We start from the raw sequence: 71,406 nt of genomic DNA, 5'->3' as shown, positions 1-71,406 counted from the left end.
TGAGATCTTCCAGTAAAAGCCCTCATTCTTCAGATGACTAATACTTAACCTTGGCCAAACAGATCCTGCTAAAATACAGGGAGGAGGGGGAAAAAAACAATACCAGCATTGTAAACCATTTTTGTGCACTATAGTAAGTGTTTGGGGGCAGGCAGGTACTGTGTCACCAGTAAAAACAAACAAAAATCTCATACTGCTAGAAACTCTGGACATATTACACAAAGAACACAAAGAAAATGTTAAAGGATAGGAGCTGGAGATGTGGTTTAGCAGGTAGAGCGCTTGCCTAGCATGCACAAGGCCCTGGGTTCGATCCTTAGCAAGGTGCAGAGGCACTTTTAATCTCAGCACTTTGGAGGTAGAAGCAGGTCGTTCTGGGCTTAGCAAACCTGAATTCAACCTGAGATCATGAAACCTTGTCTCCAAAACCAAGAATGTGTTTGATTAACCATGGTGGCTTTGGTGTCCACTTGATGACAGTTCAAGTTAAAACTTAGGAGAAGATCCATCACTAATGATCATCACTGCAGGAAATCTGTTCCGAGAAGACTTCAGGATCATTTTGCTGAGGGTGTAGCTCTGTAGTAGAGTGCCCAGGCTTCAAATACCAATAACTCACACTCACACCCACCCACACTCACACTATCACATACATACTCACACTCTTACACACACACTCACACACACTCATTTTAATGTGCTTTAGTCGCTGTTTTATTTTCATTTCCTATCATATTGCTGTTCTTGTCTCATGCTGTGGTAAAAGAAAAAGTCATAAGAGAAATTAGAAAAATATCAACTCAAACACTGGTACGATTTGACATTATTTTGCAGTTTTAATATTTATTTTTTTAAAGTTTTGTTGGTTTTTTTTTTTTTTCCAAGAACCTTGTTCAGGTATCCATTTTGTGAGGCTAGGCATAGGGTAAACCTAAATAAGACATCAATAAGCACACTGTGACTCATCACTTCTTGCTGAAAGCACGGGCGGATGACCGGAGCCCTTCTGATCCCTCAGCTTCTACCCACACTTCCTCACGGTGCGTGCACTGTCTGACGTATGGACTAGATGAGGCAGGAAGGAGAGCCACCCTGATTAATCATTAATATGCACTTGTGTCTCTGTGGTAGACTTCAGATAGAGACAGAAGTTCTCTTCCTGCCCCCACCGCCCTGAGGACATCTGGAGGCTGCCCTAGGCTGAGCACCACCGTTGTCAATAAAGCTTTGTTTCTCCAGTATATCCCTAGATGGGATCTTTCCTGACACTTCCCCCCACCCCCTGCGGAGCCAAAGCTGAAGGAATGCCTTGTACAGTCTGCAAACTGTGAAGGGCCATGCATCTGAGTGAGCGGCAGTTGGTGCCATTGGATGCAGTAGGCCAGAGCGTGTGGGGACCTTGCCTGACACTGCCCCCTACAGCTCTCTCCTCTGCATAAACACGAAGTAGGCCTCTCCCTCAACAAAGAATGTGTCCCTTTCCCTGTTCTTTCCCATCTCGCCAATGACTCTTATGGAAAGGAAGTCACAAAACCACTCCATGTCAAAGTCAGAATTTGAAGTTGACGTTTAGATCACTCAAAATCCCATTCTGTTTGTTTGTTTGTTTCTCCACCCCCACACCCCCATACCCCCATAGCTGAGGACTGAACCCAGGGCCTTGCACTTGCTAGGCAAGCACTCTACCACTAAGCTAAATCCCCAACCCCCACCCCATTCTGTTTTTGAGTCTCCAAAAAAAAAGAATAACTGCTTGTTATATCATATGTTCCCGCAAATGCACATAAGCATGTATACATATTTCTACAGTCATAGATGTTATTAAATACAGGACTCACACAGACAAATAGCTGTTGTCAGGCAAGGTAGACATGTCCCAGAAAAGTCAGAGGTCAACCCAGGCCTGCTCAGCCTCCAACCCCTTTGCCGGAAGCCAGCGCTTGGTGTTGGTAAGAGGCTGAAGGTGTGTCCACTGACAGAGTGGAGCAAAACCGCGAACAAGAATCAGGCTGTGTACTCCTGACTCATCTGTTCTGCCTCTAAGGGGACAGTGTTTAGTCTGCCCTTGGATCTGATTCCTCATTGAGGTGATAATGACCTAAATCCCATTCGGGGACCTTCTACACCAGCTGTTCAAGCTGGAGGGAATGAAGCTGGTGAGGAATTTGTGGTCCTTCTGTATCTTCATGACCGTGTGGCTAAGGGCCAAGTGCAAGTTTCAGAAATAAGAGTGCAGAGCAGCACACAAAGTGGAGCCCCTGCCTTCCCAGTGGGATCCGCTAAGAGGACAGGTTCCAAATACAATCCTACCCTCCCTTTTGCTTCCGACCTCATGTTATCTCAGGACATACTCTTAGATAAGGGTGGGTGGAAGGGCCTTGGCATCAAGATAAAATTATAACAATAATGGTGGTAGCCTCGGAATTTATCTGTGTCAATTTGACAAAACAACCACCAGCCTAGTAAGTAACAAATCAACTCATACACAATGTACCAGGAGTGCTAAGCACCACAAAGAAAAATAAACCAAAAAATGGTGTAAATGATACATGGTGGGGAAGAGAAGTTGCTATTCTGGATGGCTGGAGTACTCAGGGCAGCCCTCTGGTGACTTGAGCCAAGATCTGAGAGGAAGGGATAGAGCCATGATGATATCTGGTAGAAGAATGTTTCAGAGTGCCGAGTAGGGGCCAGACATGCCAGGCTTTTGGACTCAATCCAGCATCCTCCTTCCCTACACTGTAGGTCAACAGTATCCTAACCTAGCAGTGAGGAAATCCAAAGCTAAGCTTCACAGAGAAAGCCAACGGGTGAACTCTGCTTATATCAACTTACATGAGGTTCTTGGGTTTTTGTTTGTTTGTTTTTTTAATTTAAAAAATGTCATGCAATATCATTTTGATCATATTCTCCCCTCCCCCAACTCCTCCCAGATCCTCCCCTATCTCCCTACCTACCCAACTTTACATTTTCTCTCTCAAAAAAAAAAAAAAACCACAAAAACAAAAATCAAAGCAAACAACAAAATAAGACAAAAATGCCTAAACAAAATGAAACAAAAGGTCCACATAAATAAGGAACTACATTAATAAATGTGGAGTTCATTTTCTGTTGGCAACTACTGTTGGGTATGAAGCCTCCCCCTCCCCCCTCCCCACTCCAGTGTGGTTGATATACCCAGTGACACTACATTGAAGAAAACTGGAGTTTTTTTCCCCCTTTTCCAGCCAGGTATCAGTTGCAAATATCTTCTTGGCTAAGGGTAGGACCCTGTGTCCACTTCTCCAACTCAGTGCTAGGTACCCATCTGGCTTGAACCTGTGTGGGTCTTATGTATGATGCCACAGTCTCTCTGAGTTCATATGTGCTCAGTCCTGTTGTGTCTGGAAGATGCTGTTTTCCTTGATATCATCCATCACCTCTGGCTATTAGAATCTTCCCACCTCCTCCTCCACATGGATCCCTGAGCCTTAAGAGGGGAGATGTTGGATGAAGACATCCCATTTAGGACTGAGAACTCCAAAGTCTTTCGTTCTCTGCACATTGTCCAGGTGTGGGTCTCTGTGCTGATTTCCGTCTACCGCAAAAGGAAGCTTCTCTGATGATGGTTGTGTGAGGCACTGATCTATGGGTATAGCAATGTCACATGAGCTTCTTAATCCTCACACGGCTCTGGAAAATCCACATACACTAGTGATGTCTGCAATTTCAAAATTCAAGCTGAGTTGCCTGGATCCTGATTCAAATAGTATGCTTATTAACAAGCTCTCTACACCTCTACCCTCCAGAAGAAATTAAACTCCAAGTGGTACCAGAAATCCATTTCTCAAATTCTCCCATAGCAGGGGCAAAACTTATCAGCCCAGTGGGTTAATAGGTCCAGGGACAGCCAACAGAGGAGGCATGAGTCTGATTGGAAGCTGTCAGAGCTTATGCAGAAATGGGTTTGTCAACAACGTCCGTCTGACGAAGTACCACTTGCCGGGATTCAGGAAGACGAAGTGAGGACATTGAAAATCAGACAGAGAGGCCCAGAAGAGTATTAAAATGCAACTGCAATCTGCCTCTCCCAGCGGTGAGGGCTTCACAGTGTCGATAAATATGCAACCAATTAATGTAATTGCAGAGTTGTTTACGGCGCACAGCAAAGCGCAGCTGCATCCTAAAAGACAAAGTTGGAAGCAGGTTGGGGGCGGGGGATGAATCTGATTTGGGGGGCTTTGAGGGGGTTGTTTGTTTATTTTATTTATTTATTTATTTATTTATTTATTTATTTATTTATTTGATGTGTAGTTTTGCTAGTTGAGTTTTTTGTCGTTGTTTTGGTTTGGTTTGGTTTGTTTTTTTTTTTTTTTGCAGGGTTTCCCCTCCTCATCTTGCAGATGTTTCAGAAACTTGTGGTGTCCATGTGTCTGTCTGGTGGCCACAGTTCCTTGCAGTCAGTTTGCAGGTGTTCCTGCTTGGGGAGGGGAGGGGGGTGAGCCAGCCAGGGGGAAGCTAAGGGGAAAAGCTAAAGGTCCTCTGACTTCAAACTGTGACCTGACATCCAGGACTTTTTCAAGGTTCCTCACTCTGACTGTGCCTCGGTCCTAATCCTCCTCCGTTGACCCTTTCCATAACAACGAGACCAAAACTCTCTTTTCCTCCCCGGCAGGCCGGGCAGCCAGCAACGAGATTGTTTGGAGCAGCAGCTGTGTTCCCATTCAGCACCTCCTATAAGACAGGTTCTAATTAGAGTTATTGACGGGTTTGAATTGGCACAATTAGGGCCATCATTAATGGGGTCTCCATGTGTTCTTTTGAACAGTTTGGCCCTATTTTTTTGTCCCAGGGCAGGAGGGGGTTGCGGCTAATGAAGCTGGAGAGTGTGAATTATCTCAGCAAAGGGAGGGCAAACGGGAACCACCCAGGGGAGGGGAGCCACTCAGAGGCAAGAAAAGAAAGCAGTTACACATGCCAGACACACACATTCTCACACACTTATTTTGGTGTCTTCCTTTTGTGAAATGGCCCTTTCAGAGGTCATAGCCGCCAAACGTGAGCCCCTGCCTAAGAGGGGACTCCAGAAGCTCTGCACCAAACCGGCCAAGGATGTTTGACAGGAGACTGAATGGTGGTGCTACAGAGTGCTATAGACAGGCTTCTATGTAGATGGACGCATTAGGGGAGCAGAGACCAATGAAGACAAACTTCAATTATCAAAATTTCTGCTGAGGACAGTGGCACGGACCTGTAACTCCAGCACTTATGAGGCTTAGGCTGGAGGACAGTGACTTTGAGGCCAGTCTGGGTTACTCAATGAAACCTTATTTTCTTAAAAAAAAAAAAAAAAAAAAAAAAAAAAAAAAAAAAAGCCTAGCCAAGGAGTCTGTGACCTTGCCCAGTCAGTTGTGGAGCCCTGGGCAGCCTGAGCCATTGACCCTGTTCTAGGATGCATTAAAGGCATGGTCCTCAACCTATGGGTCACAACCCCTTTGGTAAACTTCTATCTCTGAACACATTTACATTACAGTTCATAGCCTTAGCAAAATCCCAGTTATGAAGTAGTAATGAAAATGATTTTATGGTTGGGGTCCCCATACCATGAGGAACTGAATTAAAGGGTTGCAGCATTAGGAAGGTTGAAGACCCCTGCATGAAAGCATTAGCAATGTAGCCATAAAGCCATACTATACCTGAGTTCACAAGATTTGGGTAGGAGTGGGGTTGGTGAGTTTTGTTATTTATAAAAATCAAGGATGTTGATCAAGGGGCTGAGTGTGTTGGTGCACACCTTTAGTCCCAGCACTTAGAGGGCAGAGGTAGGAAAATCTCTGTGAGTTCAAGGCCAGCCTGATTTACATAGCCAGCTCCAGCTCCAGAACAGACAGGTCCCCATAGAGAGACACTGATATTGTGTTTATCTAAGTTGTTCTACTACCAATTAAAGACTGGGGAGTCACATGTTTGATTTATCAGGGTGAAAAAACCTGATAAATCAAAGAAGCAGCAGAGGAGAAATCAACTGACCTTCTCTCCACACTTCCCAGATCAAAGAGACCTCAAAATCTCTAAGTCCCCCACTACATCTTCCTGTGTGTCTTCTCTATCCATATTCTTGGCTTCTGTATGGCTAATTCTGGTCAGCTAGTTAACTTTATTAACACAGTCTTGGGGTGTCATAACTCAATCCAATGTCCCAAAACACTGTCTGGGGGAAAAAAAGCCAATTCTCATATTCTCATAGCACTTACCCTGAGCTGCTCACTAACCAGCTTTGCTTGCATACACTAAACGGATTGTCAATCACCTATCAACATAAGCAGATCATGTTTGGTAAAATAGGAAACATCATCATCACACATCCTCATAGTACTGCTTGCTCCTTGGCATGAATACATTTATCTGTGAGATACCCCCAAAAAGAAAACCCTAACCTTTCACCTTCTGAAATGCTGTTACCTTTCCTCTCCTGTTCTCTTTGAGGCCCTCCTCAACTCTGAGGGTTCAACCCTCTGTGCATCTTCACCCAGACATAAGCCTAACAGGATGCAGCCAGGAGGTTGCTGATAACAAGCCTACATTCTGGCGATCCTGGCGGCTGTCAAGTTCCTGTGGAAAGGATCTCCTGAGGAGCCTTTCTATCACATCAACTGAATAGGAATATGAATTCCGAAATAAGGACTGTAAATACATTGAAGCCAACTGTGTAGGAGAAAAATAAAGCCGTTGAACTGAACAGGTCTCAGGTCAGTGTGGCCCTGGAGCCTGTTGTGGGCTTTTGAACGGCCCAGTAAGCTTTGGGACCTGGGGAATGGGATGCTTCAGTAGTTAACAGCCACAGAAGGTTGGAGAATGGAAGGGGAGATATGGGGATCACTCACAAGTTGCAGTCAAAAATGAAAATCAGGGCATATGTTCTTCCCAGCTTGGTGGGCCAGCAATGCACTGCCCCAAATGAGGTCCCCTCCCCACTTATTTCAGTGCCAGGCTGAGGCTCTATTTTGTCCTGGTAGTGCCCAGTTCCTTCATGCCACCTTCAACAGGCTGTTCCTTCATGTTTTAGGCTCCTCCAGTGGCCAGCGCTGGCCTATGTGCCCTTCTTGGGACAGTCTTAGTATAGAGAAGGAGAGCAGACAGTTGGAGGGACTGTGTGTGGCCACTCTCAATCCCATAGGGCCCCTAAAATGCAGACAGACACCCAATTCAAAACGCCCACCTTGCACTCTACACGCCTTTAGATTTGGTGTGAAATTTAGCCTTGCCTAATTCCGACCACCCTTCTGCACCTCCGCGACAAACCACAGACTGAAGTTTAGGACTCCAAGAGGTCTCCTATTGTTTTCCTAAAGATTAAATTAATGAGCCCAAAGAAGGCTTGCTTGCCAGCGCACGCAGCATGCTGGACTGCTTGAAAACAGTGGCTCTCCACAGGGGCAGCTCTCCCCCAGGGGGCTTTAGGCAAGGTCTGAACACATGTCTGGGGGTCACACCTGAAGGGCAGAGGCCAGGGAAGCTGTCAAACATCCTGAGACACACAAGACAGCCCTTGCAAGAACGATCCCAGCTAGAATGTCAACAGTGCCGGAACACCCAGCTTTAAACTCCAGCTGTACAAATTCAGCAAGTCAGTAGTAGGCTTTCCAACCTGGGTTTCCACTTCTGTAAAGGGGAGTAAACATTGTATTTGCAGTTTAAAGCAATCTCTGTGCTGGAGATGGAAAGAGATTCCTTAAAAAAAAAAAAAAGGAGTACACTCAAAGGCTAAGAATGATGGCACACAACTTTAATCCCAGCACTCGAGAAACAACAGCAGGCGGATTTCTATGAGTTCAAGACTAGCCTGGTCTACATAAAAAGTTTCAGGACTGTCAGGGCTATATAGAGAGATCTTGCCTCAAGGGAAAAAAAAAATCCACCTAAAGTGTGATAATTGGGTCATCACACATGAAGTCGTCCAGCCCGGAAATTGTTTTTGACACCTGGAGCGGTCACCTGCCTCCTTACCCAGTGTTTGGGACTGATGCCCTTAGAAGAATCCTTCAGGCCTCCTCGTCTTCCCTAGGACATCTGGGCCTTCAGCAAGGCCAGCTGCACCACGGTTGGGTTGCATCCGCAGACCCACGCACAGTGCGGGTGGACATGGACGGCGGCCTCATTTCTGGTGACAGTGGACTTGAGCAACCTGCCTCTCCTGTGGAACCGCACAGCGGGTCCAATGCCAATTAGCTGAGCCTGAAAAATGAGTGTGCTCTCCGCTCTCCGGGGGAAGGCAGGGTGCCCCCAGCCCGGCCCGGGGTTGCTGCCCCGTTCCCCCTATTGTGCCTCCAACAAGGGCGTTTTATTGAAAAGAGCTGAGTGCATCTAATGCAGTTATCCGTGTCCGCCCCATCGAGCCGTGGGCTGGGGGCGAGGCGCGCAGCTGCCGCCGCCTCACACGCTCGCAACAAAGGAGGGCGCCGTGGAGAATTTGCTCCCCTTTGAACGGCTCATCTGGTTTCCATTTCTGAAAGGTTCCCCAATCTTTGCTTCCACCCAGCCCCCACTCCAGTGAGGGGTAGGAGTGGGGGGGGGGACTACACACCTCACTTTGCTCCAGCTGTGCCCCTAGGGGAGGGTTCCCCATGTTCCTGTGCCATCCCTCCCTCATGCCTGTGGGAGGCGCGTGCATCCCTTTGCATGGACCGGGACCAGCTGGGCAAACACACCTGGTTTACCAGCGGCCTGTGCCACCTTCCCTGATCTGAAACTCAGTTTTCCCCATCTTTAAAATGCCGTGTTTGGAAGCCACCTTGATGGCTTTCAACCCCCAAATTGAGAGGGGACAGATTTGTGAAACATTTGGCAAGTGCATAATAGAATAATTAAGACAATTTAAATAGCCTTTAATGTCACAGCCCAAAGCCAGCCATCAGCTTTGCAGAGTATTTTTCCCTTGGTCTTCTTTGAGCATTAGAAGTCATGAATAAAATTATCACTGTATAATTGGAGTCACATTGTGTATCTGGTTTTATCTCCTGTCTTTATTTATATCAGGGCGTTTTTGTATGTTCATAGTCTTTGAAAATGTGATATTTTTAAACAGCTGCAAAATACGGCATCCTGGGCTTTACCACAACTGATTTAACCCGTTCCTCCATCTTTGTTTTCTTAGGCTTGTTTCCCCCCATTTGTTTAGGTGGTGACCATGGCTTTCTCCCCAATGCTACAATGTAGAGGGCTACTTAAAAAAAAAATCAAATCCTCAAGTGGCTTCTCACATTGACAGCTGGATCTAAATCTGTTCCCCACTACAAATCAAAGGCGTGAGGCAGGCACTTGAATGACTTCCTAAGACTTTGACAGAGGGAAAAGGTCATCCTGGTCTCCTCCCCTGCCTGACACCCCCAGGCACCTGCAAGATGGAAATTCACATTTGAACCATGGCCCCTGAAAAATTGTAGCCCTGGGTAAACTATATAAGTCTCAGCATCCTCGGGTGCAAGGCAGAGTCCATCACGGCACCCTCAAAGGACTGCAGCAAACACCATGTACTGAGCGTGTGGCAGGATACAACGGGACTGTCCCACTTACTGATGGTGTGGCGCTCCTCAACTTTCCCAGGCCCTCTGGCTGCCTTGTTGAGTAAGATGAGCCGCCCCTAGGAATGTCTCTTTCGTCCCTCAGGACCAGCCCCTTCAAACCCCCTTATCCGTACATAGTCTTTACTCAGAAGGCAGGGCCCTGAGGAGATGCTGGGTGCCCAGAACATCCTCCAGATCTCCACCTGCAGCACAGCCTTTGCTTCTGGACTCGGCCTTGCCTCCGGCTCAAACAAGGGGGCCAGGGTAGGAGTGAGGAAGCTGCCTTCCCCCGACGTCAATCTCCTCCCTCACCTTCCTTAGACGTTCTGTTTATTTGTCCAGATAAGTGGTGCCATCACTAGCAGCCACCACTGACCAAGTCCCCATCGGATGTTAGACCCTGCAAAGTGTTATAATGACATCTGTGAATTATCAACCCTCCAGGTAACTAGGTATAAAAACTGGATCAGATGCTCACTCAAAGGACTGGCCTCATGGCGGTCTGAGCACAAAGTCCTCCTCTTCCCAGGACACTATATGACCTGGGCTCTGTTATCCACAGAACAGAGTTGCAGGGTCACCTGCCTGTGTATGTCATCAGGAACCTTAGAGAGCGAGGAAGGTGTTGAGGTAAGGTTGCCAGATTTAGCAAAGAAAAAGAACAGGCCATGTACCTGGTTAATTTGAAGTTGAGATAGTTAATAGATTTTTAGTATAAAAACATATTCTCATGTGATATTTAAGATACATTTAATATTCTTTAGTATGGCAGGTGTGGTGGCTAATTCCAGAACTCTGGGGATAGAAGCAGAAAGATCTCAAGGAGTTCAAGGCCAGCTTGGTCTACAGAGCGAGGTCCTAGCCAGCCAAAGCTACACAGAGAGACCCTGTCTCAAAAACCAAAAATAAACTCATTACTTATTGGAAATTCCACTTTAATTGAATGCCATGTGTTTTATCTGACAACTCTAGCTTGGGAGATATTTATAGTCACCAGATAATTGTAAACACTTCTTAGCCACCAGATTGCATCACAATCATGCCGTCGTCTCTTTTTGAAATTGATTACTATAGTATGGATTCATGCTGTGTAGGGAGCACGTGCATGGGTCACTTGGGTGTGGAGGCCAGAGGACAACGTTATGGAGTCACCTCTCTCCTTTCATCTATACGTGGGTTCCCAGGATCGAACTCAGGTCTCCAGGGTTGCACAGCAAGCGCCTTGGTTTGCTGAGCCATTTTGTCACCTCCCTGATAGCTCAGGGGTTAACTGACTTGTCAAGATCATGGGCTTAAATCTGAGCTGCACACATCCCCAAGCCTCCTGAAATTGTTATGGAGCTGAGTAACAGTTGCTCACTCTGACCCAAGGGAGAATCTGTGCCTTCGTGTACAAAATCATCACTCACCTGCACTAACTTTAGAAAAATGTGAGCAATGTGTGCAGTTTTTCACAAGCAATACAACCAAAACCATCTCTTCTTTTAAAATACGTTAAGAATCTTCTGGTTATAAGTGACAGAACTCTTAACATCAACTGACAAGAAGGAATTGATTGCTCGAGTCAACTGGAAGCTCCAGGGACCATGTTGGTGGGAGTACATCACAAGGGCACTGTCAAGATCTCCCCAGTGCTCAGAGATGGAACAGTGTGAGCAACAGAATAATGCGGCATTGGGTAGTCGCTCAAAGGATCCGGCTGGGAGGTGGCTGAGTTGGTAGAGGGCTTGCCTAGCATGCACGAAGCCCTGGGTTCTATCCCTGGCATCCCACGAACTGATCACGGTACCACCTGTAATCCCTGGGAGACGAGGGTAGAAAGATCAGGAACTTGACTGAGTTCCTCCTTGGCTACACAGGGACTTTTTGGATAGTCTGGGATACACGAGATCTTGTTTTAAAAATAAGACATAAGTAAGGGCTGGAGAGATGATTCAGCAGTTGAGGGCACTGGCTGCTCTTCCAGAGGATCTGGATTTGATTTTCAGTACCCACATGGCAGCTCATAACCATCCCTGACTCTGGTTCCAGAGGTTCTGACTCCCTCTTCTGGCCTCTACAGACATCAGGCATGCATGTGATGCACAGATATTCATGCCAGCAAAATACTACAAATATAACTTTTTTTAAAAAGCTAGTTTTTATTTACATTAAAAACAACTAAACAGATAATATTGCTAAAGAGAGAAATCTCCCACTCAGAAGCATGCCAAATAATCAGAGAGCTATTGTACCCTCAAAAGGAAGGAATATAACACTCATTGGTTAAAATTGGACATTGTGTTTAAGAATGGGATGGGCACAGCAGCTTCCTTCCACAATACAGTATGGAACATGCCATAGGCAAAGTAACACCACAGTGGACAAATGACAGATCCTGACTGAGCCATGTGGCCAAGGCCAACATCAGCAGCAACAGGCCATGCTGATGTGATGTGGTTGTCTTCCAATAATATTCAACTCCAGTCCACTTCTGAGGGGGAAACATACAAACCTCAATTAAAGGGCATTCTACATTTCTGATCATCATTCATCAATACTGTCAAAGTCATCAAAAATAAGGAAGACCTTAGAAACTGCCACAACCAAGAGGAACCCAAGGAAGCAGGGTTGTGGTGGTTTGAATTGAATGGCCCCCAAAGAGAGTGGCGCTATTAGGAGGTGTGGCTTTGTTGGAGTAGGTGTGGCCTTGTTGGAGGAAGTGTGTCACTGTGGGGGTGGGTTTAAAGGTCTCCTTTTCACAAGCTTCACTCAGTGTAACACTCAAGCTTGAAAGATGTAGGACTCTCAGCTCCTTCTCCAGCACCATGTCTGACTGCATGCTGCCACGTCCCGCCATAATGATAATGGACTCACTCTCTGAACTATAAGACACCCCATTAAATGTTTTCCTTTATAGAGTTGCTGTGGTGGTGGTGTTTCTTCACAGCAATAGAAACCCCAATGAAGACACATGATGAATAGAGTTTCTATGTATCCTGAAGGGGACCTTGATACAGAAAAAGGACATAGGGAAGGAATTAAGAAAATTCAAATAAACTATGAACTTTATTTAATAATAATATCCACCATCTCTTCATTAATTGTGACAAGAAATGACACCTAGCACAATGTCTTAATAACAGGAGAGATTAGGTGTGGAACACCTGAGAACTATCTGTGTTCTCTATGTAAACTTAAAGCCATTCTAAAATTTAAAAGACATGAGAAAAGGAAAAAAAAAAAAAAAAAACAATGTGGGCATTGGCTCTTGCAGGGGATCTGAGTTCAGTTCCCAGCACCCACATCAGGCAGCTCACAACTGCCTGTAACTGCAGCTCCTTGGGGATCCAAGGTCTCTGGCCTCCACAGATAGCTGCACTCACATGCACACCCACTTACCTACCCCCCTATACACATATATACAAATAACTGAAAATAAATAAATATCTTGGGAATGGAGAGATGGCTCAGAGGTTAAGAGCACTGGCTGCTTTTCCAGAGGTCCTGCGTTCAATTCCCAGCAACTTGTGGTGGCTCACAGCCATTGGTAATGAGATCCGGTGCGCTCTTCTGGCTTGCAGGGATACATGCAGACAGAGCACTGTATACATAATTAAAAGACACCATATACATAACACATAAATAAAATAAATCTTTAAATAAATACCATTTTTCTTAAGGAGAAAAAAATAGCCAGACACTTCAGTTGTCAGTAGACTTAGAACTCAACATCCTTTCCTGGCTCTGCTTTACCCAAGGCATACGACAGAGTGTGGTGGCGCCGCCACCACTGTATCCTCTCTGGTCAGAGGTCAGCAGGTCACAGCCATCATTTCCAAGAATCCTTGGCCCTCGATTTTCCTGGCTGATCACATGTTCAGTCACTGGGGTCCAAGGAACAAAAAGCCCCAGTTGGTTTACACCTGTGGTCTGCTGCAGCTATGAGACAAGAGATTGATCAGGGAGAAGGAGGGGACACACACAAAACCTGAGGGCTGTCACCCAAAAGGACAAATGTCTGATGCCAACTTCAACATTTTGGATTTTGTTTTGTTTGATATAGAATCCCATTGTGTAGACCAGGCTGGCCTGAAATTTGTTAGGTAGACTCGGTGGGCTTTGAACTCACAGTGATCCATCTGCCTCTGCCTCCCAAGTGCTGGGAGCAGTGTGAGCCAGCACACCTGGCTACTCACTTAAGTTTTTAACTTCACTTCAAGTTAAAAACGTGGACCTTACGGAGGGAACAAATAAGTCATCGTCCTATAAACAGTGGTTCTCAACCTGTCGTATGACTGACCTATGAGGGTCACATATCAGATACCCTGCATATCAGATGTTTACACTATGATTCGTAACAGTAGCAAAATTACAGTTATGAAGTAGCAACGAAAATAATGGTTAAGGGTCACCATAACATGAGGAACTATATTAAAAGGTCTCACTATTAGGAAGGTTGAGAGCCACTAACGTAGAAGAATAAAATAAAAAGACAACTGAACTGGCTAGGCTAAAGAGACACAGATTTGATACAGCCATTTAAATGGCTTTGGTGCATTGTTGAGGAGTTCAGTTTCTTCCCCTTCTGAGGCAATGGCCCCAGCAAGTACTCAGAGTGACACCCGCTGGGACACCCACAGTGGCACGGGGCTTTTGGCTGACGGCAAACAAGGTGACGTGATGTCAATTCCAGGGCTCTTCAGGGCATCTCCGAGTCTGGCAGTGGCCTTTGTACTTTACTCGATGGCCTTGGGTTCTCAGTCATCTTCAGAAAGGTGTCCCGAGTCCAACTCACTCTCTTCTGTGAGTCTGACTCAGTCTTTTTCTGCCGGGGGTGGACATGCAGCTCTCAAAGTCTAGCTTTTAGAACCGCCAGAACACCCAATCTTGAGGTCCACAAACTCTTCCCCAGGCGCCGCCACCAGTCGGAGGTCAGGCTCCTCCCACTCTTTGCCCGCTTCTCCGAAACTCCTTCAAGCCCTCTACCTTGACTACTTCCTCCCTTCTTTGAGCCTCTTGGTACAGTGCCCGGGGTCATTACCCTGGACCCCAATGACAATCAGCGCTTGAGAACAGTTTAGCCCCACCCCTCTGCTGCCCATAGGGCCTGGATTTCCGTGGGGCTCAGTTTGCTCTAGGGTCGTGAGACAGGACACATTGCCTTTGTCCCCAGAGTTACAACAGGACTAAGATGTCCAGAAAAATCTAAGCTACACAGGAAGCCACCCCAGAGCTTTATGGAAGTATAGGCTCGGATTCCCAGCTCCAATGCCCTCTTCCGGCCTCCCTGAGCACCAGGCATACATGTGTGCACAGATACACACATGTGAAACACCCATACACACAAAATAATAAAAACAATAATTTTTAAAAGAACACAGTAAGCCAGGCAGGCGGTGGTGGTGCACGCCTTTAATCCCAGCACGCAGGAGGCAGAGGCAAGCAGATCTCTGTGAGTTCGAGGCCAGCCTAGGCTTACAGAGTGAGTTCCAGGACAGGCGCCAAAGCTACAACAGAGAAACCCTGTCTCAAAAAAAAAAAAAAAAAAAAAAAAAAAACCACAGTAAACAGTCTCCACAGTCCATAGCCTCTGCAAGAATTTCCTCTTTTGCATCCATTGTCTTACAGTTCAGTCTACGAGTGTTCTGAGTATGTCAGCTGTACCAAGCAGGGGGTGGTTCACTCCTCTCCCACACAAGTTTTATTTTATTTTTTTCTGTTGTGGCAGCTTTGAAAAAGAGCTTTTAGCCTGATGATCGTGGCGCACACCTTTAATCCCAGCACACAGGAGGCAGAGGCAAGCGGATCTCTGTGAGTTCGAGGCCAGCCTGGTCTACAGTCAGCCAGGCTGTTACACAGAGAAACCCTGTCTTGAAAAACTAAAAAATAAATAAATAAAATAACATAAAATAAAATAATGAAACAGAGCTTTGAGCACTTGAAAGATGTTCAAGTATCTCTCGGTTCCTCCAGACTTGTCCCTCCAACTCCTCAGCACTCATTTCGCTCCCTCAGCATTTGCCGCCTTCCCCAAGCAGATCTGTGGTCAGTTAAAGAAGAAGTCACCCTCAGACCAGTGGGAGTCCCTTCAGCTTCCACTACCCATTGGTGTTCTCAGCGCACGTGGAGAGCAGACCCATCTCTGCCCGTGCTATACAAACCTGACAACTTATTTGTCTTTTTTTTTTTTATATATACCTAGCCTTGACTTTTAGAGACTCCATGGCTTGAAGAGGGTAAGCCAGAAAACCCACACATGCACATAGCATAAGGGGAGTGTGTGAGAGTGTGAGCAGGCATGGAAGGTACCCCCACAGTCCACCTCTGGCTCTCCCATACCGTTCCCAGGCACCTTCAGCAGGCCAACCTCCAACGCCTCACTGGCTCCCCACCGGCTGCCTCTAATCAGGTCTGGGAGTGGACCACAGTGGAGTTGCAGCTCAGTGGCTTATGTGAAAACAGCCCAGGGTTGGCCCCAGCAGCTCACACCTGCACACTCCGTTCTTCCCTGCTGCTTACACATTGTCATCCGCAATTAATGCTTTCTAAGGAACTGTGGGGACTGATTGCCCCACCACCACACAGGGACCCCATTCGGAGCCCTTGTGTCTGCTAAATTGAGCGTGGGGCCCTGCGATTAAATTAAGGCTTATGGCTCTGGCCCTCTGCTCACACTCCATCGCTCCAACCCTCTCTGCCCCATTCTGCCTCTCTTCCTCCCTCCCTCCCTCCCTCCCTCCCTCCCTCCCTCCCTCCCCCTCCCCCTCTCCTTTCACTCCCACCTCCCATTACTGGGCCCCTTTGCAGCTTGATAGCAGGAGGTGGGAAAGGAGGAAATGGCCTAGTCTGTGGACTGGTAGGAAGAGTAGACATTCATTTAAATTGGAGATAAAAGGAAATGAGAGACCCCTTGGTGAGAAGGCTCAGGCGAAGGAGACAGAGCTGAAACTCAGGCATAGACAGGGGAAGTGATCCAGGGCCTTGGCTAGCTATGGAGGTATCTGTCTCTACAATCAGCATGTTCATTCTCTACAGTCAGGAGTTCAGATGCCCACAGCAGATATGCCCGGGCTCGATTCCAGCTCTGCCCCTGTTTAGCTCTGGGATCCTAATTTGTGTTTAACCATTCTGGGTCTTAGTTTCTCTGTGCCAGGCAGATGACTCCCAATAGGCAACAAAGGGCCAGGCATCTTCAGGGGACAAGAAGCAGGTCTTAGTCTTTGTAGGGTTCTACTTCGACTTGATAATCTAGTAGCCATGAGTCCATGGAAATTAAGTGTTTATGAGCCAGATAAAAGGCATGGACTGCCAGGCAGTGGTGGCACACACCTGCACTGGGGAGGCAGAGGCAAGTGGATCTCTGAGTTCGAGGCCAGGCTGGTCAACAGAGTGAGTTCTAGGACAGCCAGAGCTACACAGAGAAACCCTATCTAGAAAAACATACATACATACATACATACATACATACATACATACCTGCATACATATGTACATACATACATACACATACACACATACATACATACATACATACATACATACATACATACATACATGTATACCTGCATACATATGTACGTACATACATACACATACATACATACATACATACATACATACATACATACAGGGCATGGGCTACATCTTGGAGCCATGGTTCTCAAACACCACCAGGAGTCAGAACCCACCTGGAGTATCTTCAAAACACAGATATGCCACAGTTCTGAGGCCATCTTCCGCGTCTGCATTTTAACAGGCGTCATAGGTGGGGTCAATATACCAGCAGGAGACACACAGGCAGGAAGGTGTTAGATGCCACCCCGAGACTTTCACAGTGGAAGAAATCTTGACATTTGTGTTCTAGAAGGAAAACTGGGGAGCTCTGGATTAAAAGAAGTATGAGGATCCAGAGAACCACAGAATAATGAGGAGTCAAATGCAACCCTTCAAATGCTGGGGGCTGGGCAGAACCAAAGCAATGCAGAGGGTGGTGGGGAAGAGTGGGTGCACTTGAGGGCTGGGGGCAGAGCAGTGTCACCAACTGGGTGTGCAAGAGAGGAAAGGGAGAGACCATACTGAAGGTGAGTATTCTGTCGGCCTGTGGCACCCAAGGTTCCAGCCTTAGAGTTGGCGAGAGAGAAGCGGAGAAGGGCGGGATCTGCTGCAGAGCGGGGTGATAGGAGGAATGGCTTCTGCTTTGGTCTGCTGGCTCAAGGCTCTGGGAAGGCTTCCAGTAAGTAGATGGAAATAAGCTGTGAAACTCAGGGGAGAAAGACCTGAACATAGCTCCACCAGGGGATCGGAACATGGAACCTGCTCTGCTCCCCAGAACCTCCCTGAATAAAGGCTGATAAAACCCAGCTTTGATGCCTGGGTTGAATATGTGAAGCACTGTCTTCACAGGTCGAGGAAGGACCTGGATCCAGCTAAAGCCGGAGGGTCAATTCTGTTCTCCCCAGGTAGGAGCAGAACAGAGGGGTGGGCAACTACACCCGGCAGCGCTGAAGAAGAGCCACCTAGACAGAGCAGTGGGGGAGGAAAAGGAGCCAGGAAGTGGAGGCTCCACCCCCAGAGTGGGAGAAGGAAGCTGACAAGGGAGGAAGATGAAGAAGGAAAGACCTCTGAATACTTGATTCTTAGAGTGGCAAGAAAGTGTCACAAGCTTGAGAGCAGGAAGAAAGGATGATAGCAAATCCAGCTGCTGCAATTGGCTTTCTCCAGATGTGTAATGGAACGGAAGAGAAAGAAAAAATGGGAAACAGAGAGTCTTCACACTCCTGCCAAATGTTTAAAAGTGTGTTTGTGTTTAGGATGATAAAGTTGCATATTCATAGGTGGGGAGAAACAAAGAGTATTGAAGGAGAAAATGTAAAAGCAGACAACTGATGGAACAGAGTCTAGAGGAGATAAGAGAAAAGATCCTCCTGATGATTTGACCGAATAGGGAGATTGGTCCAGAAAAAAAGGCAAGAGAAAAAAAAAAAAACATCCTCTGAGATGAGAAAAAAGAAAAGCACGAAGGGAGAGAAGAACTGGGAGTGGGTAGGGAGAGAGAAGAGGCAGTTCCATTTGGAATTCAAAGGAGTGAAGTTAGGAACTGAACCCTTGCTAGTCTCCATTTTCTTGGGGAAGTGGGAAGCCATGGCCCTTGCCAAGAGTCTAGGAAGCAGGGCCGAGCATAAGGCAGCAGCAGGGAGCAGCTATCACAGAGAACAGGAGTTTACCAAGTCATACGGAGAGCTTAATTGTCTCTCTGCACAAGAACAAAGTCAAGGTGGCCAAGATTATGACACCCACTTGTCAAAGAGCACCAAGACCAGAGTGCACTGGGAATTCATGGCTATGGAATCTAGGCAGGAAATGAAACAGTAAAGAAGTGGTACCCAGAGAGGATAGGGAGGTCAGAAAGTAAGGAAGAGCAGTTCACATGCACAATGATGGACACAGATCAAAGGAACCCAAGAGCCAACTGAAAGAGCTCCCAACACCCAATCTGCAACAATGTGAGCGGCAAAATAAAGTACGATTGACTCATTAAAAATGTGAATAGGATTCTATACTAGCATGAATAAATGATAGAATAAATAATACAAATTAGAAAGAAAACAGAGATTCCCCAGTGCAGAAGAATATAAAATAATTTATGTAGGTGTTCTGTCTTCAAGAGAAAAGAACATATGCCAGGATTACTCCATGTTACTTGGAAGGAGAAGCTGAGACTGGAGGGTCACAAGTTTAAGGCCTACCTAGCTACATACAGAGCACAGTCAAGGCCAAACTGAACAACTTTTGAGACCCTGACTCAAAAATTAAGATTATAAGAGAGCTGAGGATGTAACTCAGTGCTAGAATGAATGTTTGCCCTGGGTTCAATCTCCAGTCTCTCTCTCTCTTCTCTCTCTGTCTCTGTCTCTCTGTCTCTGTCTCTCTCTCTCTCTGTCTCTCTCTCTCTCTCTGTCTCTCTCTCTCTCTCTCTCTCTCTCTCACACACACACACACACACACACACACACAGACAGAGAGACAGACAGACAGACAGACAGAGAAGAGAGAGAGGAGGGGGGCAGTTGATATCCTAATTTTCTTTCCGTTTCTGTGATAATCATCATGACCAAAGCAACCTGGGGAGGAAAGGATTCATTTCAGCTTATAATTCCACATCACAGTCCATCATGGGAGGAAATCAGGGCAGGAACTGAAGCAAAAACCATTAAAGAATGTTAATTACTGGCTTGCTCTAAGCTCACGATCAGCTTGATTTCTTATATACCAAAGGACCTAGGGGTGGTGTTGCCAAAGTGGCCTGGGACCCCCAAGATTAATCATCAATCAGCCAGTTACTCAGATATGGCCATCAGCCAAAACAATCACTACAATTCCCAGGTGACTCAAGGTTGTGTCAAGTTGATGGTAAAAAACTAACCAGTACAGTTGGAATATCAAAGCAGAGAGACCAAAATATTAACAAGAGAAAGAAAGTGAGGCTTTTTTTTCTTTCTCTTTTCTTTTTTTTAAATTATTTACTATCTATACAGTGTTCTGTTTGCGTGTATCCCTGCAGGCCAGAAGAGGGAGCCAGATCTCATTACAGATGGTTGTGAGCTACCATGTGGTTGCTGGGAATTGAACTCAGAACCTCTGGAAGAGCAGCCAGTGCTCTTAACCTCTGAACCACCTCTCCAGCCCCGAAAGTGAGACTTTTTGACAGCAAATGCTTTACACCAAAACACCCAAGAACGTGTGAACTATAGATTTTTTTTCCAGAGCTGAGGACCGAACCCAGGGCCTTGTGCTTGCTAGGCAAGCACTCTACCACTGAGCTAAATCCCCAACCCCGAACTATAGATTTTATACCCAGCTAAATTGACCTTCAAGATGAAAGACCACAGAGAAACTTTTAATAATGTTCAATGGCTAGAGAGATGGCTCAGAGGTTAAGAGCACTGGCTGCTCTTCCAGAGGTCCTGAGTTCAATTCCCAGCAACCACATGGTAGCTCACAACCATCTGTAATGAGATCTGGTGCTCTCTTCTGGCCTGCAGTCATACATGCTATATACATAATAAATAAATAAATCTTAAAAAAAAAGCATAGAAGACTGAGAGGCATATCAAGCAATAACAGTAGCTACGAAATCAGCAAAAAAGTTTTAAAGAAATAGCTTATTCAAGAACAGAGAGACAGAGAAATAAAGGTAGTCATAGAACTTATAGATTAATAGCTGCTAAAAGCCATATTGAACAGTCACAGGACACAGACCTTTCTGAACCCTGATCCCAATAAACTTGGAAAAAACTGTAAGATAGTTAATGAGGTGTGTGTGTCCTGGCAGCTGACAACTAGGGGTAATTAACTTACTTGGGTGTAAATGTAGTTTTGGGCACTTTGCTTGCAGGGCATAAGAAAAATCAAGTTGGGGATTTAGCTCAGTGGTAGAGTGCTTGCCTAGCAAGTGCAAGACCCTGGGTTCGGTCCTCAGCTCCAAAAAAAAAAAACCAAAAAACAAAAACAAAGTTTGGAGTCAGTTAACAAACTTTCAAATCTGGAGATTTTGCCGGGTGGTGGTGACGGTGGTGGCGCACGTCTTTAATCCCAGCACTCAGGAGGCAGAGCCAGGCGGATCTCTGTGAGTTCGAGGCCAGCCTGGTCTCCAAAGCAAGTTCCAGGAAAGGCGCAAAGCTACACAGAGAAACCCTGTCTCGAAAAAACAAAAAAAAAAAGAAAGAAAAGAGAGAGAGAAAGGAAGGAAAGAAGGAAGGAAGGGAAGGAGGGAGAGAGAGAGAGAGAGAGAGAGAGAGAGAGAGAGAGAGAGAGAGAAAGAAAGAAAGAAAGAAAGAAAGAAAGAAAGAAAGAAAGAAAGAAAGAAAGATCAAGGACTTGACCTGAAAATTTCCCCCCACTGCCTAATGAGGTGTCATGAAGGCCACTGGGTAGGAAAGTTACCAATGGTATCAATGGTATTAACCAGCAGTGAACCTTATCCTGCAATACCAACTTGGCAGCAAGATATGCTCACTGGTGGAAGAGCGGCGTGGAGGTTATGGGGGAGGGTAACAAACCGCCTCTGGATGGATCTGAGGCCTCCTCCACAGACAGGAAGTCGTGTCTGGTACTACAGACCTGGTCAAGAGCCCACAGCTCAGGAGAGCACAGGCCTGGGGTGGAGAGACTGTTGCTCTGCTAAATGGATATAGTCTCAAACTGACATCTGAATATTTATATTTGGCCTGAGAGCCGACTCAGGGATTAATAGCACTGTCTGCTCTTCCAGAGGATCTGGGTTTGATTTCCAGCACCCACATGGTGTCTCATGTAGTGGGTAGCCATCCCAGCATTGGCCTGGAAGTTCCAACCCCCATTGAGGCTTTGGTAATGGTCATGCCCACAAGGCGGGGTGGAGGAGGAAGCGGAAGACCCAGGATCGAGAGGAGGTTGCTCTCTTGGTTCCGGGACCCTGGACACTGGAGGTAGACCAAGCAGAGTTCTCCAGAGAACACCGCTGGACTGCGCCATACCTTTGCCAGACCCTGCAACCTATCCCTTCATTTGTAAGTTACCCCACAAAATAAACCTCCCTTCTAACTACGTGGAGTGACCTTAATAATTTCACCAATAGTCTCACAAGCATGTGTAACCCTAGTCCCAGGGGATCCAACACCTCCTTCTTGCTTCCTCCAGTATATGGTGGTGCACAGACATAAATGCAGGCAAAACACTCTTACACATAAAAATAAGTTCAATTATGTGTGTTTGTGTTTATTCCCACAGATTAGTGCACCTCAATTCTGGTTATTGGAAGTAGATCATGTAAAGACCAGGCCTAGTCAATACACTGAGAATAAGCAGGCAGGAAGTGCCCAGCCCTACATGGGACATCTGTAGTAATGCGCCCACTGCTCAGGAAAAAAGAGTGGAGAGATGTAAAAGCCATAAAACAGGGAGGCGTGCTGTGAAACTCAGTCTTCCGGGGTGTGTATGAGCTCATGGCAGCTACATTTACCTGCGCAAGATCAAGCAAAGAGACCAGCCATTGTTCCAGAAAGCATGCAAGCCTGCAAAGTTTTAAAAATAAATCCTCTTTAAAAGAATAAATAAGGACAATGGTTAGCACACACCTTTAATCCCAGCACTTGGGAGGCAGAGCCAGGCGGATCTCTGTGAGTTCAAGGCCAGCCTGGTCTACAGAGTGAGTTCCAGGAAAGGCGCAAAGCTACACAGAGAAACCCTGTCTCGAAAATTTTAAATAAATAAATAACAAAAATTTTAAGTGGTGTTGAGTTTTTTTTAAAGTCTTTTTTAACTTTTAGAGATGCCTAATAGAATATTTACAGATAAAATTGGGATTTGCTTGGAAATAAGGGAGTAGGAAGGATAGGTGAGATGTATGGCATTTGAACTTGAACAATAGGCAGAGTCTAATAAATTATTCTCCTACTTTTGTTTATATTTTAAATTTTCCATTTGAATTTTTTTAAACAAAAAAAGTTCAGATGGGAGGCATGTTGGACCACCTCTGAAAAGCATATTTTTCACTGAGGCAACTATCAATCTATTCTAGATAAATCATAGTCAGTAGTGTTCTAGGTGTAGGCAGATTTTTCTTTGGGCTGCCAGCTCACAAAAAATGACACAGAGACTTATTATAAATTGCAAAAGCTCGGCCTTAGCTTAGGCTTGTTTCTAACTAGGTCTTATAATTTGGTAACCCGTGTTTTTTAATCTACATTCTTCCACACACTCATTTCCTCATCTCCATTTTGCCCACCCTCCTTTTTTAGAAGACTGATGACTCCACTTTTCTTTTTCTCCAGAGCCTCTCTGTCCCCGGAAGTCCCACCTAACCTCTTTGCCTGCCCACCTATTCGCCATCCAGCTCTTAATTAAACCAAGCAGAAGGCACTTTGGCAAAGTCCTATCTTCACAATGTACAAAAAGATTACTCCACAACACCTATGAGCCTACATGTAGGCAGAGCTCTACCTATAACAGAACAATGAGGTGCCACACACCCCTGACAGCTCATGGTCCAGGCCCTGGGCTCCATCTTCACCTTTGTAAATCATTTTATCCATGTAACAGATTCTGCTGCTTGATTTAACTTTAAATCTGGTTTGGTTCTTCTTTTACTTGTGTGTGTGTGCACACACATGTGTGCATGTGCACGTGCCTAGTCAGAAGCCGAGACTAGAAGAGTTCAGTGAGGGGTCCTCTATCACTGTCAACCTATTTCTTTGCGGCAGGATCTCCTTCTGAACCTGAGTTCATGTTTTCTCAGCTAGGCTAGAAGCCAGACAAGTCTCAGCAATCCGCCTGTCCTTGTTCCTTCAAAGATGGGGTTATAGGAGTTTGTGGGGACACCTGGCTCGCTACATGGATGCTGGAATCCTAATTTCATTCTCCAGAGCGAGTACTCTTAACCACCAAGCAATTTCCCCAGCCCAAGTTCTGTCTTCTACGAGCTGTACAGCTGATATTTGCATTGATCCACAATAGACTAAGAATTTGTGTAAACTGTTGAACTGTTGAATGCTTAATTTAATTAACATAGTAAACCTTCTTGAAATCTCAATTTAAATGACCAATAAAGAAAATACAGGGGTTGGGGATTTAGCTCAGTGGTAGAGCGCTTGCCTAACAAGCGCAAGGCCCTGGGTTTGATCCTCAGCTCAAAAAAGAAAATACAGTTGTTTCTAGAGGTGTAGCTCAGTGGCACTTGGCTCATGCGCTGAAGATTCATGGCAAAAACAGAAAATACACAGAGCACAGGCCATGGCACCAAGTTCAATGCACACAGAGGGAGAGAGAGGAGAGGGAGAGAGAGAGAGAGAGAGAGAGAGAGAGAGAGAGAGAGAGAAAGATTTACAACAGCAAAAACACTAGGAAGCTTTGTGCACGTTGCTTATATCACTAAATATATAAATCTCCCAGAATAAGGAAAACTTAAGAATAAATTTCAGCTAATGAAAATAGTATACAAATATTATGCAAATGTTAGCCCTTGAGTGTTGACCACGACAAACCAAACCGGCTTTCCAGGCCCTTCTGCCCTCACTTCCACCTCTCTGCCTTCTCCAAGCTCCAGCCTCGGGAGCATCTTGGCCAGTGTGGGCAGCACGTAGCTCTGCTCCAGCCGTGCGGAAGCACTGATGAGCCTTGGCAGCAAGATCCAGCTTGTGACTGGCCAAATGAGGTCTCAGGGTCGGTCCAGTGGGAATTACTTGAACCATCTCCAAGCAGCTGAGGAGGATACAGGTAGAGATGTGTCTAAGACTTGAAGAAGTCTCAGGCTCATTTTATTTCACTGCTAGCTCCCACCCACCCACCTCCACCTCCAAAAAAGAACACATCCAGGGCTTTATATGCGAGTCCCAGGGAATATGAAAAATTGGTCCCAAAGGGACAAGAAAGAAGGAGGAAGGGAGCAGGCTTCCACTTGGAAAGGGGAAAGACTAGACGCAAGGAAGGGTGCAGCTCTAGTGAGAATCCCTACAATTGAAGAGACAAAGGAATCCATAGCACTGCAGTACCAGATAACCAAAAGCAGTGGTTCTCAACCTGTGGGTCCTATCCGCTTTGGGGTCACATGGCAGATAGCCTGCATATCAGATATTTGTACTACGATTCATAACAGTAGCAAAATTACAGTTATGAAGTAGCAACAAAATAATTTAATGGGGGGGGGGGTCACCACAACATGAGGAGCTGTATTAAAGGGTCCCGGCATTGGGAAGGTTGAGAACCCCTGGACATTCACCTCAACAATGAGTTATCCAGCCCTACACATCAACAGTGACAAGACAGAGAAATGCTGTGAGAGCGAGGTGAACATGGAGGGCAGTCGATTGGCAGTTCAAACCAACTTTATCTTGCTCTGGAATGCATTGCTTTGTTGCCCCCACCCCAGTTTTCATATTTGTAAAGTTGGACTAATAGTAATTATTTCACAAGGTTGTTGGGAGAAATAAAGAGAACTCAATAGATACAAATTCCCGCACACAAGCAAGTCCTCAGTAAATAAAAGGGGTCCTTAAATGAGGAAGGAAGAAAGCCATATTCTTAAGGGAACGACTGAATTAAAGAGTCTTGGAGCTTAGAAGAGAATGTTTGAGCTACACAGTCAAGAGACATAAGTATCATTTCAGAACTACTCTGGATAAAAGATTAAAAGAAATGGGTGGATGGGCAGAGTGTAGACACAGAAAAAATCTACAAGAAAGCTGTTTAGCCACAGTACATTAACTGGTTAAAGTTGAGCTGTACTTAGAAGGAACTGTTCCATTTTCTGGCATTGGCTCTCCATCTCAAAACATCATCCCTGCTCCTTCACCAGCATTTGCACACCATTTACGGCCCCTAGAGAAATCCATCTGTGGGGCCATGCCGCCCTCTAGTGGCAGAATTGGTAAGGGCCGCTAAGAGTTACGTTCCTTGGTGTGTGGGAGTATGCAACATGCACGCAATCATTTAACAGCATCCACCCTGGAGCTACAGGGAACATAGAGACAGACCAGTCCATACTCTTTCCCAGAGCCACATGGAGACAGGGTATCTTAGGTAGGGTTTCTATTGCTGTGAAGAGACACCATGACCACAGCAACTCCTAAAAAACGACAACATTTTATTGGGGTTCAGTCCGTTATCATCATGTCAAAGAACGCAGGCAGACATGGTGCTGTACAGGTACCTGAGGGTTCTACGTCTGGACCAGCAGGCATCAGGAAGAGACACACTTCTTCCAACAACACCACACCTACCCCAACAAGGCCATCTCCTAAGAGTGACACTCCCTGTGAGCCTATGGGGACCACTCTCTTACAAGCCTCCACACTCCCTCCCTGGCCCCCAATAGTCTGGAAGCCATATCATAATGCAAATGCATTCAGTCCAACTTCAAAAGTCCCTACAGTCTATAACAGTCTCAAACTTGTTTAAAAGTCCAAAGTCTCGGGGCTGGGGATTTAGCTCAATGGTAGAGCGCTTGCCTAGCTCAAGGCCCTGGGTTCGGTCCTCAGCTCTGGGGGAAAAAAAAGTCCAAAGTCTCTTAAGTGTAATCCCGTGTAAAACCAGGATGAAAGGCAGATCACATACTTCCAACAAACAATGGCACAGGATATACATTACCATTACAAATGGGAGGAAATGGAGCATAGTGAGGAAATCCCAGCCCAAAGCAAGACCAAAAACCAGCTGGGCAAACTCCAAACTCTGCATCTCCATGTCTGATGTCAAAGTGTTCCTCAGATCTCCAGCTCCTTCCAGCTTTGTGACTGGAGCACACTTCTCTCTCTTGGACTGGTTCCACTCCCTGTCAGCAGCTCTCCTCAACAAATGTTCCACAGTTTTGGCATCTCCAACATCTTGGGGTCTCCAAGACAATCCAGGGTTCACCTTCACAGCTTCACACAATGGCCTCTCTAGGCCTCCATGCAGGGAACACCCCTGACCCATGCCTAGCTTCAGTGGCTTTCCTTCATCACGAAGGAAGATTCCATAATGTTCTTCTTCTATTCTTGACTCTAAAGTCAGAACCATGTGGCCGAAGCTGCCAAGTTCTCTGCTTTCTGGGGCTGGAACATGACCCCTTATTCAAGCGTGTCTTCACCGGCTTTCTGTTTTCAAAGGTTTCCTTCACTGCCAAAGACTGTCCTAAAACCCACTCTGTAGGCCAGGCTGGCCTCAAACTCAGAGATCCACCTGCCTCTGCCTCTGGAGCGTCACCTTCTTTCATTCATTCTCACAAGTTAGAAGCTTAGCTGGGTGGGGTCTTGCCCTGAGGTCACCACTCCCTTTATTTCATTTAGCATCAGGCTTTTCTTTAATCTGTTTATCCCCTTTAACATAGGACTTAGCTCCATTTCATTTCCTGATGCCCTTCTCTTCCTGAACTTGTATTGTTTCCTTGCTCAGCTTGCTCCTTTTCATTATCAATCTTAAGAGTGACTGCTAATGACCACATGACAGTGTCAATACTAGGCTGTAATAGATTTTCTGCACCTTGATAGTAGGTGGTTCCACCAACACAGTAAGCCAGATCAAGACAAATTGAAAAAGTAAAAGAACAGGTTTACTTTTTGCTAAGTAACTCCCAGATGAGCCCTCCAGCCCCGTCCCTGCCCTGCCCCCTCACTGAAATCAAGGTGGGAGAAATCCCATGTGTGAATTAAAGCAGGGAGCTTAAATACTCTGTAGAAGAGGGGTGTCCTCCATAAGCTGGGTTTGTGCCCAATTACAATACTTTGGGTGGGGACTTGGGTTGCTGGCAACTTCAGGCATTCTTGCAAAAAGTGGGTTTGAGGCACCTTTTCTTTGCTGGAGATTTTCTGAGAGAGCAGAGTTTGGAGAGAGAGGATTGGGGCTTCCTGGATCAAGCAGGAGTGAACTGGAGATTTCCAGCAAAAGAGGCTGTTTTGAAATTTCCTCTACCAATGCAATTCATCCAAAACTCTTCGATTTAGCCTCACGCAGATTTTTCAGACAAGGGCAAAAGGCAGCCAAATTCTTAGCCAAAATATCACAAGAATGGTCTCTAGGCCACATACAAATATTCTTCTCCTCTGAGACCTCTTGAGCTGGACCCCCACAGTTCAAATCACCCTCAGCACCACTGTCTTCCATTCTTCTATTAGTATGGCCCATTAAGCCCCAACTGCTGCATTCTGATCCAAAGTCCTCTGAACAAAAACATGGTCTGGCCTATCACAGCAGTACCCCAGTCCCTGGTACCAACTTCTGTCTTGGGGTTTTATTGCTATGAAGAGACACCATAACCATGGCAACCCTTATAAAGGAAAACATTTAACTCGGGCTGGCTTACAGTTCAGAGGTTTAGTCCTTTATCATCATGGCAGGAAACATGGCAACGTGCAGGTACACATGGTGGCAGAGAGGTAGCTGAAAGTTCTACACACAGTCAGCAGGCAGAAGGAAGAGACATAATACTTCCTCCTCCAAGGCCACACCTCCTCCAAGGCCACACCTCCTAATAGTGCCACTTCCTATGAGCCTATGGAGGCCATTCTCTTTCAAACCACCACACAGAGCTCCTGGAAAGCTGAAGACCAATCTTGGGACCTCTTCAATTTGATTCAATATATGGTTAGCTGGAGCACAGTGTTCTCTCTTATTGTTTAGTAGGGTTTTTATTTTTGTATTTATTTTACTGGCTTGATTTTGGTTTGCAGTTTTCCTTGGGTTTTTGTTTGTTTTTGGTGTATTTTTTTTTTGATTGTTTGATTTTTAGAAATGCATTTCATATAGCTCATGCTGGCCTCGAACTCACTGTGTACCTGGGTGCGCACCACCTAGCACAGCAGGACTGGGGCTGCATTTTTTAAAATAACATGTATCACCCATGTTGCTTAAACAAAGAGTTCCCAACACCTTTCCACACGAAGCTCCAGGCATTTTTACATAGCCAAGGGATTCCGTTTGCAAGCACTGAGCTGGAAAGCCATGCCCATGCTACTATCCTTATCTTCCCACTGAGACTGTGAAACAACTTTTTTTTTAATGTAAGAAAAAAATAAGGTAACTACCATTTCATCGCACATGCTATATTGTTAAAATATCAATGTGATGCTTTATTTTCTTATTTATGTACCGTCTTGGATATGCATTTTACACCAACAGCATGTGCCAATTCAGAAGTCCAGCCTGAGGCTGGGACCTCCACACTGGGTGACATCCTTCACCCCACCTGGACCACTGAGATCATCCTCCTGCTTCACCTGAAGGGGTTTTTTTGTCTTGTTTTTGCTTTGCTTTGTTTTTTATCTCTGAGAAAATTTTACTGGCCTTTTGGACAAAAGTAGGTTTCCAGGACTGACGTGCCGGCACACTTCTACTGGAACCAGGATATGGTTTCTGTTGCTGATCCTGTGTTTGGATCCAATCCAGACTGCCCTGTGCTTATGTGTGATGCTGCAACCTGGCTTTCCCAGAGCCACAAAGAAGTCCATAACAGCTCCCAATGGTCGGGTCATATTTGATGCCCAGGTCAATGTGTTCCTGCATCCCAAAACCAATGTTTCCAGCATCTGAGAAGTTATTTCTCCATAACTCATACTCCCATGCCTTCAGCTCCTACTCTAAGAGTTCTTCTGCCTTGACTTCACAGACTGTGCAGCAAACAGTATTCTTTTCCTTTCTCCTGATGCCATAGGCCCGACCCAACCATGTATCTAGCTTGGGGAAATGCAGGTGTCTGGCCTATGAGCCACTCCAACACCAGGCTGCCCTGGTCAGTCTCTGCTCTCTCCCAGATACTGATACAGAGCTGACTGATACAAAGTTTCCACATGGAGTTCTCCTTCCCACCTTGGACCTCGGCCACCATAAAGAACTGAAGCTCCTGAAGGAGTTTTAACACAGGCAGCCAGAGTGAAACTGTCAGATGACGTCACTTCCGCTGTCCCAAATCTTCGGTGAGAATAAAATCTAGTTTCTTCTCCATTTCCTTCCTCTTCACTTACTCCTCTGTCCTCAGTGGCTTCCAAGCCTCACCGCTTTTGCTGTCCTCAGGCTAAGCAATTAACCCCAGCCCACACCCTCCACAATGACTCTTTCGTTTTTTCCAGAATAGTCTTGCAATCCCAGAACCTTCTTATCTTCATCCCAGCCAGGAAGTCCCTTCAGAACCAGCCAAGTGTTAGGATCCTGTACATATGCAGCTCAGGGTCTTGCCTTTTGCATCTTACATCATCAGAGGGCGCTGGCGACAATGTACCTGTTGCGTGGTCACACAATCCCCACCTTAAAAAGCTGGACATGGGCCGGGCGGTGGTGGTGCATGCCTTTAATCCCAGCACTCGGGAGGCAGAGGCAGGTGGATCTCTGTGAGTTCGAGGCCAGCCTGGGCTACTGATCGAGATCCAGGAAAGGCGCAAAGCTACACAGAGAAACCCTGTCTCGAAAAACCAAAAAAAAAAAAAAAAAAAAAAAGCTGGACATGGACCAGCTCTCTCTGTTCCCTCTCTGCTCCCGCCATCTTGCTTTCTCTCCATGCCTGGCTCTCCCTTTCTTCCCCTACTTTCCCTCTTAATAAAGCTCTAAATCCAGCACTGGGTTCTGTTGTGACCATGACCTTCCCACATGGTAACCAGCGCCACCAGCCAGCGCTGTTTACCTATCACCAAGGACATGCCCTGGAGGGTGCAGGAGGGACTCTCTGCCCAGATGGGCCACCCTGCCATCTGTACATGACTAGGACTGACCACTGAAGGTCTGGGATGTCAATGTTCCCAGGCCACAGTTGAGAGAACAAGTCCTCTATACCCAGAGTTCACAGATTTACCCAGGTGACTGTCCCCAACCCAAGAGAGTGGGGGCAGAGACGGGGACCTTATATCACTCTTATCTGATTTTCTTTCTCTCCCTTGACCAGCGGTTGTTCTGAGCATTGTTTAGACCCTCATCATTGTTCTTGTTTGAGACAGGGTTTCACTCTATAGTTCTGGCCTAGAACTTACTATGTAGACCCAGCTAGCTTTGAACCTGAGATGATCCTCCTGCCTCTATGCCCCAACCTCCAGTCCTTGGCCAAGAAAGTCTTTTTGGTTCTTTTCATTTTGGTTTATTTGTTTGGATTTTGGTTTTGTTGTTGTTGTTTTAAATTTTATTTGTTTGTTTGTATTTATTTATTTATTATACAGTATAATGTCTGCATATATCCCTGCCGGCCAGAAGAGGACACCAGATCTCATTACAGGTGGTTTTGAGCTGGGATTTGAACTCAGGACCTCTGGAAGAGCAGCCAGTGTTCTTAATCACTGAGTCATCTCTCCAGCCCCAGGTTTTGGTTTTTCAATACAGGGTTTCTCTGTATAGCCCTGGCTGTCCTGGAACTCTCTCTATAGACCGGTCTGTCCTCGAACTCAAAGAGATTGGCCTGCCTCTGCCTCTCGAGTGCTGAGATTAAAGGTGTGCGCCACCACTGCCCGGCTCATTTCTCTTTTCTAAGACAAGGTCTTATGTAGCCTGGACTGGATTCAACTTACTATGTAGCAAGTACAGGCTGGGCTGGGCACTGTGAGGCTCCCGCCTTCTGACCCAGCAGATTGACAGCTGCAAATGAATACCAAGATGCAGCTGGAGGCAGGCTGAGGGACACATGCGCTAGTAGTCTCCACAAAATCGCTGCTCACTTCCGGATCACCTGTGCATCTGCTTAGAGTGGTTTTATACAGCCCAAATCTCCAATTTTTTTTTATTATTATTAAATACTAAGTTGCATTTGCAAAGTCTCAGAAGTCCCTGCACAGAATCCCAATGCTCCTAAAAACTCAAACTGGAAGCCGGGCAGTGGTGGCGGCACATTCCTTTAATACCAGCACTCGGGAGGCAGGCGGATCTTTGTGAGTTTGAGGCAATCCTGGGCTACAGAGGGAGTACCAGGACAGGTGCAAAGCTACACAGAGAAACCCTGTCTCGAGAAACGGAAAAAAACAAAAACAAAATAAAAAAAAAACAAAAACAAAAAAAACCTCAAACTGGAACCACCAGACTCAGACATCTTTCTGGGTTCTGGGTGGCAAGATTTTTGTTTTCCATGTCATGCTCATGTGTATCTTCTGTCATTTTTATGTAAGCTGGGGAGAAAAATCAATATTTGGAGAGGACTTCTGACCCCCTGGGTCCTGCTCTGGTCTAACCACACCCCCATGACCTCTGCTCCTGCCAGACCATGAAGTGCTTGCTGAAATTTGCAAGAGGGTCAGGGCACTTGGGGGTGAAGCTCTTCCACGCCGACCCAGCCTCATGGAGGAACATGAGGACGAATTTTATACTCCAGGTCCTCCTGCCTCTGCCTCCCAAGCACTGGGATTACAGGCACACGCCACCGTCCCCAGCTTAGACCCAGGTCTTGAAAGCTGGTGCGACTCTGTCCACGATGCCCAACTGTATCAGCCCCAGCACTCAGGAGGTGAAGGCAGAAAAGCCATCCTCCAGGCTAATTGGTAGAGGCTTGAGGTGTGGCAATAGTCACAGCTGGGGTGATTCCAGAATGACTGAAAGAACTTGCTCAGTGAAAGGTTTTTTTGTTTGTTTTTGTTTTTTGTTTGTTTGTTTTGTTTTTCGAGACAGGGTTTCTCTGTGTAGCTTTGCGCCTTTCCTAGAACTCCCTTTGGAGACCAGGCTGGCCTGGAACTCACAGAGATCCACCTGCCTCTGCCTCCCAAGTGCTGGGATTAAAGGTGTGCGCCACCGCCCAGCCCATTTTTCTGGTTGTTGCTAGTGCCTTCCTTCATCTCCATTTTAGATGATAATAAAATTACGATCAGAGCTAGGAGTGTAGTTAAGTAGCACAGTATGTGCTTAGCACACGAGAAACCCTGGTTTCAGTTCCCAGCACCATAAAACAATTTTTTTTTTTTTACCAAGCATGGTGGCCCATGCCTTTAATCCCAACGTGTAAGAGGCAGAAGCAGGCAGATGCCTACCTGTGAGTTCAAGGGTAGCCTGGAACTACTTAATGAGTTCTAGGCCAGCCAGGGCTACATCATAAGACTCTATCTCAAAAAAAAATAAATAAAAAAATTCTGGGCTACACACACACACCATAAACAATCTTTCTGAAAATATCTTTTCTTAAATAGTCAATTGCTTGATCCCAGTATAAAGGAAAGCATCACTTAGCTCCAGTCTGTATATCTGTGTTCTCTTGATAGGCAAGTTAAGCCTACTTCAGCATCCATTGACAGGACAGGCACCTTAGCCTTCATTCTGTCACATTACTGTCATGTTGCTCCTTCTGTTCTTGTCACTTTGGAGACGCTAACACTGTGTGGCCTATTATTTTTGCTTCTGTACGTAATTCTCAAATGTCAGAAGGGTTTTGGCTTGTTGCTGTTTTTATGAGTTTTGATTGGTTGGTTGGCTGCTTCAAGGTCCTAGGTGTCTTAGTTAGGGTTATTATTACTGTGATGAAAAACCATGATCAAAAATCAAGTTGGGCTGGGCGGTGGTGGCACACGCCTGTAACCCCAGCACTCGCAAAGCAGAAGCAGGTGGATCTTTGTGAGTTTGAGGCCAGCCTGGTCTACAGAGTGAGATCCAGGACAGGCTCCAAAGATGCAGAGAGACCCTGTCTCGAAAAACAAAAACAAACAAACAAAAAAATCAAGTTGGGGAGGGAATGGTTTATTTGACTTACCCTTCTATATTGTAGTCCAACATTGAGAGAAGCCAGGACAGGAACACAAACAGAGCAGGAACCTGGAGGCAGGAGCTGATGCAGAGACCATGGAGGGGTGCTGCTGACTGGCTTGCTCCTCACGGCTTGTTCAGCCCACTGTCTTATGGAACCTAGAGCTGGGCCCTCCCCTAGCAGTCACTAATTAAGTAAATGCCTTATGTTGGGCAGTGGTGGCACAAGTCTTTAATCTCAGCATTCTTGAGGCAGAGGCAGACAGATCTCTGAGTTTGAGGCTAGCCTGGTCTACAAGCTCCAGGACAGCCAAAAAAAAAAAAAAAAAAAAAGATTAAAAAAAATGCCTTACAGCTAGACCTTATGGCTTATGAAGGCCATTTTCTCAGTTAAGCCTCCCTCCTTTCAAATAACTCAAGTTTGTTTGAAGTTCACATAAGACTATCCAACACACTAAGGATGACATTGGGAGCCTCAAGCACATTGACAAGTACCCCACCATTGAACTCTATGCACCTCCGGCTCTTGGAATACTGTAAATTTTTTTTTTCCAAGACAAGGTTTCTCTGTGTAGTACTGGAACTCACTCTGTAGACCAGGCTAGCCTCGAACTCACAGAGATCTTCTGCTTCTGCCTCCCAAGTGCTGGGATTAAAGGCATGTGCCACCACCACCCAGTGGAATATTGTAATTTTTGTTCTACTTGTTACTTTTGTAATTAAATCAATATCTCTGTTTTCCAATAATTAAGCAGCTATCTATTTGCTCCTCACAATGAACAATGAAAATCTAAGTGCATTTCTCCTTCTCCTTTTCCTTTCCTCTTTCACCCAATGTTAGTCAGTAACATTTTCCTCGCAGTTAAAAATGTTTATTCTTGGGGTTGGAGACGTAGCTCAATGGTGGGGCTCATGTGCAAGGCCATGGGTTCAGTCTCTGGAGAATGAGAAGTGTAAGCATTGCAGATGGGTAAGCTTTGTGACCTGAGGTTGACCCCTGGAAACCACATAGAGGTGAAAGGAGAGAACTGGTTCCACCAAGTTGTCCTCTGGCTCTACACATGTGCCATGTGCACACACAAATAATAATAATAATAAGTGAATTCATTTTACTTTTTTAAAAAGCACATGCCAATTGTTTTTGTTTGTTTGGTAGGTTGGTTTGGTTTTGGTTTTGGTTTTTCAAGACAGGGTTTCTCTGTGTAGTCCTGGCTGTCCTGGAACCATCTCTGTAGACTAGCCTGGCCTTGAACTCACAGAGATCTACCTGCCTCTGCCTCCAGAGTGCTAAGAATAAAGGTGTGCACAACCACTGCCTGGCCTCTAATTATTTTTATTAAATGTCCTGTAATCTAAAGTTGTCTCATTGTTTTTGTTGTTTTTTTTTTAAGATTTATTTATTTATTTGTATGTGGAAGAGGGCGCCAAATCCCATTACAGATGGTTGTGAGCCACCATGTGGGTGCTGGGAATTGAACTCAGGACCTCTGGAAGAGTATTCAGTGCTCCGAACCTCTGAGCCATCTCTCCAGCCCCTCATTGTTTCTTTATATTTTATTTCTTTTCCCTTTTCTAGTCTTTATGTTTCCAGCTGGGTCTAAAGACTAGTTAGATTTGGATTTAACATTGTGCCTATAATGACATCTTATATTTCATATGATAGGAGTTATGTAATAGGAATCTGCCTCGAGATCAGTAATTCCTAGTTTGAACTGGTTACGGTGAATAACTGCCCAGTTTCTCAGTACATATCTTCCCACGATAATTAATGATTAATCTGTAGGGTGAAACCTATGTGAACCCCCTCATCAACGACCACATTTCCTCCCAAGAGTTTTAACACCTATTGGTAATGCTCACTTTCATCAATTATTACATTAGAAGGCTGCAATCTGATGATTTTTTTTTTCTGTTCTTTGATTAGGATCTGAATTAAAGTGTGATCTCTGTTAAAATTCAGTTACATAGTGCTGGACAGTTCCTCTGCTGGCCTTTTCCTGAGGCAGCCTGGAGTTACCAGTCTTTGCTACATTTTAACTTCTCAAATCTGGGATCCGCTCAGGTATCTTTTAAGGGAAGAATTATTTCTTTTAGCTCACAGCTTCCAAGATTTTGATCTTTCATGGCAAGCAGAACCACTCAACTCATGGTGGTCAGGAAGCAGAAAGAAAGAATGTCTGTGTTTGTTGGCTTTCTCCAAAGGGAGAAGGCCTCCTTCTTCAGGCCACCCTCAATGCTCCAGAATCGATAGCACTCACATGCACTGCCCAGCCCTCTGCCCACCCTGCTCCGAAACCAGTCTAACCCAAACATCAGGAAAGCATTCACATCAGAGGCTCTCCAAGGGGAAAGGGATGTCAGTCTCATGTCACCCAGGCTAGTGAACACACTCTTCACTGCACAACTCCATGGGGCAGCTGCCTCATGGGTGTGATGTCACGACCAGCTGACCTATCGATCAGCACCTGAATAGGAGAGTGGGGATTAAGAAAAGACAGACATAGGCTAGAATCAGGAGGGCTCTCAGTGAATACTGCAGCAGTCTGGAATTTGTTTCTCATAGCCTTTTTATACCCAATGCAAGGAGGGGCCAAAGACTTCTTTACCATGGTTCAAGGAACAAACAAACATAAACACCTCCTTAATTCTCAAAACTTCTAGAAACCATGCCTTTTACCAATCATCCTGTTATTCAACCTTAAGAAGCAAAACCAAGCTTGAACTCTCTGACCTTAAGTCAATATGGACTCAAGTCACAAGCTGGAGTCGCTGTGGGATCCCACAGTATAATATTGTGATGTATGGACTATTTTCAGGTCCTCATCTACACAGGATTCCAGAGGCCACCGATACCAATATAGAGTCTCTTATTTTATTTTTAAAATTTATTTAAAATACACTGCATATAGGGAGGTGTACATGTTAATATGGGTACCTGTGGAGGCCAGAAGAGAGCATCAGATCCCTGGAAGTTGGAGTTACAGGTAAGCCTTCTAACATAGATGCTGGGAACCAAATTTGGGGCCCTTGCAAAAGTAGTATGTGAAAGAGCTCTCATTTCCAAGTAATTATACTAAGCCAAAAGTCTGTCACTACCCCCAACCCATAGTGTCCTAATCACACTGGGTTTGGTGGCCCATGCCTAAAACCCCTGCATGGGAAAGAATGAGACAGGAATGTCCCAGGTTCAAGGTCAGTGTGGGCTACATAGTAAGACCTTATCTCAAAACCAAAAGAAGGTGACCCTAAGCTAAGCCTTATCACAGATTTCAGCAATTGGGAATGTACAAGGCCTCTACTGGAGCCTGTGAGTTCTAACTAGCTGAGAGAGAACTGTGCTTCTGAAAGACCCACTCTGTCCCCACCCCTAAGAGGGACGGAAGGAGGGTGGTGCAGGACAGCCACACCCACCTCTCGGATGCTGCTGATGTTGCATGCTTCAAACCTGGCTTCCAGCTAGAGACACACACACAGGCTCGGCATGCAAAAGTAGAGCCATCAGGAAGCAAGAGAAGACTGCTTGTCTTCGCTTCACAAGTTTCTCAAGCCACAGGTGCCTCAGGCATCACACCTTGCTCGACTCACAGCAAGAGTTCCCTCTGGGCTGGGCTTTGCATAGAGTCTCCAGTTTTCCAAGAATCCAACTGTGCTCCAGAAAGTTCTACCCTCTAGAGGTAAGTAAGCCTTTCAGAGATTCACTGTGTGCCCCCACATGCACCCACAGGACACATGTTGATCTAGGTACTGGCACAAAACAAGGTCTCATGCTACCGGCCACAGGAAAATATTGTAAGAACTCAGCTGGTTATGGCAAAGTCACTACCTGAAGGGATCAAGGAATTCCTTCAGAGGAAGCCAAATTCCAAGGAACTTTTGGTGTTGTTTGGCTTGTTGTATATCAGCTGTCTTCTGTTATGAAACATGTGTGCCTTCATAGTTTTCCCAATTGATTTTTCCCTAAGAAGTGCAAACAGTGTGGACTGATCACTCTCTGGACATACACATTCCAGGTATTTGGAGAACAGCCTCCGGAAAGGCTTCCTTCCCCCCAGCCCCCTCCCCAGCCCATCCATTTCTCCCCTTTCAGCACTGGAATCAGATATCTCCCTTAGCCACATTCTAGAACTAACAGAAATAAAAGTCCAGATCACTACAAGCTAGTCTCCTGATTTAAGGTAAATTCCACAAGGAGACACTGCCTAGGTCAGGTGGACCTTAAGTAATAGCTTTACACAATTTAACTCGGACCCTCCTTTCTTAATAAAGCTTTATTAACTTTATAGACCCCTAACTTCTTACCTAACTACTCCTAGGAATATAGATTGGGCATATACATTCCCTTTTTGATATACTAACTGCTATTAGCTCTTAGCTGACCTCCTCCCTTAACCACCCCACTTTCAGGTCAGAAAAGAAAGCCTGACAGTCACTGCCTATGGAGACTCTTACCTGCCTTTATGACCTTGCAGGAATTCAGGCCAGGTGACTTGGGTGGAGGGGAGGATTGTGATTGTTTTGGTATATAACTATAAAGCTAGAGACTGAATGGTGAATTAAAGTGAATGGACTAACGAGCTTGGTGTGCTGAGATTCTGAATTCCCGAAAATAGCCCTCGCTGTTCCTAGTTCTCTCCTGAGCCCCTGGGATGTATGATATTAAGGCTGGTCCCCTTAAATATCATACAAGAGTTTCATAGGAGGAAAGCCATGGACACATCCTCTCCTGGAGACAGCAACACCACATGTCCCTGTACTGTCCCTCCGCCCTCGGGGCTCTGCCTATGTGAGGGAACTATAGATATCACAGTTCCTCTCACTTGGGGACAGATGGTGACTCACTGGGCATGGGGAGGGTACATTCCCAAGCAAACAACCTGAGACATCAGGGACTAAGCTGGAAGTGGAAGTTAAAGGGAAGAGGAAAAGGAAGACCTGGTTTAGACCTGGCTTGTTGCAGGTCCTGGGTGGGTCTCAGAAATGCTACAGAAGCATGCTGAATGGAAGGCACAGGAAAGTATCAGCCCTATGCTGGGTATGAGTGGCACCCAGCAGGCCCAGAGGTCAGGGAACTTGAGCAAAGTAGAGCCACAGCCAGAGCAGTGGCCCTGCTGATTGCATAATCTATTATTTGTCCACAGCTACATTTTGTCCAGAGACTCTGGCCTGAAAGGGAACTAAAGAAAACATCCAGCAAGCACTGGGCAAGGAAGGCCAGCAGCCTAGAACAAGGGTGGCCCCCGCTGTGCCAGAGGATGGAGATACACAATGTATCAGCCCCCTTCAATTTCTCGCTGCCACCTGGCTTTGGCCACCGCCCCACAGACAAGGCGCTGAGCATCATCTTGGTGTTAATGCTGCTATTTGTCATGTTCTCACTGGGCTGCACCATGGAGTTCAGCAAGATCAAGGCTCACCTGTGGAAGCCCAAAGGGGTGATCATCGCCATGTTGTCCCAGTATGGCATCATGCCCCTCACTGCCTTTGTCCTGGGCAAGGTCTTCCGTCTGAATACAGTTGAGGCACTGGCCATCCTCATCTGTGGCTGCTCTCCTGGAGGGAACCTGTCTAACCTCTTCACCTTGGCCATGAAGGGGGACATGAACCTCAGGTAAGACTGAGAGATAGGAGGAAGTGTTTAGTGTGGGATGGAGAGCGGTGGAGACGTCATAATCTGGAGAAAATTGGGGCTGGGGCCAGGAAAGGAGGGAGAAAGAGTTGGATTATGGTCGGCAGTGGTAGTCAAAGGCTTATGCTAAGTTGGGGTAGGCTCTGGAGTCTCTTTCGGTTTAAGTACCAAGTGAGAAGTGTCAAGCTGGTCTAGAGGCATCTTAGACACCCCTGAACTCACAGAAGTGTCTCAAGGGTCTTCCTTTAAAGGAAGACAGATTTCAACCAGAGTCCCTGACAACTGAAGCCACCTGACTGTGACATGGTGTTGGCTCTGAAGCTGAAACTCTAGAAGGGGCATAATGGGTTCTGAACATCCCAGGGAGACCAAGGTGACCTGGGACCACATGAGCATCTCAAATTCCTGCAGAGAAGAGACTCCACGGACTCTCCGCCAGTATCTGGGCATCCGAGGTATGCTGAGACCCTTCACCCAGTTGTCAGATGTAGTGAGATTACATCTGAAACCCCCTCAGGGAGAATTGAGGTCCCAGCACTTGCTCAGGTTAAGCTGGGCCCCACTCAGTCCGACAAGCAGAGAGAAAGCCAACAACAGCCGAAGTTCAGAGCATCCTGACCAGACACCAGCAAGGTCCCTCTCCTGAACAGCCTGAGTCCCCGGGCGTGGTGAAGTTATCTGTCCTTCACACAGCATGCTTGGGCTGTCCACGCCATGGCTGAACTCACTAGCAGAAGCAAAGCCTCAGGCTTGAGGCAGTCTCCTCTGGATCTGTCCTTAGCGGAGATGTTCAATGTCAGGTGAAGCAGGGAAGCCAGAGCCTATCTCCTTGGGTCCATGTGCATCCTGTCTGTGACCGAACTTTACGAAGAAAACTAACCAAGAAGGTTCTCCTAGGAAGGCAAAGCGATACTAGTGAAATTGGGAGGGATAAGGTCTGTCACACCTCATGTGTCCCAAGAAATCCAGGCTAGACTTCAGTTCTGATGCAGAAGGAATTCGGGAGTCACACTAGTCAGAGAAGGGGCACTCTGAGGGAATCTGTGTACCTGAGGAAGGAGCAGAACGAGAATGAGGTGGGGGACTGTATGAAGGTCCACGGGTGGCTGCTAATGAGGCTTCTCCAACATCAGCTGCTCCATATAAGGTGGGTGGCCTCCCACTATACCCAGCCTGTGGTGAGATCAAGAACATGGCCCCTGAGCTCTGCTCCTCGCTCAGCCTCTGGTTCCAAGTTCCAGAGGCCACCATGGGTGTTGATGTGGCCACCTTCTGTCAAAGTCCCCTCCTCTGAAGCTAACCTGCACTCCTCATACACATTAACCATGCCTCAGACGCCACTGGCTGAGTGTGAATATCATCCTCATGCCCTGCTAGACTGAACCCCATTTGTCTTGAGAAGTTACTACATGCATTATAGCAATGGCAGTGATGGTGGGAACTAAACATTCTTTTCAACAAACTCAAATTTTAAACTTACTTAGTTTTTTACGTATATGGGTGTTTTGCTTGCATGTACAGTCTCTGTGCACTACATGTGAGCCTAGTGCCCTTGGAGGTCTGAAGAGGGCACTGGATTCCCCTGGAACTGGCATTACAGATGGTTATGAGCTGCCATGTGGGTGCTGGGAATCAAACCCACATCGTCTGGAAGAGCAGCCAGTGCTCTTAACCACTGAGCCATCTCTCTAGCCCCCAACAAAGTTCCATTTTATTCTAATATCCTTGTTGTCCACTGTATACATCCTGCACTGATCCCTGTTTTGGTGGCTGACATGGATGGGTACATATAGGAGAGAGTGCCGTAACTGACCACATTCACAGATGAGGAAACAATCTTAGAGCTTAACACCTTTGGTCAGGGTCTGGCTGCCTGCAGAGCTGGTATGTCTGCTCAGATGTTTTGCAAGCTAGCCTGTGCATTGGCAGATCGAATGGAGGCAGCCTGCCAGGCTCAAAGGCACTGGCCCCTCTGATCAGACATGCATATTATATAGGAGAGGAATCCACAGTCATCACAGTCTTCTGCTTTTTTTTTTTTTTTTAAGACACATTTATTTTTATTTTATATATGTGAGTGTTGTGCCTGCATGTATGTAAGGACACTGTGTGTATGTCCTGGTGTCCATGGTGGCCAGAAGGCTGCATTGGATCCCCTGAAACTGGAGCCATAGATGGTTGTGAGTCACTATGTGGGTGCCAGGAGTCGAACACTGGTCCTCTGGAGGAGCAGCCAGTGCTTTTAACAACTGAGCTATTTCTCCAGCCTCAAGATTTCTGCTTCTCAAGAGAAGATTGAACCTCCATTTTTAAGTGAAATCTCCAAAGTTTCAAACATCATCAAGTCATCCAAATGTATCTAAAAGGCTGTGTAAGCCAAGCAATGTCTAAGGGTCAGATGTGGCTCCAAGGTCTACTTTGAAGTCTCTCTTTTACCTCACCATGTCCCACTTAGAGTTAATTATGTAAATTATGAGACTCCTATTATTCTGTTTTTCTCACAGAAAACAGAAGTCAAGGAACCTACCAAGGGTCTCCTAAGAGCTGAGCAAAAGTTGTGTCTAGAGCTGGCTCAGGGCCCTCTCCCATGGTTTTTCTGTCTTCCAAATGTATCAATCTGAGGGGGGACACCAGACAGCCAGGCAGGACAGTCCTTCCTCAAAGACACAAGGGCAAGCGGAAACGCCTGGAGGAAGTGAGCTTGTTAGGAACAGGCTTGACTGCTACCCTCAGACTCTCCTGCTCCCTTTCACCTGCTGGTCCTCAAACAGCCCAGAGTCAGTGGATAGGAAGACAAAAGGCCTGGACACCAACCACCCTGAGTCCCTACAAGTTTCCCACAATGACACAGGAAGCCATTGGAATTCCTGCACATTTCCCATTTCACCATAATGACTGGATGGTCACTTCACAGTGTCCTCAGCTTGTGCCTCTGATCTTTCTATTCCGTTCAAGTTTACAGGTTAAAAAAAAAAAAAATGGGAGGAGGGGCTCTGCAATGCACTCATTCTTAAGCAAGAAGGGGCTGGGTGCAGTGGTGCATGTCTGTTAGCCCAGCTACCCAGGTGGCTGGGTTGCTGAGGTAGGAGAATGCTTGAGAGCCTATCTCAAAATAAAATAACTTAGAAGTAAGCGTGGTATGGTGGCACAGGCCCATGCAAGGCAAAGGCAGAAGGTGTCAGGAGTTCAAGGTCATCCTCCACCACACATGGAGTTATAGGTGACATCAGACCCTTGTCTGAAAAAGCAAAAACAAAAAAGAACACATATAGAAAGGAAGAATGAAAATACAAACATGCCATCCCACCATAACCAAAAACAAGGTCCACAATGTTGCCATGGTTCCAGTCTTAGGAGCGAGAATCTGGAGGTCCGGCTGGAGAGATGGCTCAGAGGTTAAGAGCACCGACTGCTTTTCTAGAGGTCCTGAGTTCAAGTCCCAGCAACCACATGGTGGCTCACAATCATCTGTAATGAGATCTGGCACCCTCTTCTGTATACATAATAAATAATAAATCTTTATTTAAAAAAAAAAAAAAGAATCTAGAGGTCACCTCCCATCCGGGTCCTTTAGGGTAAACTGAGGATCACAAAAGTCATAGATGCCAGCAGGTTAAGGATGGATACCTCTGACAGCCAGTCCCCAGTATCTATGATTGTGGAAGAAAATTCCTGAGGCTCTGAGACCATGGCTTTACACATCTCAGGAGACAAGGCACACAAAGTTCCAGAACACATTCTAGAACTCCTGACACAAAGCCAAAGCAAGCATGGCTTCTCTGGACATGAAGACAAACACACAGTTTGTCAGTTCTACAAAGAGCCCAATAGCTTGCACAGAAACCAACCCCCATTCACTTCTCAATCTCATCCCCTCCACCACACCTCAGAGAGAGTATCTCCCAGGACTTGGCTCCAGCAATTCCAAGGATATTTTTAAACTTTTTCATTTGTTGTTACTGTTTTATTTTGTGTTGTTTGTTTGAGATGGAGTCTCATGTAGCCCAGGCTGGTTTTGAACTCACTGTGTAGACAAAGATGACCTTGAACTTCGGATCTTCCTGCCCCTGCCTGACTGCTGAGATTACAAGCTGCCACCATCCTTCCTGGCTCTCTTGCTCTTTTTTTTCCCAATGTGTATGTGAGTGTGTCTATGTATGTGTGTGCCATGTATGTGCATGTACCTGCTGAGGCCAGAAGAGGACATCAGAACTCCTGGAGCTGGAGTTGCAGAAAGTTAAGCCACCCATTGTGGGCACTGGGAAATGAACTTGGGTCATCTGGATGGACAACAATCATTCTCAAATGCTAAGCCATTTTTCCAGCCCCTGGTGCTCATTCTCTCTCTCTCTCTCTCTCTCTCTCTCAAGATTTATTTATTTATGTATTATATACAAGAGTGCTCTGTCTTCATGCACACCAGAAGAGGGCATCAGATCCCACTATAGATGGTTGTGAGCCACCATGTAGTTGCTGGGAATTGAACTCATGACCTCTGGAAGAGCAGCTAGTGCTCTTAACCCCTAACCATCCCTCCACCCTACCCCCAGCTATCTTTTTAAACTATCACCACACATACATGATATTTTTAAATTATTACCACATGTACAAACAGATAATCTGCTGTATCTGCATGTTTTAAATTTGGTATCGATAGGTCATACATTTGGCAATTTGCTCTGAGAGCTGGTGTCTTAGCTTCCTGACCAAAAGCAGCTTGGGAAGAAAGGGGTTTATTTTACCTTACAGCTGATCCAGGGAAGTCTGGCAGGAACTCAAGGCAGGAGCTGCTGCAGAGGCCATGGAGCAGTGCTGCTCACTGGTTTGCTCCTCATGGGTTACCCAGCCTGCTTTCTTATAGCACCCAGGACCACCAGTCCACAGGGGGCACCACGCACAGTGAGCTGGGCCCTTCCATATCAATCCTCAATCAAGAAAATGTCCTACAGACTCGTCTACAAGCCAATTCTATGGAGGCATTTTCCCAATTAAGATTCCTTCTTCCCAGATGACCCGAGTTTGCGTCAAGTTGACGCAGATTCTAGCCAGCACAGCTAGGCATGTCAGTAAAAGACCTAATGTGTGTGCTTGAACTGCTGTGTGGTTTGCTGCACTTGCCTCTTGGGAGACATTCTTTGTTCCATGGCCTGCTCCTGCAGACAGCTCCTGTGCATGCTGGCTCCTGTTCCCAGGTGCGAGCGTGTGTGTAGTAGAAGCAGGAACTGGAGATCATGGGATCCACACCTCATCAGCAGGGAAGCTTCCAGAGTTGTTCCACTCACACTTCCTCAAGTGGGGAATCTGTTTCTTCCACATCTTTTTATTTGGAATCACCTGGCTTTGTCATTTCTGCCAACTGGTCCGTGTGTAGGCAATCACATTTTCACCTGGACTTCACGGGAGGTCTAGCACCTCTTCGTGGGTTAACTAGTCACTTGGGTGTCCTCATCTGGAAATGGGATGGACTGGGTTTCTATGGGGTTGTTCTGAAAGAACTTTTTTTTATTGGTTTGCAAAGTGATTTGAATGTATCTCTTCACAGTGTGGGACTTACATGTATATATTGATTAATGATGTCTTATTAGTGCTTTTAACTTAGTCAACTATGTACTGTTTTGTCTTGACTAGTCAGAGGTCTAATAAATCCTTTACTGTCCTATTTCCTATATTTCCTTTGAAAAATTTGAAAACAGGCCAGGCAATAGTAGTGCATGCCTTTAATCCCAGCATGCCTGGCAGATCTCTGTTGAGTTCAAGGCCAGCCTGGTCTACAGACCAAGATCCAGGAAAGGTGCAAAGCAACACAGAGAAACCCTGTCTCGAAAAACCAAAAAAGAAAAAAAGAAAAAGAAAAACTTGAAAACATTTGCCTTTCACATGGAAATATTTTTTTGTTTTGGTGTTTGTTTGTTTGTTTAGACAGGGTTTCTCTGAATAGCTCTGGTTGTCCTGGAACTCACTTTGTAGACCAGGCTGGCCTCAAACTCAGAGATTGGCCTGCTTCTGCCTTCCAAGTGCTAGGATTAAAGGTGTGCACCAACACCACCCAGCTTCACATGGAAATCTTAAATCAACTTAGAACTTATTTTTATAAGCGATCTAATCTTACATTTTCCATGTAAATCAATCTTAAGTACCATTCATTTTCTCCTCCAATACTGTCTAGTACCACTTTTCTTATTAGTCAAAGATGATTGAGCGTTTATCTGGACTCTAGCTTGTTGGTCAATGTGGCTGTCTTTCCATCAGTAAGTGTTCGTAATTACAGTGACTTTACAAGTCTATCTTCATGAAAATGTTAACAACTTTTCACTTTCTGGTCTTGCATTTGAATCTTAGGATCAGCTTTCAAATCTACAAAATTTCTAGAGTTTTGAAGAACTTTGTATTGCAGTGTGTGTGTGTGTGTGTGTGTGTGTGTGTGTGTGTGTGTGTGTGTCTGTGAACCACATGCCTGCCTGATGTCCTCTTTACAGAGTCAGATCCCCTGGAACTGGAGTTACAGATGGTTGTGAGCTGCCATGTGGGTGCTGAGAATTGAACCCAGGTCCTCCAGAAGCTGCCATTACTCCAGCCCACCAGCACTTACACATAAATTTTGCGACTATTTTGGCTTATAGTTCCAGAGGGATAGTTCTGTCCTAATGGGGACGACATCATCCAACTACAGAAAGTAGTAAAAGCAAACAGGAAGTGGTGCCAGGCTAGAAAACCTCAAAGCCCACCACCAGTGACATACTTCCTCCACCAAATCACTCCCTCCTACGGATCTATAACCTTCCCTAATCGCACCTGCCAACTGGGGACCAGGTTTTCAACTGCCTGAGCATACAGGAGACATTTCTCACCCAAACCACCTCGCCACCTTTATAGTTTTGTCTTCTTCCCATTCTGCCATGAGTGTAGCATAGCTCTTATGCCTTCCTCCATACCATATCATAGGATACTTCATAACTTCTTCAGTAAAGACTTTGTCATCTCCTTGAAATTTATTTCTAAATATTTTATAATTTTGGTTACAAATGCCATCTTTAAAAAAAATTCTTAAGGGGCTGGAGAGATGGCTCAGCAGCTAAGAGCACTGGTTGCCCTTCCAGAGGACCCTGGTTCAATTCCCAGCACCCGCATGGCAGCTCACAACTGTCTGTAGTCCCAAGTTCCAGGGGATCCAACACCCTCACATAGACATACATGCAGGCAAACACCAATACATATAAAATAAAAATAAAGCATTAAAAGATTTTTACAAAAAATTAAATTTTTTTCTAGTAGTAGCATATCTGATCCCAATTTATTATTTTACATTGCTCATGTGTTTATAACCCTGTTCTTTTTAGTTATAATGGAAAATTTCCTCTATAATCCACCAGTCCTTAGTAAAATTTAAAAAAAAAAATCGTTTACTTTCTCCTCTTCCTATCCACTATTTCTCTTGCAATATTTAGAAGAGGTGGTAACACGTTGTTTTATTCCTTTTATCACAGGAAATCTTTTTTAACTGTTTACCACTAGTTTAATGACAAACAGTAGGTATCACTTTCAAAATTAGGATTTTTCCATTGCTGTTATATACTAAACATTTTTAACATTAAATCTTGAACTTTTCTGTGCCTATCTTATTAGGGTTTCTCATATTGTGATATAATAACATGTCTAGCCGGGCAGTGATGGCGCACATCTTTAATCCCAGCACTTGGGAGGCAGAGCCAGGTGGATCTCTGTGAGTTCAAGGCCAGCCTGGTCTACAGAGTGAGATCCAGGACAGGCACCAAAACTAGAGAAAAACCTGTCTTGAAAAACCAAAAAATAAAAATAACATGTCCAAAAGCAACGTGAGGAGTAAAAAGTTTATTTTACTTATATATGCTCATTACAGCCATTGTTGAAGGGAGTCAGGGCAAGAACCTGGAGGAAGGAACTGAAGGAGGGGTGCTGCTTACTCAGTTGCTCCTCATGGCTTGCTCAATCTTACAGCATCCAGGACCACCTGCCCAGGGGTGGCACACACAGTGAGGTGGGCCCTCCAACATTAATCAAGAAAAGGTGATTTTATTTAAATCAGAATGGTACCTTCTTCAATAAAGCATATGGGGTTTGAAGAAGCTGGGCAGGCCTGTGTTTGTATCTTCTATCAGCCACTTACTATGTGCAATTTGGAATAAGTCAAAACTCCAGTGTTTACTCAGCATGTTTACTGCCCAAGAAATTGGCATAAGGTACGGGGTGGTGGTGGTGCATGCCTTTAATCTCAGCACTCGGGAGGCAGAGCCAGGTCGATCTCTGTTGAGTTCCAGGCCAGCCTGGTCTACAGAGTGAGATCCAGGACAGGCACCAAAACTACACAGAGAAACCCTGTCTGGAAAACTGCCCCTTCCCCCACACCCCTGCAAATGATATATGGTATGTACGCAGCACACTGTCTGGCAACAGAAGGGACTCTAACATCTAACTGGCTTCTTCGTTCTTTCCTTATCTCCCACTTAGCATTGTGATGACCACCTGCTCCACCTTCACAGCCTTGGGCATGATGCCTCTCCTCTTGTACATCTACACCAGAGGGACCTATGATGGAGATCTTAAGGACAAGGTGCCCTATGGGGGCATTATGATATCACTGGTCATTGTTCTAATTCCTTGCAGCATAGGAATCTTCCTCAAGACCAAAAGGCCACAATATGTCCCCTACATCATCAAGGTAAGAACTTGGGGCCCTGCTTAAATAAAGCATGGTAACTGAGCAATTACTACCATAGGCTACTTAGGAGAGCCTCTCTTTGACCCACTGGATGGTTGGATGCTGGGTCACTTGGCAAGGGCAATTCGTCATAGCATGAACACGTGTTAGATCAGGTAATCACATTCCAAGACGGAGCAGAGAGGGCAGCATAGGACCCTATCCCTTCTCAATACCATGTCCCCAGTGCCCTAAGAACCTTAGGGTAGGCTCCACACCCTGAGGCCCACAGTACTTTAATAGCATCACCCCAGGGACCGGCCTTTAACCATGTGGGGAGGTGGGTAGAGATTACTCATTCAAACCACAGCAGGCTTCCCTTATTACAAAGGTAAAATAAAGTCTATTCTTGGTATATCTACTACTTCAAGGGACTGTAACGTGAACAAATACTTTTAAAGAGTCAGGAGAAAAAGGGAACACAGAATACATACGTGTGTGTGTATATGTGTGTGTGTGTGTGTGTGTGTGTGTGTGTGTGTGTATACACACCTTATGGTATAATTAAAACTAGGCTTATAATCCCTCTTTGATGCTTAAAATTTCTGCCATACACTTGGAGGGCTGGCTGTTTCAGAGTTTAATATTTGAAAAAGGTAAAATAACACAAAAGAAATAAAGTCCAACAACAGCAGACAAGTCTGGCAGTCTGTAGGACTACTGAAGGCCAGACTGGTCAGCATTCTTGGAGGGGCCTGAGAGACCAAATAGAGAACAGAGGCCAACAGGGCAAACCTGGCTGACTAGAAGAAACTACGAGGAAGCAGAAACACACCAGCATTTCAAGGGAAGAGTTCACAGGTTTGAACAAACACTGTAGTAGCAGAGCAGGTACCATACCATTGCTTGCCCTTGGAAGAATGTGCAACTGGTCAAGTACCCATATTCCTCAACTTTTTCATGCTGGAGCTCAGCCCTTACCAGCCTCCTGTACACATCAAGTTAGGTCTAGGTGGCCAGCCAGGACCACACACTGAGACCGTCTCAAAAAAACAAGTAAACATCACACACAGGAAGAAAATGGAAACCAGAGAACCAAGTTGCAGCATAATCATTACAAAATAGCTGATAACCAAGATTTTTTTGCCATATATCTCTTTATTTAAAAGATTAAGAACAAAGACAAATTTACACATTTTTGTCATTTTAGAACATGCTATAAAGAGCATGGAAGAAAACTTACATCCTTGTTTCATAATGAAAACCCCGAGCAATCATTTCACCTGAACTTACCTACTAAATGTTCACAGTGGTGCATAGAAGATGGAACTATAAAGTTAACTTTAAGGATAAACACATGCCATTGCCCCCAATACACATTTCTACCCCACTCTCCTGGAGGAGGGGGCATGATGGATTTGCAGAGCTTATAATACTATTACACATTTCCAGAACTTTCCCATCTAGTTTCCAGGTCACACAAGTAAGCTGGTTTCTTTTTAGGGTTACACATCATTAGGAGTTAAAAAGTAGTCTACCTGGTACCTAGTACAACCGTCTTGTGTATCAGCTTTGCTTTTAATGACTGTTAGCTATTTCCAAAAGTCCAGTTCATCCTAAAATAGTTGTTCTCAATTTTCCTAATGCTGCAACCCTTTAATATAGTCCCTTCATGTTGTGGTGACCCCCAACCGTAAAATTACTTTTGTTGCTGGTTCATAACTAATGTTGCTACTATTATGAATCTTTGTTTTCTGATGGTCTTAGGCCACCCCTGTGAAAGAGGGTGCAACCCCGTAAGTTCAGACTGGCTGCCCTAAAATAATGAAGTCCTTCCCCGTAATGGAGGCTTGAGAAAAATTCCAAAATATTTTTAGGGACAGTCTTGTGCAAATATTTACAGACTGAAAATGCCATTTAAAAGTATCAGCTTCATAGGACCAGGGAATCTCATCTCTCCACAGCCTTAGCACATCATTGAAAATTTCACAACAGTCTGAGCTAGGTCAAAAGCAGCTGGCTATGCTTGGCTGATGTTTTAGTCATTAAAATATTAGCCAAATAGATGTTTTCTAGCTACTTACATAAGAAACCCAAAAAGATGGGAGATACAGACTTTATCTCCTTCCTGTCTGCTACCAATACCTGTGTCTCCTATTGCTCTGGGCCCAACCCCACCCTTCTAATTGTCTCTTGTTCTCATGTCCAGGGGGGAATGATCACCACTTTCCTCCTCAGCGTGGCTGTCACAGTGCTCTCTGTCATCAATGTGGGCAACAGCATAATGTTCGCCATGACACCACCATTACTGGCCTCCTCCTCCCTGATGCCTCTCAGTGGCTTCCTGCTGGGCTACGTTCTCTCTGCTGTCTTCCAGCTCAATCCAAGGTAAGTCTCTAGGGTTCCATTTATCTCAGAGCCTTTTTATCCCCCCAAGATCGGGTTTCTGTGTTAGCTTTGGAGCCTGTCCTGGAACTCACTTTGTAGACCAGGCTGGCCTCGAACTCAGAGATTCACCTGCTTCTCCCTCCTGAGTGCTGGGATTAAAGGTGTGCAACACCCAGCTAGCCTCAGAGACTTTCTTACAGGCAGAACACTTCCTGGAGTATGGTCAAGGGCACCAACTAAACAAGGACTTTGGGCAATGAGAAATACCAAGGGGCTGGGGGAAAGTTGAACTAATAAGAGTCTGCCCTCTCCCAGTGTTGAGATCCCTCATCCTGAAGCTGCCTGGCACTGGGCATAGCTTTAATGCCACTGCTAATACTCCTTGTCCACTCTTCTTGCTCTTCTGACAACAATGTAGAATGGAAGTTACACTATGGGGTACTCCAAGCTCGGGTCTTTAGCTGCAGTGCAACCAAACTCACAAATACAGCAAAAGAACAGTCAACTTGAGGGTCTGTGGGAACATCAGAGACCTGTTGGCTTAAATAGGTAAAATATTTATGTGGGAGTCTATAGCACAGTGGTTCTTAACCTTCCTAATGCTGCAACACTTTACCACAGTTCCTTGTGGTGGTGACCCCAACCATAAAATGATTTCATTGCTACTTCCCAACTGTAACATTATTGTTAGGAATCATAATGTTAATATGTGCTTTCCAATGGTCTTGGGTGACCACTGATAGGCATTCAACCCCCAAGTTGAGAACTGCTGCATTAGTACAATCTCCAACACTCCAAGAGAAACTCATTTTCAAAACAGACACAAAATCCACTATTACAGTCTTGATAAAGATGAAATTACTGTGCATGTACCACACAAAACAAAAGGCTGCCATAACCATAGTGCCACAGAACTACTAGTTCTGGGAGCCACAGATCACAATGGCCATAGCAGTACTCACACTACACTAAAGCTAGCAAATTACTTTAACACACTCTGGAATTCACTAAATATAAACATCATGCTTGTCAAACCACAAAATGCAAAGCAAAATTAGAGAAGTAAAGCTTTCAAAGATACACAGTGGGACTGACGTTTGCTTTTTAATGGCAAGTTCCAGAGCTATAAAGATATGTAAGCTATACACAGGTACAAGATGAGATCTGTGACATCTCAATCTCCTGCTGTCTAGTCAAATTTGCAACTATGTTATGTGCAACTACTGGCTCCCGGTTTTACTTATCTGCCAGTCACTTCCAAGTTTTAACTCAGCAATGCTATAAAAGAAGACCAATCAAAATTTCCAAACAATTCAAAAAGCCTCCTTGGAGCCAGATGGATGAATCTCAGTGGTAGTTACATGCAAGACCAAGTAGTCGCCAGCTTATGTATGTATGCACACACACAGCCTTTTATAAACTTTCTGTACCATTCAATCACCATCCTTCTCGGCGTTAGATTGGTAAGGAAGGAGTCGGGTGAACTTTTTCCAAACCCATGTGTACTTCAACCTGTTTCCTCCCACCGTCCTGTGCTGGATGTGTAGATCTAAAGTATCAGAAAGGGGAAGGGTAGGCACAGCAGCTACCAACTGTCTTCTGTTTCCCCACTCACACAGGTGCAGGCGCACTATCAGCATGGAAACAGGATTCCAAAACGTTCAACTCTGTTCTACCATCCTCAACTTGACCTTTCCCCCTGAAGTCATTGGACCACTTTTCTTCTTCCCTCTTCTCTACATGATTTTCCAACTTGCAGAAGGAATTCTCTTCATTGTTATCTTCCGGTGCTATGAGATAATCAAGCCTCCCAAGGGTAAGTACTGAATCATCTCCCTTTGAGTACTGCCACATTAGACCTGAGCTTCCAACGACAGGTTCCCAGCAGGGAACTGAACCAGGGTAGCAAGAAAACTATGCTCAAGATTTAAAGAGTGAAGGTCATTTCCATCAGTAGCACTGTCTGTAGTTGAGAAAATCAAGTTGTGGAGTTTCTCAAGTGACAATACGAGACCACTTCATCTAAGACAACCTTCACTATGATAGGACACAACTACCTTGTACCTAAGATATTTCTAGGGTGTTTGGGAAGCTTCAGCATTCTTACAGTATTCCGTTTTTTATAACCAGGTCAGAGTCCTATTACCCTAGTGCCTCCATAGAAAAAACACAAGACAGTCCTAATGCAACAGAATCCAAAGATTCCATTCTGGTTACACAGTAATTCAATCAGACTTCTTAAATACATAACTGATATGATTTGTACTGATTACACAAATCGGACACTTTGTTTTTTGAGACAGGGGTCTTCTATGTAGCCCTGGCTGTCCTGAACTTGCTCTGTAGACCAGGCTTGCCTCCAACTCTGAGATCCACCTGCTTCTGGATTAAAGGTGTTGGGAATAAAGGTGTGCTCCACCACCTGGCTCAGAGCATTTTTTCGTAAAAAGTTCAGAGCAAGTTTATTATATTCAGAACATAACTGAACCTCAAAAAAGCCCAGAGTTCCTCAAAGTGCTTCTGAATGGATGGAGAGGCAGCTGAACAGTAAAGAGCACTTGCAGGGGCTGGAGTAATGGCTGAGCAGTTTAAGAACAAATGGTTGCTCTTCCACAGGACTCAGAAGGCAGCTAGAGGGATGCCCTCTTCTGGCCTCCACTGACAGTGCAGGCAGTGCAAAGACATGCAGAGAAATACCCATATACATAAAAACAAATCGGTCTTTAAAAGTTCATTTAAATTGTGTGCATGTGTACATGCACATAGACACATGTAGTCACACAGCTTAGCAGTGAGCACCTTTACCTGCTGAGTCCTCACCAGCCACCAGAGTACTCGTTTTTTTGTGGTACTGAGCATTCAACTGAGTAGCTCATGTGTACAAAGTAAACACTCTACCCTCAATCTTCATTTTCTGTATGTAGCTCAGGCTAGCCTCAAAGTGGAGATTCTCCGGTCTCCAAGTGGTCACCACATTACAATTCATGTACCATGTCCAGGACGTCTATCTTTCTAGTAATGGGAAATCAAACTGCGGATGTGGCAGTTTGTGGTAGAAAAAGCATTCCGCCATCAAGTTACATCCCTGAACCCTCACAAATGTCTTTGTAACAACAAAAAGCTCAACACTGCTTCATAACATCTATTTCCCTGAATTTCCCATTTCTTCTACTGCATCACACTTTCAGTAAAACCAAAGCTGAGATTCTTCCTAGACCCCAGGAATTGTGATTTGCACCTCAACAGATACCAAACTTGGCCTGGTAGAATTGGCCATTATTATATGAGCAAACGCCAACTTTCCCTTTGCAATTAAAATGTAATCCTGGTTATCAAGAAGCCAAAAAAAGGAAAGCAAAGAGCTGGTCACACTACAGAACCACTAAAACCTTTGGTTTCAAAACTAGCTGGGCAAAGAACCTAAGTCTTGAGCCTCTCCTCTAAAAAACTATGCCATTTATTACCCAGTGGGTAACACTTTCATAAACAGTGCAGGGGATGGCACTTCTAGTGCCAAGAATTAGGTTCCAGGCTTAGAGAGCTGTGGTTCCAAAAGACCTGTAATAACCTTCAATGTGAGACTCTGGATTTTCTGTCAAGACCTTGAAAAGGCCAATTTTGAAGACCAAGGTACCAAAACTGAGTGAGAAGTTTGACCCATTTCTACTGAAGTGGGAGAGCATGGAAGAGAGACCTTCCTGACTCCTGTCTTCAAAGTTTCTCACTACTCCACATAGGGTTTAAAAAAGGAAGGAAGGAAAACTACCCGGATTGAGGAAAGTAGGGGTTGGCAGTCTGAGACATCTGAGCAGATTCGCCTAAAGTTTCTTCCTGCTTTCCCTTCCCTCAGAATCTGTCTTTACTTACCTAAACCCACCTTTTCTCTACTACTTTACTGTGAGTTGTTACAGTGATGAAAAATCTGCACAAAGCATCTTAAGTGCTAACGCATTAGGGATCTCAAAGAAAAAACCAATCTTTCATTCTAAAAGGATTGAGATGGTAGATACAGAGCACCCTCTGGAGTTCCTGTGTTCGGACAAGTTTGTGTGTGTCTTAGTTTCTTCTCTACTGCTGTGATGCTAGACACCAGGCCAAGGCAACTTACAGAAGGGTTTACTGGGAGCTTACAGTCTCAAGAAGGGAGCACGGCAGCTGGCATCACCCTGGAGCAGTAGCTGAGAGCTTACATCCTGACTCACAATCAGGCAGAGAAAGGCTAACTAGGAATGGTGAGGCATGAAGGGCTTCTGAAACCTCAACAGCCCACCCCCAAGTGACACACCCAACAAGGCCACCCCATCTGATCCTTCCCAAACAGTTCCTCCAAGTGGAACCACATTCAAATACAGGAGCCCATAGGGGCCATTCTCATTCAAACAACCACACTATTACTCAGTCGTTCTCTATTTTAACTTCACAGAAAAAACGCAAGTCATCTACAAGGCTGCTGCAACTGAAGATGCTAGTCCAGCTCTGGAAAAAGGCACCCACAATGGGAATGTTCCTTCTACACAACCTAGCCCTTCCCCCAATGGACTGGATTCTGGTCTGGTGAAAAACTAGAAGCAGCAAGAAAGAACACCAATCTTGCCTGAATGTTTGTGTAGCACTTCCGGCAAAACCTAAGCTAGAGGAGCAATCTACCCAGGAACCCTCACCCATCCCAACATGGAATTTGCTATTTGTTCAAAAACTAAGAACTGGGCAAAGTGGTTCATGTCTATAATCCAGAAACACAAAGTCGCTGGGCAGTGGTGGCACACGCCTTTAATCCCAGCACTCGGGAGTGAGTTCGAGGCCAGCCTGGTCTACAAAGCGAGATACAGGACAGGCGCCAAAACCACACAGAGAAACCCTGTCTCGGAAAAAACAACAACAAAAAACTCTCAAAGTCAACCTTAAGGTTCAAAGCAAGACTGTCAAACCAAAAATACTCTTCAGTGGCTATGAACACTTATGAAGGCTGCACTCACCCCCACCACACACACAGCAGTATCTGATGAGCATTAATGTCACTATTAAACATCCACAACTTGTTTCAAGTAACTCGAAAGGAAATAAACTGTTAATACTAATAGTTCTAATTTATGAAAATTCTGATCTTAATTCTTTTTCCCTTTGCCACATGACTTGTTTTCAAGTTCAAATCAATACCAAGTACACAAGTGCCTGGGCAGTAGTGGTACACATTTTAATCCAACACTCAGGAGGCAGACCTGTGAGTCCCAGGCCAGCCTGGTCTACAAAGAGTGTTCCAAGACAGCCAGAGCTGTTACACAGAGAAACCCTGTACCCTGTCTCATAAAAACAAAATGCACAAAAGCAATTAAACAGGACAAAATTGCCACCCACTACCACCATGAAAGGGTTTCAAATATCAGAAGCAGAAAAAAGCCAAGTAGCAAGCCAGCACAATTACATTTGATGCCCATTCTGTCGGTTTACCTGTGAGCGGCATTAGGCGCTCACTTTGGAGACGTATACAGAAAAATATTTAAACCCTCGTATTTCCTCTATACCTGAACATTTTGCACTTTTTACTACACTGCAAGATGAACAAACTACCCAAATCATACTGTTGAACATGGTTAGCTATTTTTTTTTTTTTTTTTTGCCAGACTGAGGACCAAATCCATGGCCTTGTGCTTGCTAGGCAAGCGCTCTACCACTGCCTAAATCCCCAACCCCGCTACTTTTTTTATTTACCAGTAATCAGATATAACTGAAGCCATATTAGAGCACCTATTTGGCAAAGTGGCAATATTAACGTATTAACAAGTATTCCCAGGACCAGAACAAGACCGACTATTTGGGTTCATCTTTACCATGTTTTTATTAAAGAAAAAAAAAAAAAAAAAAAAAAAAAGAAAAAAAGCATGGTGGCATATCCCTTTGAAGCACATACTCACATGCCTGCTATAAAGCAGCAGGTGGTTTGCCCTCACCTCAGGTTTGAGGTCAGCCTCAGCTACACAGTACCAGGCAAGCCCAAGTTTTGTTTTTTTTTTTTGTTAGGTATGTTAGAGCAATCTAACACCAGCAATTTGGGAGAGGACACAAAAGAATGACAAGTTGAGGCCCTTAGCTACACAGTAAGTTCAAAGCCAGCCTAGGATATAAGCCAGTATCAACTCACCACAAAATACCATTTTTTAACTTGGAGGTTCATCGATTAACAACTTCTCTAACATCCAGCTACCACTGTGCAAGGTGTGATTATGTGCCTGGTCTACAAAAGCTAGTTCCAGGAAAGGCACAAAGCTACACAGAGAAACCCTGTCTCGAAAAAAACAAAAAAAAAAACAAAAAAAAAACAAAAAAAAACCCAACAACAACAAAAAAAATTTAGCATTCAGGAAAGGCTGAACTGGGACTTCAAACTATCCTTAGAAATAGATGAAAGAAAACTACTAGTCCTAAGACTTCTAAAGCTGTGTGGCACAGATTTTAAGTATAACACTCAAGAGTCAGTGGCAGGTGCATCTGAGTTAGGCCAGCACATAGCAAGCCCCAAAACAGCCAGGCCCAGACAGTGAAGCCTTGTCTCAAAACCATCTCACTGCCTAACTTCTCAAATCTCAGGTCTTGGCGTTCACTTCACCTGATGCAGTTCTTAGGAAAGAGGCTAGGTTCTGTCAGTGTTATGGCAACAGTTCCCTAAGTAAACAAGCATACCACTAGTCCTAGATCTAGCCTGTTGTAAGGATCAGCTGTACTTCATGGTCATTCTTATTGGAACTAACAAGTAACCAGCCTTCCTAACAAGGCTTACCTTTTCCCAAACTTAGTCCCAAATGCCAGCCCTCACTCCCAATCTCCCAATTTGCAGAAGCAAACAAGCTCATTTTTCTACTTCTATTCCATATGGCAGGAATGAGCATGCTCATCTAGTCCTGAGGCATCACTGGAACTACAAATGCTGGATCCTAACAACTGACCCCTTAACTTGTTGTTTGAAAAGCCCCTAAATTTCCTGTATTTCTTATTTTTATTTTTTGAGACAGGGTTTTTCTGTGTAGCTTTGCGCCTTTCCTGGAACTCACTCTGTAGCCCAGGCTGGCCTCGAACTCACAAAGATCCACTTGGCTCTGCCTCCTGAATGCTGGGATTAAAGGCATGCACTCCCCACCCCACCCCACCCGGTGTAAATTTCTTAAGTGGTAATGCAGTTTTGAGGATTCACTCAAATACTTACCAACCATCTATAATGAGTGGTGTGTGTGTGTAAAATGAATAAATAAATCTAAAAAAGACAACTAACTCACAGGGCAGCTCTCACCCACTCTCACAAGGATAGACCTAAATGACTTTACCTATTCAAACTGGGCTAGAGGATGGGTGGCTAATTCCAGTAATTGGAAACAGGCTAGCCTGATCTACAAAAGTTCCAGGACAGCCAGGGGGACATAGAGAAACCTGTCTCAAAAAAATCTAATACATGTATATATATAGTTTTGTCTCTCAGAACTAGGCCCAGCACATGAAAATCCCTTAAGCCCAATCACTGAGAAATTATACTATGACCATCCTAACTGTGTTACCTGTCAAGAATCCACGACAACACCTGCTCTGGATCTTACTGTTTATCAAAAGCACTGCCCTTTCTGCTCTTAGGGTAAGTTACCTGATGGCAATACCAGTCAGGTGGCAATAGGAAAGCATGGCAGGAACAGAAATAAGGTTAACTGCCATTCAACTTCATTGTCAGTTTTCAACTTAGCCCCCTTTTTACTAGCTTCAAACAGCGAGTTTATTTTGCTCATAAAGCCCATACCACACTACTTCAGGGTTTTACATGTGTAGTGTTTTAACTTACAATACACCAAATGGAATAGAACAATAAACCATACAGGACTTCTTGAGAGAAAAAGACCAAAAGCAGTTGTATAATACTTGATATCTTTTATTATCAATAACAAACAGCTGCTTTAACGTCTGTCTACAGCTGCTAATGGGTGAGAAGACACCCTGACCCTAACAAGGAAAACTCTTATTAAGCCTTTATATACAAGCAAATTAGAGCTCTTTTAAAGTGTCCAAAGCTATTAGTTTAATTGAGTAATTAAACTAATCAAGTTAACATATCTGAACAATGAACTAAAATGTTCAAAAGTTTTTCTAGTACAAAAAATTAAATGCTTTAGTTATAAAAGAGCTCTGTCAATATACACAAACTATATACTTCAGACAGTCACAAAAGTGTGAGCAGAAGGCTTATCAAAAGACATTTAATACAATTAATTAGTTTTCAACATCCCCTTGGTGGTCCACATCTACAAAGAAATCCAGCCCAACCCCTTCCAAACCCACCCCCACAGAAAAGCACATACTTACCAGAATTTTTAGCAAGTATGGTTTGGGAATTTGTTTTGTTTTGTTTTTTTAAAAAAAAAAGGCCCCCAGGGCAAGTTATTTACAGTTTAATTGCCACTGTCAACTGATCTGGACCTGGACCGAGATCGGGACCTCTGGCGATCCACAGATGCTGGAGACTTAGATCTACTGGAAGAACCACGTTTCTGGCTCTTCTCAGGCACAGGAGATCTACTACCAGAACGGGACTTGCTCCGGCTCCGGCTCCTGCTCCTTGAGCGGCTGTAAGACTTGCTCCTACGGGAACGAGATCGGCTCCGGGACCTAGAGGAACTCCTGGTCCGAGATCGTGACCTGCTTCTTGACCTGCTAAGAAAAACGGGGAGGAAAGAGACAAGAAAAGACAATCAACCTGTATGACAAAGCTCTAAAAGTCAGTTAAGTAAAACTTTTGGTTTAGAAGAAATATTAATAAAGAGTACCTGTGCCTTTTGCTTCCTTCAATTAATTTGATTTTTCTCCCGTTAATTTCCTTTCCAGAAAGCTTTTCAATAGCATTCTTTAAGTCACCGTAAGAGGCAAACTCAACTACCCTAAAATGGGAGACAAAAAAATTCCTTTAAAGCCTATGTATCCAATAGCCTTGTAGACTGTCTACACAGATCAAGACAATCACTAAGTCCATTCCCTGCTCACCCATTATTGCTGATATACACACTCCTGAGGCAGACAACTGTTTCTGGGGTGTCTTCCCATGTGTTGTCAAACGTGCAGCAGTATGCCAAGACCCTACACTAAATGGCAGTATCAACAATCCCTTGTGATAAAACCTGTCCCAGAAAAACTACCACAATCAAGCACGTACATGCATATTTTGGATCCTAGCAATGCCACAATGAAATTGCCAAAGTAAGTAAAGGGCTCAACTCCAGTGCACACTCACCCTTCATTTAGTTTAGGCCGATGTGCATCCGCAAAGGTTACTTCCCCAGCTTGTCTCATGAAATCTTTGAGATCCTTAACACAAGACAATTATGTTAAGGAGAGAAAGGGCAAAATGACAGACAAACAACCACATGGTATAAAACAAGACTACTGAAAGAGAAGTTGTTAGATAAAGTACAAACATGGCATATACCACACTTGTATTCTATCAGAGTTCAAAAATTATGCCAGGGCACGAAATAAGCAAATAGCATATTGCTTTTAAGCAAAATGCTAGAGGAAAATTCCAATTTTTAACATTCTAGTATTAGTTTAACTGAGCTCAGTACAAAAGGGGGAAACAAACAAAAAAACAAAACAAACAACAAAAAAAAAAACAAAAAAGGAACAGTACATGTTTTAAAGACTAGTTTTATATTTATAAAAAAAAAACATTTACAAGACACCAGTTATTTTGTGCCCCATATGTCATTAAAAAAATTTACTTTACCTTTATTAACATTTCCCTAGGCTAGTCAAGCAGCAAACCATTAAGCGGTCGGAGAAACCTTCATGACATAGGCCCGACTGGCTCTTCGCCACCCACTTGAAGGATACTACCCAATCGATGGAAGCCTTTCATCGCACAGCCCTCCCTATTAGCAGACTACTGGCGATGCAGACATGTTTTACTCTTGTGCAGTTACCAAGGACCACTTTACTGCGATCAGGATTCCAACGACCAACTAATTGCGTATCTTTCAACTCTTTCGACCAGGACCTCTTATTCGGAAGCGTTACAGGAAGACAGCTCTCAACTTAGGGATCAGATCACGTTATCAACGTTCTGGGATCGCTGCAACCCGGCACTTCAAGTAAGTGCACCGATTACGTCTAGACCGGCAAACACAGATCTAGAGGTGGCCAACTGATCACTGTAGGAGCTGACTGGCAAAGTCAACCAGGCCCAACCAAGAGTGACCAAGACAACGATTAGGATAACCCACAGGCACTCCTCGTCATAAGGCCAACGACACAGATAGGCTGGCAAATAAAGGGTTTAATATTTGGTTAAAATTGATTTTTAAAAACATTGAAAAAATAACCTCAAAACAATTACATTTGATCACTAATATTAAAATCTGAAACATCCCCCAGTTACAATTAATTAAAGTTTAAAAGTATAGTTCAATTAAATCCATTAATTTAAGATAAAAGTTTTAATATATTAATAAAACATTAACTACCCATTAACATTTTAAATGCCACATTAAAATAACTCAAAACTGTATTTCAACAAACCTGCCAGCTGACTCTTGAGGATAAATTCTCAACTATAAGTCGATTTTCTGTTCTTACAGGGGGAGCATTTCTGAGGAAGAAAATAAGCAGTGTCAGATGCTATGTGCCATGACACATTTTACTGCCCGGTTTAAGCAGCCAAACACTGATTCAAGCACTTCCATCAAGTTTCTGGGTTCTCAGTATGTGAACATGTCTCAGAACGATATACTGCTAATGGTTCCTATCCAAAACACTAGAGGCCATTTGCCCACCACATACCGTCTATCATTTCGTGGTCTTCGACTACTAAAACGGTCGGAGTATCGTCCTCTTCCTCGCCCACCTCTAGACCGAGCACGAGCATGTTCAATTGTAACTCTATGAAGACATGTAAAATGCCTATTACATGCTTATACTACATACAAGAGCACTTAAATACTACACAGACAGCTTGCTCCATTACCCTGGATAAATTAACTATAAACTGATCATGCCTACCTTTCACTGCAAAGTTCTTTTCCATCAAGTTCATAAACAGCATCATCTGCATCCCTTGGGTCCTCAAATTCCTAAAATTGACATTACAGTAAGGCACTTAGAGCTTTTGGACATGCATTCTACAGAGTATTAAAATCATGAACAGAGTTAGAATGAGATATACCTTAATCTCAAATACACATAAACCTAACCAAGAGGTGACTGGAAATGGGTTCCAACCAGTCACTATTTTTAATCCTTTCTTAATAGAGCTCACTCACTCAAGGGTGCGTTGTTTTTTGTTTTTTTTTGGGGGGGGGGGGATTTACACATGAATTCAATCAGCTTAAAATCATCGCCCACATCACAAATGCTCTACCTGTTTTTGTTTTTCGAGACAGGGTTTCTCTGTGTAGTTTTGGAGCCTGTCCTGGATCTCACTCCGAGATCCACCTGCCTCTGCCTCCCGAGTGCTGGGATTAAAGGCGTGCGCCACCACAAGGCTCTACCTATTTTTTGTGTGTGTGTTTTGTTTTGTTTTTCCGAGGCAGGCTTTCTCTGTGTAGCCCTGGCTATCCTCAACCCACTCCTTGACCGAGAAGTCACTCAGCTCGAAAATACTCACCACAAACCCAAAACCTCTTTTCAGATCAATATCTCTGATCCGTCCATAACCCTTGAAGAATCGTTCCACGTCTTTCTCCCTCGCTGCTGGGTTTAGTCTCCCGATGAACACTCGACAGCCACTCATGATGCCCGGCTAGTGCTTCCTGTTAAAAGACAAGTCAATCAACCGAGACAGCATCAGTGACCGGCACAGGGGGACACTTACTTAACAAGAGCCCGACAACGGTTCCCAACTACTACAGCCGTCGTACCGGGCCCCTCACACTCCAAACTCAACTCCTCAAACGACCCTCTTCCCAGGTTCCACGCCACTGCCGACCGCAGCGCCCGGTGGCCGCCTTTCCCGACTGCGCAGGCGCGCTCCGTTCCCGGCTGCCCGGCCCCCTCCCATCTGCCGCAGTTAGGGAACGCCGAGAACTGCGGGCGAAGCCGGCCCCGCCCTCCGCCGGGCCTTGTCCAATAGGAGCCGGCCGCGCACGCGTCGCGGCCTCCCCGAGCGTCACAAGCCGGAATCTCGCGACGCCACCGCCGAGCTTGCGCAGTCGGCCACGGGCGCGTTCGCTGCACAAAATGGCGGCGGCCGAGTCCGCGGCGGGGGAGGAGCGAGCCAGCCTAACTCACGTCCCCAGGCCCCCGGAGCGCCGTGCCTGCCGGCCAGAAGGGAAGCCCTGGCGGCCCCGGGCAAGGCCGGCTCCCGGCGCACAAGGCCGGCCAAGAGCACCTAAGGGAGGCGGGGAGAAGCGCGCGGCTTCCCCCTACACACGCCGCCGTCACCTCCCCCCCACGCCCGCCCTTCCGCCTTGTGTCCCCCTCAAGCAACACCCAAGGGGAGACGTGCCCCAGCGCCCACCTCAATCAACTGCGCTCTCTAGACGCCGTCCTCCGCAAAGAGCGAAGCCCCGGCCTGGCACTCGCGACCCGAGCGGCCATGAAGAAGCCTCGATCCGAGAAGCCTTGCCCTCAAAGCGAGCCACTCACCTACCGGACACGGTCTTTGGCGGCTGAGACCCGGAGAGGTCCGTAGTCTGCGACGGAGCTGTCTGCCTCCCTACAGACCCGACCTCAACTCGTCTACGTCTCTCCACAACTGACGCACTTAGCAGCTCGGGCGTTGCACAAAATGGAAGGGACGTGCCGACGTCACTTCCAGGGCGGTCCCAGAAGCTCGGGTGCCGCCCGGTTGGAGCCAAGAACGGAAGTTTCCGCAGAGCCGGAAGTCCCAGTGGGGCGGGGTTTCCTTTCGGTGACACCCCCTCCCCCCAGGCGGCTGCGGCGGGTGGTCTGTGGGTGGAAGGGCGTGCGAGGGTCGGCAGCGTTTGCTGGGCACCTCAAAATACACTGTGACACGACTTTGGATACAAAAAGATGTATCCATGCCGGGCGGTGGCGGCGGTGGTGGCGCACGCCTTGAATCCCAGCACTTGGGAGGCAATCTCTGAGTTCGAGGCCAGCCTGGGCTACCGAGTGAGTTCCGGGAAAGGCGCAAAGCTACACAGAGAAACCCCGTCTCAAAAAAACCAAAAAAAAAAAAAAAGAAAAAAGATGTATCCAAAGCTTTTCTTAGCTACCTCGAAGGTTACCAGGTTAAAAGAAACCCAGGCTTTACAGAAACACCCGTTTGTTTTTTTTTAACTTTATGCACTTTTAAAAAATTCATTTACGGGGTTTGGGGATTTAGCTCAGTGGCTTGCTTAACAAGCGCAAGGCCCTGGGTTCGGTCCTCAGCTCCGGCCAAAAAAAAAAAAAAATTCATTTACGCCGGGCGGTCGTGGCGCACGCCTTTAATCCCAGCACTCGGGAGGCAGAGGCAGGTGGATCTCTGTAAGTTCGAAGCCAGCCTGGTCTACAGAGCGAGATCCAGGACAGGCTCCAAAAGCTACACAGAGAAACCCTGCCTCGAACAACAAAAACAACAAAAGTCATTTACACACTGTCTCATTAAGCAGCCCTGGCTAACCGTGAACGCAACTGAAGTCCACCCGTCCCCGCCTTCAGTGTGCTAGAATTAGAGGTCTGACCTACCAGGCCTGCAAATTGTTCTTAGCAAAGTGCTTCAAGGCGAGAGTGTTCCTTGAGGCTCAAAAGAATTCCTCTTTGAGTGCTGGGGCTTTTGTTTGGCAAAGTCTAAGGAGCTGAATGGTCTTCTGTTAATGGAGGGATCTTTACGTGATGAAACAGTGAAATTGAGAATGAGGGATAAGAAACGCTCCTATAGTGAGTGAAGCCATAGTGCCTCTCTTGGACTCGGCTATAGTGAGTGAGGCCATAGCTGCCTCTCTTACTCGGCTATAGTGAGTGAAGCCATTAGTGCCTCTCTTGGACTCGCTTATAGTGAGTGAAAGCCCATAGTGCCTCTCTTGGACTCGGCATATAGTAAGTGAGGCCATAGCCTCCTCTTGGGACTCGCTATAGTGAGTGAGGCCATTAGGCCTCTCTTGGACTCGGCTATAGTGAGTGAGGCCATAGTGCCTCTCTTGGACTCGGCTATAGTGAGTGAGGCCATAGTGCCTCTCTTGGACTCGGCTATAGTGAGTGAAGCCATAGTGCCTCTCTTGGACTCGGCTATAGTGAGTGAAGCCATAGTGCCTCTCTTGGACTCGGCTATAGTGAGTGAGGCCATAGTGCCTCTCTTGGACTCGGCTATAGTGAGTGAGGCCATAGTGCCTCTCTTGGACTCGGCTATAGTGAGTGAAGCCATAGTGCCTCTCTTGGACTCGGCTTGCTGGAAAAAATTTCAGCTGGCTAGCTGGACTAGCAGAATCAACGAGTTCTGAGATCAAGTGAAAGACCTTGCCCATGTAAGATGGAGAGTGATTGAGAAAGATACATGAGCTTCACCTCTGCCCCACACACAAGCAAAAAGGCATACAAGTGCATGTACAACACATGCTGGAGAACACTATGTATCATTCCAGAAATGCCTGGGGGAGGGGACAACTATTTATAACCTGCATTTTTTTAAAATTTGTTTTTGTTTTTTACTCCCAAGACAAGAGTTTCTCTGTGTAGTTTTGGAGTCTGTCCTGGAACTCACTCTGGGCATTGGTGGCACACGCCTTTAATCCCAGCACTCGGGAGACAGAGGCAGGAGGATCTCTGTGAGTTTAAGGCCAGCCTGGTCTACAGAGGGAGATCCAGGAAAGGTGCCAAAGCTACACAGAGAAACCATGTCTTGAAAAACAAAACAAAACAAAACAAAACAAAACAAAAAAATAAAGTGTGCCACCACCACCTGGTATAGACCCGTGTTTGTATGAACATTTTTCTCCCCCAAGTCATTCTATAGGTGCCTGGGCATCTTTTCCAAAGACGTCCAAGCAAATAACATATCTTTACTAGAGGAAAAAAGATGCAGAGATCACAAATTAAGAGGAAGTTTATTATCCACACATCACAGATCTGCTAGCCACCCCCTCTTCCCAGAAATGGGGTCACACTTCTTGAAGCTGTAGGGAGTTGATTAGAAAGCTTACTGTAGCTAGGCATGGTGAATAAGCATGCTTTCAATCCCAGCGCTTGGGAGACAGGCAGGAGGTTCTCTGTGACTACATAATGAGTTCCAGCCAACGGCAGCACCAAGGGAGAGGAGAAAGACGAAATGTGTTGATATGTTAAAACCACATTATTTCTGAGTGGTGCAGACTCAAACTCAGGGTCTCACACACACTAAACAACAGTTCTACCCTTAAATTACAACCCCAGTCCCTGGACATGGTGGGGCACATCTTTGATCCCAGCATTAGGGAGGCAGTGTCAGGCAGATCTCTTGAGTCCAGGGTAGTCTATAAAGTCTTAGGACATCTGGGGCTACACAGAGAAACTCTATCTGAGGGAAAAACAAAAAACAACCAAAAAAGCCTTCTTGTGCTGGGGTGTAATTCAGAAGTAGAGTACTTGCCTAGCATGTAAGAGGCCCTGGGATTCAGTCCTCCACACAAGGGCAACAAAAAGATAAGAAATCCTGTCTCCCAAAACAAAACAATGTGTACCGGGAAAAACAGTAAGCACCCAGGAAAATACAGCAAAATATAACCAGAGGTTAGTTTGGTGAGGGCCAACTGGGGTAAGACAAGATTAGGAGTACTTTCTTTTTCCAATAATTTCCCCTCCTGAATATTTTTCTTTTTATAATTGAAGTAAATATCTCTGAAAAGTAAAGATGGAATCAACTCTGCAAAGACAAGTTGGGTAGAGCATTCATGGAGCAGCTTAAAGAGTCTAATGTTTAGGGCTTTGTCAAATGATTTTCTGGAGAGGGCCAAACAGTAAACAGTTTCAGGTTTGTGGGCCACATGACCTCTGCTGCAATTACTTTGGCATACCATTGAACAGTGACAGCAGTCCTAAACAGTAAATAAATGAACAGAAGCCCTTGTGTTAGAAACAAATTTAACTTGTGGATACTGACTTAAATTTCATCGATTTTTCAGGATTTGTTTGTTTGTTTGCTTGTTTGAGACAGGGTTTCAGGGTTGGGGATTTAGCTCAGTGGTAGAGGGCTTGCCTAGCAAGCGCAAGGCCCTGGGTTCAGTCCTCAGCTCTGGAAAATAAAAATTAAAGAAAGAAAAAGAAAGAGACAGGGTTTCTCTGCATAGCCCTAGCTGTCCCAGAATTCACTCTGTAGACGAGGCTGACTGTCTCTGTCTGTCTCTGCCTCCCAAGTGCTGGGATTAAAGGCATGTGCCACCATTGCCCCGTGATGCATACACTGTTAATACATCTGAAAAGAAAAAAAAAATAGATGTAATATTTTAAATCTCTACTGCTAACTTTTAAAAGAGTAACACTACTAAGCATTTGATTTTTCTTCTATAAGCACAGTTCTGTTTTCAAGATATGTGCCATCCTTCTGCACATAATTTTAGTATCACAATGTTTTTGTAGAATTGTATCCATTTCCATTATTTCTGTTTCAATATATTCATGGTCATGTGCAGGCAAGTGTTTGCTGTTTTTCCACTTGACCTCGCATTATTACATTCCTGAGGAAACTCTTCAATCTGACCAGATAGTCTGTTTAATTTCTGGCTTTTTTGTTTGTTTGTTTGTTTTTGTTTGTTTTTGTTTTTGTTTTTGTTTTGACAGTTTCCTAAATTTCACCAGATTCTAAAAAGTCCCAGCGGTAGGAAAAAAAAAAGACAAGATGGGTGTGGTGTCACATGCCTTTAATCCCAGCACTCTGGAGGCAGTCAGGTCTCTGAGTTTGAAGACAGCCTAGTCTACATAGAAAGTTCCAGGCCAGTCAAGGCTACATAGTGAGAACCAGGGAATCAAACTTAGGTCTTCTGGAAGAACAGTACATGTTCTTAGCCACTGAGCCCAAATGACGTCTCAAAAGAATAACTATCCTGAAATAATGCTTTTGGGATTTTAAAACATTCAGGGTTTTGCCTATAATCCCCACACCTCAGAGGACGGAAGCAAGATGATTCCCAAGCATTAGAATTCAGCCTGGGCTAACAAAATGAATGAGACCCTGTGTCAAAAATGAAACTAGCCAGGCAGTGGTGCACACCTTTAATCCCAGCACTTGGGAGGCAGAGGCAGGTGGATCTCTGTGAGTTCAAAGTCAGCCTGGTCTACAAAGTGAGTTCCAGGACAGCCTCCAAAGCTACAGAGAAACCCTGTCTCGGAAAAACAAAAAACAAAAAACAAAAAAAAAGAAAAGAAAAGAAACTGGCTGGACATGGTAGCACACCCTTCTAGTCCTAGCACTTCTGAGATGGAGGTGTCAAGTATTTGTGAGTTCAAGGCCAGCCTGCTCTACATAGTGAGTTCAGGGTCAGCCAGAACTACATAGTGAGACCATCTGAAAAAAAAAAAAAAAGAAAAGAAAAGGAAGGAGAGAGAGGCAGGGAGGGACGGAGGGAGGGGAGGAGGGAGGGAGGGAGGGAAGAGAAAAATGTTCTGTTTTTGACTCAGATTCACCCCTACAGGCCTATCTTTCTCTTGTTAAATACTGATTTTTTTTTAAATTAAAAATACCTACATAATATTTAAAATACCCAAGGCACTAGAGTCATACAATACAGACATTTCATTTCTGTCCACTGTAGACCACAGTATTTGAGAGTCGCCCTCTCTGGTTATGATCAAGCTGTTTTCTCTGGGTTGGACATTGCTGTCTAGGATAAGAGCTGCTCTTGATCTCCTGCAAGGGGACTCTCAGGATGAGGCCCCTCTCTAAGGTTGTGTAAGTAGTAAATAATTACTAGAGAGGAGGCTTTCTGGTTGCAGCTGCCTTTGAATCATGCATACTCCCTTAAGTAACCCCAACAAGCTCATTGGCTCACCAAGCTGGAGCTAAGTGGGCTCCTTTCGGTCCACTGGAGCCCTTTCACTTAGGTAAATAGATGTTTCTATTTCTTGACCCAAGAAACATCACACAACAAAGCTGAAAATTCCTATTGCCTAGTGAGGTGTACTAGCCGGGACTGCGTCTCTGCACAATGCATTCCTCACATGTTTGTGGCGATGCTGGTATAAACAAGCCAGCCCTGCCGGCAGGCATAGAGTACACACAGTACTGTACGGTATACAGTACTTGATCATGGAAATAAATGACTAGGTGTTTAGTACTGTGGGTCTAGAGTGTACCTCGACTTACTTTGTTGAAGATATTTTACTGTGTGTCTTAGTTTGCTTTCTATTAGTGTAATAAAATACTAACCAAACACTTGGGAAGGAAAGGCTTTATTTTAGCCTATAGTTGACAGTCCATCAGGAAAGGAAGTCGGGGCAGGAACTGAAGCAGAGACCATGCAGGAATGATGCTTGCTGGCTCATCTCCAGGCCTTGCTCAGTCTCCTTTCTTAGACAGCCCAGAAGCACCTGCCCAGGGGTGCCACTGCCTACAGTGGGCTTGGCCCTCCCATATCAACCATTAATAAACACAATACCCCCACAGACCTGCCTACCACCTGATCAGATGGAGACATCACCTCAATGGAGGCTCCCTCTTGCCAAATGACTCTAGTTTGTGTCAAGTGGGCAAAAAATAACTGGCCCCCCTGTGTAACGGCCAACCATGTCACACTGCAGCAGCTCACACACCTGTTCTTCTGTCTAGGCTTGTGTAAGTGTGGGGGGCCAAGAACAGCTTGACCACACAGCTGCCATGATCGGGCTTATTGGCAGATACCACCCAGTCCCCAGGAAAAGCCATAAGTTGACCCCACCCAGCCAGGGCCGGCATCTAAGGGGAAATACCTCACATTCCAGACATTCCAACCCTTGTAAGCTATCACCAGGTGTCCTTTAGCCCAAGCATACACCCTTTCCCTTTTCCCAAGATTCCCCTAGCCAATCAGGGTCCTGAACCCTGAAAATCCCCTCACCTCCAACCTCTACTATGATAAAAACCCCATCCTGCCTGGGCTCGGCACTCTCTGATCTTATCGCATCAGACACATGGAGAGTCCAAGCTTGAACTTCAATAAAGGCTCTTTGCTTTTACATATGGTATTTGGTCTCAGTGGTGGTCTTTTGGGGGTTACCGTCATCTGGGCCTAACCTAAGTACTCTATAATGGTCACGTGGATAACCAAACCACCTGCAGTTCTCAGATGGCGTCACCTGTGCTGTGTTTATACCATCCTGCTGCCTGAATCCCTACTGGCAGGAATTTTGATTTAAATGGTCTGATGAGGAGCTCTATTTGCTAGAAAGGGCTTAAAGAACTGTTGTGCCCAACTGTGATCTGTCTAAACTTCGTCGTCTGGCTCTGTCTTGTCTCCTCACTCAGGCCTGATTAGGACAATCATAGGGAACTACTTTAACACCGAAAAAAACTCTATTCAGGGTGCCTATGTACTTCCTCACTAGCCCTCCAGACACAGACAGCTGCCATCTTAAGCCATTGTGCAGAAGGACCATGTTAAAGACATTACAAACTGTCTCCTACCCCCTGTCTCCCACAGAAGTGTTCTAACATGTTTGAAAATGGAAAACAATCTTTCTCCTCAACTATCCCTATTCCTGACTTCCCTTCTTAGGCTCTGGTCACTGTGCATTGAGTGGCACCAGGGATCCAAACAGAAACCAGCACTGACAAATTTTCAGTGTCCTTATCACCAAGGCCAGAGACGTCTGGATGGTGGCAAGAATTAAGATAAGCAGTGTGAAAGAGAAGGGCTGAACCTGAAGGAGAAAAACGCAGAATCTGCATTGAGAGGGACATAGACAGGCATGGGTCCGGGAGAACAGAGTTTAACATCAGGGAGCTGAAAGTATCTTCCTAGTTTAGCACGCCTTTAATCCCTGAAGGGGCAGAGGCAGGCAGATGTCTGTGAATTTGAGACCAACCTGGTCTACAAAGCGGGTTCCAGGACAGCCAGGGCTTACACGGAGAAACCCTGTCTTGAAAACGAACAAACAAAAACACACAAAAAAAGAAAACACCTTATTAAGTAGGGAGAGAAAGCAGCAATTCCCACTAACTCAGAAATTGTGGACAAAACTTAAAAATTCTTTGCAGAGCCATGCATAGTGTTTGGTGTCAATTTTTGCCGAGAATCAACACCAGTTGATTGACTGATGATGAGGGACAGGGTGTTGTGTATCCCAGGCTGACCTGGCACACCTTGGTTCAAAGATAACCTTGAATTTCTTGACATTTTGGTTGTGAGTCTAGTCTTTGAAGGTAGAGCCAGCTCTCCAGTCTGTCCTTGAATGTACAATTCTCCTGCTGCCTCCACCTCCTGAGTGCTGGGATTACAGGCACAGGTCACCATACTTGGTTTAGTCAGTGCTAGGAATCAGACCCAGAGCTCCCCGGCATGCTAGGCAAATACTCTGGCAAATGAGCTACTCTGCCTTGACAATGCCAATTTCAACTCTTGTTTTAGCTTCTCCTTTCATTCCACTTTTTTTGTTTTTGTTTTTGTTTTTTTGCTTTTTTGTTTTTTTGAGACATGGTTTCTCTGTAGCTTTGGAGCCTGTCCTGGAACTCGCTTTATAGACCAGGCTGGCCTCGAACTCACAGAGATCCGCCTGCCTCTGCCTCCCGAGTGTTGGGATTACAGGCGTGCACCACCACCGCCCGGCTCATTCCACTTTTTACTCTCATTTAAAAGACTCATTTGGACACACGCCAAATACAGATTACCTGCCCCAAAGAACCAGCTCTCAGGTCTGCATAAGTTAACTGCCACCTGATTAGGTCTCTCAGGACTTCAGCTCGCCTTGTCCGGTCCACGCCTGGGCTACTCATGACGTCATCAGCTGCTCTACTATTTCTCCCCTCCACCTATGAATCAGGAGGAGTACAGGACTGACTCAGGCGGTTCTTTCTTGAAGTGGTCTCATCCTAATGTCTCAACTAGAATGAAATCTCCTTCAAAGCTCATTCAGCATGTTCACGCACCTCATCTCCGTTCCTTGCTGGCCATTCTCTGCCAGGCAGTTCTCTTCCTCATACGCCT

The 71,406-nt window shown here is 45.3% G+C and overlaps 2 protein-coding genes across 7 annotated transcripts; one reads left to right on the top strand and one right to left on the bottom strand.

The window, feature by feature from the left end:
- The first annotated feature begins 38,920 nt into the window (after positions 1 to 38,920).
- On the top strand, positions 38,921 to 54,922 carry Slc10a1 (solute carrier family 10 member 1). The gene is made up of 5 exons (XM_036206338.1): positions 38,921 to 39,276; positions 47,779 to 47,989; positions 50,178 to 50,356; positions 51,976 to 52,172; positions 54,780 to 54,922. The coding sequence occupies exons 1-5, from the start codon at positions 38,921 to 38,923 to the stop codon at positions 54,920 to 54,922; spliced, it is 1,086 nt and encodes a 361-aa protein (XP_036062231.1).
- A 3,322-nt stretch (positions 54,923 to 58,244) lies between these two features.
- Positions 58,245 to 63,111, bottom strand: Srsf5 (serine and arginine rich splicing factor 5). Of its 6 annotated transcripts, none has more exons than XM_036206385.1 (8): positions 62,835 to 63,111; positions 61,983 to 62,127; positions 61,379 to 61,449; positions 61,160 to 61,258; positions 60,899 to 60,968; positions 59,616 to 59,689; positions 59,155 to 59,265; positions 58,245 to 59,041 (listed from the first exon to the last, which is right to left on the bottom strand). In XM_036206385.1, the coding sequence occupies exons 2-8, from the start codon at positions 62,106 to 62,108 to the stop codon at positions 58,780 to 58,782; spliced, it is 813 nt and encodes a 270-aa protein (XP_036062278.1). In that variant the 5' UTR covers positions 62,109 to 62,127; positions 62,835 to 63,111; the 3' UTR covers positions 58,245 to 58,779. The 6 variants fall into 6 exon arrangements, with proteins under 6 accessions (XP_036062278.1, XP_036062281.1, XP_036062280.1 ...); XM_036206388.1 differs by having other exon boundaries at positions 58,245 to 59,038; XM_036206387.1 differs by having other exon boundaries at positions 62,963 to 63,111.
- Positions 63,112 to 71,406: the final 8,295 nt, after the last annotated feature.

Source organism: Onychomys torridus, chromosome 14, assembly GCF_903995425.1.
Source record: "Onychomys torridus chromosome 14, mOncTor1.1, whole genome shotgun sequence".
In the NCBI taxonomy this organism is placed as follows: Eukaryota; Metazoa; Chordata; class Mammalia; order Rodentia; family Cricetidae; genus Onychomys; species Onychomys torridus.
This window is presented reverse-complemented; position numbering and strand designations above follow the sequence as displayed.

Excerpts from the sequence above, each read along its gene's own strand:
- Slc10a1 (XM_036206338.1), top strand. The coding sequence starts at position 38,921 with ATGGAGATACACAATGTATCAGCCCCCTTCAATTTCTCGCTGCCACCT. Across the intron at positions 47,990-50,177 it reads ATGTCCCCTACATCATCAAG|GGGGGAATGATCACCACTTT; the intron begins GTAAGAACTTGG and ends TCTCATGTCCAG. Across the intron at positions 50,357-51,975 it reads GTCTTCCAGCTCAATCCAAG|GTGCAGGCGCACTATCAGCA; the intron begins GTAAGTCTCTAG and ends CCACTCACACAG.
- Srsf5 (XM_036206385.1), bottom strand. The coding sequence starts at position 62,108 with ATGAGTGGCTGTCGAGTGTTCATCGGGAGACTAAACCCAGCAGCGAGG. Across the intron at positions 60,969-61,159 it reads AGACCACGAAATGATAGACG|AAATGCTCCCCCTGTAAGAA; the intron begins GTATGTGGTGGG and ends TTTCTTCCTCAG. Across the intron at positions 59,042-59,154 it reads GAAGGAAGCAAAAGGCACAG|CAGGTCAAGAAGCAGGTCAC; the intron begins GTACTCTTTATT and ends CGTTTTTCTTAG.